This window comes from Sciurus vulgaris, assembly GCF_902686455.1.
Source record: "Sciurus vulgaris genome assembly, chromosome: 11".
Taxonomy (NCBI): Eukaryota; Metazoa; Chordata; class Mammalia; order Rodentia; family Sciuridae; genus Sciurus; species Sciurus vulgaris.
The window spans coordinates 120,251,990-120,311,078 of NC_136472.1; the positions used below are offsets into that span (position 1 = coordinate 120,251,990).

At 38.2% G+C, this 59,089-nt stretch overlaps 2 protein-coding genes across 2 annotated transcripts; one reads left to right on the forward strand and one right to left on the reverse strand.

The window, feature by feature from the left end:
• Positions 1–3,111: 3,111 nt before the first annotated feature.
• SIAE (sialic acid acetylesterase) lies at positions 3,112–36,582 on the reverse strand. The gene is made up of 10 exons (XM_079104509.1): positions 36,461–36,582; positions 32,677–32,838; positions 25,245–25,420; positions 20,817–20,955; positions 17,129–17,306; positions 15,428–15,537; positions 14,641–14,774; positions 7,049–7,206; positions 5,691–5,886; positions 3,112–4,289 (listed from the first exon to the last, which is right to left on the reverse strand). Exons 1-10 carry the CDS (start codon positions 36,525–36,527, stop codon positions 4,056–4,058), a joined length of 1,554 nt encoding a protein of 517 aa, XP_078960635.1. The 5' UTR covers positions 36,528–36,582; the 3' UTR covers positions 3,112–4,055.
• Positions 36,583–36,648: 66 nt separating this feature from the next.
• On the forward strand, positions 36,649–48,310 carry SPA17 (sperm autoantigenic protein 17). The gene is made up of 5 exons (XM_079104572.1): positions 36,649–36,797; positions 37,871–38,051; positions 43,521–43,591; positions 45,479–45,550; positions 47,993–48,310. The coding sequence occupies exons 2-5, from the start codon at positions 37,898–37,900 to the stop codon at positions 48,131–48,133; spliced, it is 438 nt and encodes a 145-aa protein (XP_078960698.1). The 5' UTR covers positions 36,649–36,797; positions 37,871–37,897; the 3' UTR covers positions 48,134–48,310.
• Positions 48,311–59,089: the final 10,779 nt, after the last annotated feature.

Below are 59,089 nucleotides of genomic sequence, written 5' to 3' on the forward strand. Positions count from 1 at the left end.
TAAATATAGAACCCTCATGACTTAATCCCCTCCCAATACCCCGAATTCCTAATGTTATCACATTGTGGGGCCGGGGGGTAGGATTTAACTTATGATTTAACACAGACATTGAGTCTATAGCAGCTACTAATTTGTGAAGGAGATAATAAGATTCTAGCAACCTTCCACTCTTGATTCTAATTGATCCCCGTCGAGGACTCCCAAATCCCCCAGCCTCTACAACCCATGCTTCTGCTTTCTATTCATGGCAGTATTGACAGACAAATCCTCTGATTATACTCAGGTTGCAAAGTCCAGTCCAGGGTACACTCATATTTTGACCATCCTTTAAGCGCTGAGCTACATTCCCAGCCCTTTTTTTTGTTTGTTTTTTGAAACAGGGTCTCACTAAGTTGCTGAGGCTAGGAGAATATGTTTTAACTCAGTTGAAACCGCATGGTAACACACATTCAAATATAATCAGGGATTAGTTTCCATCCTCATTTCATTTAACCCATCATTTTGTTTTAACCATCTAATTATATGATTCTGCATTCAATACAACTGAATTCTTTGGACACTTCTTATAGCCTTTCTTGGAGGTTTAACTATATCACCTAATCACTATGGCTACAACTGCACACTCTGTGGAACTCCTCAGCACCCCATCCAGCATGTGCCCAGGATGGCCAGAATGAAAGGCTCTAAAGTAGAATGGGGAAAGAGTGGTGAGAATTGATTGTTCACGTGCTTTATTTCATGACTGCCAACTGTAAGACAACACAGATGGGATTGGCATCTTATAGTAATAAATGTGACCAGCAGGGGGAGGGATCAGAAGGAGCAGTGTTAAGAGCACAGCAAGCTGGCCACTACAGAGGATCAGCAACTGGGTAACTGGTGGTAACTTCATAATTCTTAGTCTTTTTTTAAAAAATACAAATGAAACAATGTAAAACTTGAATAGTAGCAAATCCAGTTGAGAGGGATCAAAGCTGTTGAATGTTTTAGTGTTTTTCTTTTATCTTGTTTCTCTGAATAAATTGCTGGAGCATATTTGCACTTATACCAAAATAATAGATGCTGCTTTTATCATATGGCAAATGTCTTTCTATTCTATTTCAGCCTGAGTAAAATATATACTAAAAGAGAACCTCATCTTAGACATTTAAATTATTTTCAATAAATTAGTATGTTTATTAGAACTGTTTTTCAAACTACAGTCAACCTGTTAATTATTCATAAATTTAAGGAGTAACTACTTCTTTAAACAGAACATACTGGAACACATCACATGGAAAAAGACTGTAACTTTGGTTTTAACTATGTGTGTGTGTTTGTGTGTGTGTGTGTGTGTACATATATATACTTATATAAATATACAAATTTATATGGGGATATGTGAAATTATATTAAATGTTTTTGCTATGGACCATGGTTTTTTAAAAACTTGAAAAATACTACCCTAATGTACTTAAAGTATCTTTTCATCTACCAGATTGTTGAAAGATTTTTTTGACAACATCCAATGTCAATGAGGGGGAAGGAAAAAATACTTTGGTGTGAATGTAAATTATTTCATTCTTTGGGAGGGTTAAGTTTATAGATATCACAATTTTAAACATACATTTTAACCTGTCATTCAGTGTTAAAGACCCTAAGAAATAACTGGACAAGTGAGGTATGATGTTTGTATATAATACTCTTTACAATATTAGTTTAATAGTGCAGATTTGCAAAATATTTATATGCCTATTAATAGGAAATTGGTTAGATAAAGTATGGGAGTCCACAGCTGAAACACTCTAAATTTCTATTTGCATCAGAAAGTTATTTTAGTAGATTAAATCAACAGATTACAAAACAATATACTACATAGTATATAATATATAAGCCAAACAAATCAAGTGCATGTTTACCAAAATTGTGTTTCTCTCGTTTTTATTTTATTAATTTTTTACAGACTGCATTTTGATCCATTGTACACAAATGGGGTACAAATTTTCGTTTTTATGGTTGTGCATGATATAGATTCATAACATTTGTGTAATCATACATGTACAATAATAATGTTTGTCTCATTCTACCATCTTTCATACCCCCCCACCTCCCCCATCTCATTTCCCTCTATGTAATCTAAAGTTCCTCCATTCTTCTCTCACTCCCCACCCCCATTATATATCATCATCCACTTATCAGGGAAAACATTTGGCCTTCGGTTTTTTGGGATTGGCTTATTTCACTTAGGATGATATTCTCCAATTCTGTCCATTTATCTGCAAATGCCTTAATATTGTGTTTCTCTCTTAATGATAATCTGGGGGGTGAGTTTTACTTCTGTGTGCTTTTCTTCAGTGTCCAAATTTTCTACAGTGATTACTTCATTTTCAAACAGTAAAAAGTTCTTTTCATTTGGGGAAATATACTGAATTTCTACAGAATGTTTTAAATTATTCAACCACTAAAATTCCCTTACATGTGGCTTCATTAATATATATTACCTAAACCAAACTTTTTACCCTGTGTGTACTAGGTGATTGGGTGTTAAAGAAACTTTGTTTAGTGTTCTTGGCTGTAGGCTGCTTCCAAATTAGAATAGCCATGGGTATCAGTGCACTGGGCTGGGTGAGGGACAGGCAGAAGCCTGACGACTTCTTGGGAGCCTCTCTGTTACTAGGTTTGTGGTGGGGCCAGATGCATAGAGGTCAAAGTATAAGCATTAAGAGTTAATTTGCACTAAGAAATCCTCAGAGGAACCAAACTTCCTTGCAGAGTGCATAGTTTGTAGATTTTTTTACCAAATAAAATCTTGACACTGACAAAACTACTCCTACTCTTTGGGATGTTACTGGAACCCTTTGGGAGACTGATGTGGAGAGAATGGTGCTTATTACTTTAGTAGTATTCATTTTTCACATTAAATGGTGAAAGCTACCCATAGATAACTCTTACTCCTTTTACATGCTTCAAGGACAATTTATAAGTCCATTCTTAACACAATTTTGACGGAATATAAAAAGATACATGTCAGTAACCATAATACTTTTATTCCCAACTTCTAATCAATATGGTTTTCAAGAGCTGTAAGCTATTTTTAACCAACCAGTAAGCTACATTATGATTCTTAATAGCACACACAAAAGCCCTCTTAAATATTTGTCTCATCCACATTATTTTTCTGTGAGATTATCATGTAGATTTACTTTCAGGCTAACTTCTTTCTTCCTGGTGGATTATCCTTAGTTAAACCTTTTACCTTTAAAGAGCCTGAGACTTAGGTTTGACTCTAATGACCCATTTGCTCAGCTAGCTCTACCTTCTTGTGTCCTAGGCCTGATTCTCCTACCCCTTCTGTCATTGTCACCATGTGCCTGCACTGTGCTCCTACCACCAGCCGTTTCTCTCCATTCCTCGAGGCATACCCTTAGCACCTTCTAGTATGACTGCCCATGTGTCTGGTTGGTTGGTTTTAAACATCACAGTATCATTATTTAGACTGAAGGAACAGAATTATTTGGGTAAAGAGAATGCAAATAGGTCTGTCTTCAATTATCTGAAAGACTGTGATGTAACAGTAAAGTTTGGAGAAAAATTTCAGTTCCTATCACATAAGGAAAAACTTCTGGAAAGTTTAGAATGGAAACTTCTCACAGAAAGAGGCAATAATCACTTGTCAGAGGTTTTATAAAGAACACAAAACCTGGTCTACATGGCCTTTAAAATTTTCTTCCAACCCTGAGATTCCATAGTTCTGGATGAAAAGGGGGGAAAGTATTAAAACATTTCACTCCCCTCAATATGCAAGGAAAGTGAATGACATTGAGGTCCAATTTGGTTGTAGTTCAGAATTAGCCCAAGACAGGCTCAGACTAACGAGGAGACAAACACAAGCATTTCAAGTTGCCCACCAGCCATGGTTCATCTCAGAATATAGAAACAGCCGTGTGCTAGCTGGGAACTGTTCAAGGCTACCAATTTCCTCATTTAAAAGCAACAGTTGTCATCATTTAAACATCTGAATGCCAAATTCTAAAGGTCACTCTTGTATCTAAGATCTGATCATTTGGCAACCTGTTCTAATGTCCAGGGACCTGCTCTGAGATAAAGGCAATGAAGGGAGGAGCTGGTAGAGTACTGCTGGGGTGGTACAGTGGACACTGCTTATATTCACAGGGCCATGTGGTCCAGGCATAGCGAAGAGCAGCCACAGTGCCATGACAAGAATTGATATCCAGGGTCACGGTCTGGGTGGAGAAAGTGCTCATGGGAACTGGAAGCCATTTGCATTTATGGTCACTGCAACATGAGATCTAATAAGAGAGTCAGAAGGTAAAAATAGATCAGTTAGAATGGTGTTTCAAGAAACTGGGAACTGCTCTTTCAGACTAGTAGGGAGGGAAGGAGCAACACTTAGCTAAGACCCGTTTCCTACAATAACCAGAACCTGGTCCTGGCTGACTGTGGTTAACAAAGCCACAAGTTGATAACAAATGTGGCCACAGTTTGAAGAGCGTCTGCTTAGCATGCATGAGGCCTAAAATAAATAAATGTTCATGTGATTGAATAATTTAAATCAATAAATAAAACATCAACTTAGGAAAGCAAGGAAGCATAATATATAAAGCATTTATGGATGTTCCCCTGAACATCCTTTGGGTGGTCCCTCCTGCCATATGGCAAAGCAGACAAGAATGTGAGCAAAGCAGCCCAGCTGCTCCCTGGCACTCCCAGAGGAGCTGCATACTAAGGAAGGGCATAAAGGAACTTTGTACACTATGCCTTTCCGAAGTCCCAAAGGCAATCCAGAAAAGGGAACATAAATCATCTAGGGCCCACAGTTAAATTCTTCCCTGACCCCAACTATGATTCCAGGGTCAGGTGACGGGCAGATAGCCAACAACTGACAGAGTTCAGAGAACTCAGAATACAGAGCCTTCTTGAGTCTCTTAACTCCAAATGAACCTAGCAGGGCAAGAAGCCAAGTGGGACAAGTGCTGATCAGGCATCTGGTGGATAATGTAGTTAGGATTCTGGAGAAGCTGCATCCCTAGATAGACTCCTATGTGAAGTCTGTCTAATAGTGGTTTACCTCCTCTGTTGCCATATTTTCATATACCCTCTCCCAGCCTAAAGACCTCAAAATTCCCCAAGACACTCATTTAAACATTCCACCTAGGAATGCCTTTACCCTGCACCCTCAACTACAGAGTACTCCTAACTCTTTAATCAGTAGCTCAATTCCACTGCAGAACAATCCTTGCTAGGTATTACAAAAAAATAGTCTCATTACACTAATTCATACTGAGTTATAATTCATCAAGTTTAAGCCTTTCAAAGGAGACACCAGATTTTAAAAATGTCTGAACTTAGCCTAATAAAAAGACACCCAAGGATGAGTGGAATTTACTGGAGCAAGGATCTCTCAATAGGTAACCTAAAAATAAAACCCTTCCTTGAGAAAAAAGGGTTGCTCTGTGAGGGAAAATACAAAAAAATATATCATTTAATAGGGGCCTTGTTTTCCCTTCCTTGATTATACCATCAAAATTGCCCCTAAATTAATAGCTGCTTACTTGTTCCTCAGAAAAGGCCAGCCCCAACCCACAACCACCCAAGACCTGCCTCTGTAATGAAAAAGAAGGGCCCCCGTATGGAGGGCTCTTGACTCCTGGCACAGAATGAGTCCTTTTTTTTTACCCTGATATTCTCACCTCAAATATTTTGTCATCCTGCCTCTGCACCTGGACTTGCTGGTAATAAGTGAGGTTAAGCAGCCCCTTGTGAGCCAAGAATTCTATCTTCTCAGGCAGCGGTCCTTCAAAGATCAAATTCTTCTCACCATAAGCCACAGCACGAGCCCCTAAGTGCAACCTATAGGCCACTGTCTGTTTATCTCGAGGGTGGATGCTGTAGGATAAAGAACAAGTAGAGAACTTGGGGTTCGAGCTTAACGATATCCACATTTTTTTTTTTTTTCAAAAAAGATTTTTTTTTTTCTCTGTATGAGCACCATTTAAGAAGGTAAGAATGAGCCGGGCACTGTGGTGCACACCTGTAATCCCAGCAACTTGGGTGGCTGAGGCAGGAAGATCACAAGTTCAAAGCCGGCCCCAGCAACTTAGCAAGGCTCTAAGCAACTTCGCAAGACCCTGTCTCAAAATAAAACACAAAAAGGGCTAGGGATGTCACTGAGTGGAGAAGTGCTCCTGGGTTCAATCCCTGGTACCAAAAAAAGAAAAAAGGAGGCAAGAATGAGTTGCCTAAACTTGGTGCTCACTGGCTAGTCACCTTGCAAGAAATGATGAATGGAAACTATAGATTAATCCGTGGGCTTCCTATGGGTTCAGAAACCTTGAAGCAATAGATGGCTTAGAAAGAAGGAATAAAGGGAGAGAGTAAAGACATTGGAACAAACCCACGACAGCTAACGTGAGACCATTCCCAGTCACGAAAAGTAAAGTGTTTCATATGAATCAACTCTTGATTATATTTGGTCTTCTCTAGCTTTCATTTGTTCTTTCAGTAAATACTATCAAGTAACTACAATAATCTAGACTTTATATGCTGGACTCTTATATTTGAAATCCCTCTGCATCCTACAGCTAGTGTGTGGTATTCATTGGGACTGTTCATGTTAGAATTCCACGGTCTGCTCTCACTGTGACTATATGATTTGGTTTGGGTTGGTCTGGCCAATACAGTGTGAGAAGAAGTGACTTACATTGCTTCTAGATGGAAGCACTTAAATGCCATTATGAGGCACAAGGTGACTATGGAAGCAAAGATCAACGTGGAACCTCTGTTTCTGGGTTTGTGAATGATTGCAATGAGCAAAGTCTCTGTTGACCTTCTTTGGACATGGAAGTGTGAGCATGAAATAAGTTTTTCTTGTATCAGGCACTGAGATATTCAGAGGGATTTTGTTATTGCAACACAACCCACCATAAGCAATTTATATATAAGACACCTAAGCTCCACTCCTAGTCCAGTCCATCCCCTCACAAATGAATATCAGAGAAGGACTACAGGCAGAAAACATACACCAAACAAAACCAAGAAGCATCCATACCTGCCAAAAGGTGAGTTCCTATCACAGAGGTCCATAGCTACAGCCATGAAAGTATTGGGCATCTTTCGGTTAGGAACAGAGCCAAAGTCTGCTGTTTGATGCCAGCGGATCAGAGGAAATCCATCATCTGAATTGTCCGTAGGCAAATACGAAGATAACTGGAAAGTAAAGATTTTGTTAACTTTACATCAGAATTTTTACTGGAGTTTTTTTCCACTGGCACACTGTTTCTGCTTCATTTGTTTATCCAAATGTTCCTTCGACAGCATTTACTAGTTTCTGACTATTGTAGTAGTGTCTTTCCAGAGATGGAAGCAAGAATCCCTCCCATTCTCACATGCCCTTTTACAGTGCAGCTTGCCACACCTCTCATCAAGAGTCATTTCTTTTCTCCTTGAATCTTCGCCAGTTCTGTGATTTGCTCTGACCACAGAATGCAGCAGACTTGATATTCAGCTTCTGAGTCTTTGCCTCAAGAAACCCAGGTTCTGATTTCATTCTCTTGAATCATGCACTGGCCATGGAAAAATAGTCCAGCCCCTGCTACAGAGATTATGCAGAAAATATGATCTTCATGAAAGTTCATGAAGACAGAAAGGCTCTAGTGTTCCTGCAATCTCAGCTAAGCAACCCATTATGCCAATTCTAGATCCTCCAGTCAAACCACATTGAGTGAGCCCAACTGATATTGCTGATATCCCATGAAACCAAGAGTCATCTTGGAAATAAATGGATATTTTAAACTTCTAAGTTTTGGGGTAGTTTGTTGCAAAGCAATAGGCAATTGATACATCTGTATATAACACAAGGCTAGGCCCTGTGGGGAAAAAGAAGGGCATGTGCTCTTTAGTGTATGGTACCTTCCATCAAATACCTTCCTGTATCCACTCCACATTGCCATGTGGTTTTGCAGTTCCTCCTTTAAGAAGAGTCTGTTTCCCCACCCCGTGAATCTTAGCCATGTGGTGTGCTTTGGCCAATAGACAGAAGCACCAGTTACGGTATGATGATTCCTAGTCTCTTCAACAGACCTTACACGAATCCACTTACACTTCTACATATCTGCCATCATCAAGAAAAGGACACGGCTGAGTTAGCCTCCTGCTGTGTCAAGAAGGGTGAGAGCTGTGCAACACAGCTCATCTAATCCCTCCAGCCAACTGGAGCAAAGCCACAGACCAGCAAGAGCCCAGTGGAACTTAGCCAATATCACCAGACCCAGCTCCCAGACACACCAGCTATAATAATAAAGGTCATTCTATGCCATGATCTTTTGAGGTAATTTGCTACCAAGCAGTAACTAGCTAGTATAAAAACTTTATAGCTCTATTGGGGAGAGACAGATCACATAAGAAATAAATACAAATGTAAGAATGTAAATGAATAATAGCATAAAATAATATGGGTTAAATAATAAATTGGTGGCACAGAGCAATTTCAAGTAGACCAAGATGATTATTATTATAGGAAAACAGCCTAAGAATATGTAAAAAAAAATATGAGAAGTCACTACAAGTAGTGCTTCTCATACTTCAAATGTTAGAACCTTATAAGGAGATGTTTTGAGAGAGTACGATCTAGCAGTACAGGGATATTTGTGATGGAAAGACAAAAGTTGGAAAGATAGCCAGGCAAGTGTGTGGACAGTTCCTACTTTAGTCTGTGAGCAACTGTAAACTACTGTAGAGATAAGAATTGCAGAACATTGTAAATGTACTAAAATGCCACTGAACTGAACATTGAAATGGTTACCCTTACATGAATTTCAGCTCAATAGTTTACCACTGAAATTACTAACATGATGAAAAAACCATTTTAAAAGATTAATATAATGATTATAACAAGACTGATTAGTCAAGGAGCTACTATAATATTTGTTATAGTTTATATCCTGAATATCCCTTAAAGGCCCATGTGCTAAAGACTTGGTCCCTAGCCTGTGGCACTATTGGGAAGTGATGGAACCTGTAGGAAGTGAGGTGTAGTAGGAGGACATTACTGGAAGCAAGCCCTTGGAGAGGATATTGGGACACTGGACCTTCCTCTCTTCCCAGCCACCATGAGGTGAACAGGCTTCTTCCACCACATGCTCCATGCTATGACATACTGTGCTACTATAGGCCCAAACAAAATGAAGTGATCATGTACTGAAGCCTCTGAAACAGTAAGCTAAAACCATCCTTTCCTCCATTTAATTTAACTTAACTCCAGTATTTTTTACAGTAACAGAAAGCTGACTTACTATAACATTCTAGACACAAAAAGACAAAGGTCTAACCCAGAGGGATACTTGTAGGAATGGGATCAAAAATGAGACAAACTGACAAAATCAGACAGCCAACTGAATATGAAGCACCAGAGAAAAGACTAAATCCATCACCTGGAATCTATGACATCTGCTTGGGACCAGGCCATCTCATCAAGCAGTACCAGAATACTTGAGGAATAATATTGTTCCAGAATGAGCCTGTAAAGGATCAACAGTTCATGTAATATCATCTCATTTATTCACTAATTCTTTTAACAAAAGTTTACTGAGCCCCCACTTGGTATCAAGCATTGATACCAAGAGACAGAGTGGTGAACAATACATAAGAATCCTTTCCCGGGCTGGGGTTGTGGCTCAGTGGTAGAGTGCTTACCTAGCACTTATAAGGCACTGGGTTCAATCCTCAGCACCACATAAAAATAAATAAATAGAAAAAAGGTACTGTTGTCCAACTACAATGAAAAAAATTTTTTAAAGTCCTATGTTTAAAAAAAAAAATCCCTTCCCATGCTTACATTCTAGTGGGGAAGGAAAAAGCCAATAGACAAGAAAATTACAAAATTATATATCATATGAAAAAGTGACAAGTGCATTAGAAAAAAATAAGTTAAAGAGGAGAGTGATCAAGTTGAACATAGATTAGGAAGAGGTAAGAAAGGAGTATATGAGAATATTTGAGTGTGTTAAGCAGAATCCCAAGGTGACATGTAATGACTCATTCTTATATAATACCTTTGTAGCAGAAACCTGCAACTTGCTTTTAACCAACAGACCATGGCAAAGGCGCTGGGATTTTACTCCCATGATTACGTTTTCTTACATGGCAAAAATAATGGGATTCTGTAAATGTAAGTAAGGTCCCTAATCACGTGACTTCAAGATCATCAAAAGGGGAAGAATGATGGTGAGCCTAACCTAGTCAGGGGAGCCCTTTAGAAGAGGGCGTAGAAGTCAGAGACTCTCTCCTGCTGGCCTCCAAGAAGTAAGCTACCATGAGTTACGTAGCTTCGAGGAAATGAATTCTACCATTTCCAATTCTACCAATTCCATTTCCATTCTACCAATTCTAGTCATGTGAGCTTGAAGAGAACCCCAAATATCAGATGAGACCCCTACTCTGACACCTTCACTGCATCCCTAGGCAGAGGATCTAGCTAATCTATGCATGCCAAGCTCCACCCATGGAATTGTGAGATGATAAATGTGTGTTGTAATGTTTTAATCTGCCAAATATGCAATGATTTGTTATGCAACAATAGAAAATGAACACAGTGGGGGAAAAACTTTGCAGACAGAAGGAAAATAAAATGACAGGCCCTAGGGCAAGACTGTGCCTCGTGTGCATAAAGAAAAGTCAAGCAGCCAGTATGGCAGAAGTAAACAGAGAAAGTAGACAGTGAAGTCGGGGTGAGGAGGCCATATCATGCATAGCCCTGCTGACTCAGTCACATGGGGGCCACTGGAGCCCTCTGATATAACATATTTCAAAGGATCACTTTGACTGATGTATCGAGAACATCCTAAATAGAGAATCACAGTAGAAGTATGAACAAAGACTAGGTAAGAGAAAATAATTCAAGGGACAGATGATGGAGACTTAGACTAGTAAAGAAGCAGTCAATGTAGTGAGAAGTGACCAGTGAATTAACAGAATTTGTTCCATCTAGACTGAAAACTGATATATGCCTATTCCTGGAGAGGACAGAGGCTCCCGGGAAAAGTCTTTACCATTACTATGATGCATATGAACCCACTATTTCTTCCTTATTTGCCTTTCTGATGTTTATGTCACCCTGCTTTTATATTTAGATAGCATCTTATTCTTAGCCCTAGTTCCAGCCAGTGAAAGGCACCAACCTATTCTCCCTCTCTCTCTCTCTCTCTCTCTCTCTCTCTCTCTCTCTCTCAACAACCATGCTTTAATGGTAAATCAGACCCCAAACTGGGGAGGAGTTTGGGCCAGCATCCACATTGTCTTTTGAATCCATTTCAAAATCTCTGACCCCATCAGAGGAGCTGCATTATAAGTGGATTTTTCCACCAGGTCATTTTGCTCACATAGCTCAGGAAATACCTGCCATCAGCCCTAAAAACTTGGCCCAATGAAGCTTCAAAGAAAAGAAGTTTTCTGCTTTCTGAGTGGCTCCAGAAAGACTGAAAGACCTGGATAGGTTGCAACAGTAGCAGGAAGGAGTCTTGGCTATGACATGGAACTTAGGGGATATTTCAATTCTTTTATTAAAATGCTCCTAAGTAAAATCGGCCTTACCATGTCGAATGATAAAAGGCACTGAAGCTTCACAATGGAATCTCATGAAAACTAGAAAAGGGAGAGAAAGATCCGATGAGTCATCCTACTTCCACACAACACCTGAAGACTGAAAACGGAGCCATGTTCACCAGCCAGTGCCATGATGAGAATCACAGCAGCAAAACCACCAGAAACAGTCTACAGTGAGCACTAGCCTGAAGCTCAGCAAGGAGACATGCTAAATAACAGCTCCTTAAGCCAAAGGCTTTTTCCAAAAATGGCAGTTTGCAGAGAATTTCTACAGCAATTGTCTGTTTAATTGACTGCATTACTCCACACTGGCCACATGGGGGCACCAGCATACTCCACACCCAAATGAATTTTTGTGTTTTTTCTAATCTAAGGTGGAACACTGTTCAGTCTCCCACTGTGATTAGTAGAAATATTGCCACTAATGAATGCATATGCCAGCCAAAGAATATGAAACTGGCCACCTTAAGAAGATTTTACAAATAACATACTGCAGTTTGCAGTGTGTTCCTCCAAACCCAGTTTTAAAAAGCATACCCCTAAGGATCCAGTCCTAGCCTTCTGCTCGTCTTTCTCTCATGTTCTGGTAACCTGCCTAACTAGGCTTTACAAGAATTAAGTCGTTTAATACCTAAAATAGCAAAGAGGTTCAATATCTTGTTCAAAATCATAAAACTCAAGGTGACAAGCTAGAATTTGAATCCAGGTTGTCTAGATCCAGACCCAAGCTCTGAACCATTATTTTGTCATGTTGGTTATTTCCCTCTGAATATACATATATATATTTATAGAAATATATATATATTTTATATTTCCAGTTTTCCACACGTAACCAACATACTTCTGTTAACGATGATAAAATTAAAGCCTGGAGGTTAAGAACTTCTAAAACTGCAAGGCATAAAATAAAGGGAATCTCAGTAATTTGTCATATTTCCAGCACTTCACAGTTATTTAATTAGTATTCAATGCATATTTTTTGTTTAAATTGCTCAATTCATGTTCAAACTACCACATACATAGCCTAAGAGATCGAAAAATACAGTAATACAGAACTGATAACAGGAGCCGCTATTTGGAAAATGAGAATCCTATTTCAAAGTCAAAACAATATAAGAGAAAAGAAATAACCATAAAGGCATTTTAAGTGGAAAGAAAGTCTGTATAAAACCTTTACTCAAAAACAAAGGAGGACAGGGCTCAGTGGCACACACTGAGCCAAGCAAACTCAGGAGGCTGAAGCAGGAGGATCACAAGTTTGAGGCCAGCCTCAGTAACTTTGTGAGACCCTGTCTCAAAAAAATAAATAAATAAAAAGGGACTGGGAACATAGCTTAGTGGCAGAGTACCCCTAAGTTCAATCCCCAGGACCACAAAAAAATGGGAGATCAATAAATCAGGACAAGGTGGAGGAGATGGGAGGATGGAAAGAAAAGTGTCTATGGGATTCAGGGAGGCAGACGTCTAAACTATGTATGTCCCATTCATACAGTAAAGCCATCTCTGCTACTGCACTGTAAGTTGGGCCTTATTTTCATAATACTACATGTTTAATTTCCTATGTTCCAAAAAAGCCAGAACTACCACCCTTCTAAAAAGTCTAAATCTCAGGTCATATGAACAGGTAAGACAAGTTAATTATGAATTTGGTCAAATATATTTATTCCTTTGTGCAAGGCTGAAAGCTGGATCTTTCTAACTAGTTACCTGTAATCAAAAGTATGGTTTGTCTTGATTTATTTTTTCATTTCATGTGTTAAGCCATTATTAAATGAGTGCCAACCAGCTAGGTTCTAGGAATATAAAAAATGTGACCCAGGAAAATATGGCCATGTGCACAACTTAAATGCAAGTAAAAGTAAAAAGGAGAAATAGAGGGTGCTAAGAGAACACATTATCTGGGGAAGTATAGCAAACCCCAGACTTTGGAGAGTCACAGAAGGTTTACTAGCTAATATCTAAGCTAAGACCTAAAGAATGATTAAAATTAGCAAGGAAGCATGGGTAATGCCTAGGAGTAGAGAGTGTGGCATGTTCTAGAGGGTAGAAGGGGCAATAGCAAGTAAGGGAGGATGGGAAATCACATGGAAAGTTGCTAAAAGTATAAATGTATACAAATTCATAAATTTCTACAGAAAAATGGGAATATTTTCAAAACTTTATAAAGGTGTACCTTTGGACCCAGCAGTTTCATTTCTGGGAATTTATCTTATGGAAATAATTAAGCTACAATGAATCAGCTACAAAGAAAACAAACATGCCACTACTTATAAAAACAAAACATTGAAAACAACTTAAGTAAGTACCTATCTATTAAGAACTCATCAAAGCTAGGCCCAGTGTCACATGCCTATAAAATCTCAGCTTCTCAGGAGACTAAGGCAGGAAGATCATAAGCTCAATACCAGCCTGGGCAATTTACTGAGACTTTTTCCCAAAATAAAATGAAAAGGGCTGGAGATGTAGCTCAGTGATAGAGCACCCCTAGGTTCAATACTGCAAAAGTATAAAAAATTTTAAAAAGAACTCAGTAAATACATTACAATACAACCATATATCAGAATATTCTGCAATCATTATAAATTGTGTTGAAGATTAATATTTGTTGACATGAAAAAATGGTCACAATACATCATTAAGAGAAAAAGTAAGATATGATATAGTATTGTGGAATTCATCCTATTTCAAAATTATGTGAGCAAAAAGTCAGGTCAGCATATTTTTAGATTATAGAATTCTCAATGGTTTTAGTTTTTCTTTTTTCTTTTCTTTTTCTTTTTCTTTTTTTGCTTATCTCTTTAATATTTTTTTCAGAGAACTTTTTTTTATAAGAAAAATATATCAGTTACTTATTGACTTTTTCAAAAAGATTGTCTCATCAAGGAACTCGTGAATTAAGCCTTAATTCAGTTCTAGTACCCTAGAACACACAGACTCTGGCACACTATGAAGGGAAAAAAAACCAATATGAATTCCAGGAAAGAGAGCTAAATAGCACATCCTACACCATTGCCCATAAACTCTCTTCCTCTCAATACATACCTGGACAAATCCAAATGGGAAGAAACGCTCTGTCTGCCCCTGGGAGCCATGATGGAAGGTTTGGCGCCAGTCTTCAATGAGCGCAGGGAATGTGCAATTGTACAGGTCCCTGTTATAATTCATATTAGACTCCCCTAAAAAAAGCAGCCAAAATCGTGAAAGGAGTCTGGAGTAGACTCTAAGAATGGCTTACATTATTACCCTTCCTCCATCCTTGCCTTGAGAGAGTAGCCTTCCCACAGTCCTTAGGATTGGGCTTTGGACCTTCTCTAGCTAATAAGGCTTCAGCAAAAGTGATGCAGAAACGTGAAAAGTGCTTCAGCTTTGGGCTTCACTCTTTTGAAGCACCTAGAGCCCTGAAACTACTATGCAAATGATAAATGAGTCTGAACCAGCTTGTGAAGGAAGATAGGCCTCCTGAGAACCATGGTACCCAGCAGATAGCCCCAGTCAACAGAACAGAGAAAGAGGCCTGCCAGGTCGCCAGAGACACATAAGAACGCTCAGGAGAAATTAGCTGAAGCAGCCCAGACAAAAGAACTACCCTGCTAACCCAGAGAATTGTGAGCTAAATAGAATATGTAAAATTATTGTTTTAAGCCACTAAATTCTAGGATGGTCTGTTTTGCAGCAAAAGCAAGGGGGCTGGGGATATAGCTCAGCTGGTAGAGTACTTACCTCACATACACAAGGCCCTGGGCTCAATCCACAGAACCATACCAAAAAAAAAAAAAAAAAAAAAAAGGTATATGATGGAGAATCAACAAACTGAGAACTGAGTACTCACCCTGGTACCATATTACCCCTTTCAAAGTCATGTTTTGTAACGGATGGATCATGGCATTCCAGAGAACAGAGTGCTCACTGGGACCAGTTACAGAATCCTGAGGAATGGACCTGCAATCAACAAGAAACACATGCATCACCTGAAAGCTAACTGATCACATGATGATCCCTAAGCTGGGCATCTGTCCACTTCCACGTGGGACGAACTTCTGATGCAAGCAACATAGAAATAAATTGGTTTCGCTTGAAAATGTGTCATCGGTCTTTGAATTTCACCTCCAGGTTCCTCCCACGTTAAGTGTGCCAGTCACCTTTCTATGAGTTCGAGTGGCCGTGCCAGATTCCAGATGAGATGAGTAAGGCCAGAAGGAGAAGTGATTTCCTGTGAGTTTCTCACACAGGCAACAAGTTTATCTACTATTCAATGGGTGGACGCTTAGATTGGTTTAAACTTTTTGCTTTTATAAGTAATGCTGTGATCATCTTCCTTATAGCTTAATCACTGTATGCATGCTTAATTATTTCCTTAAGATAAATTCCCAGAAATGAAATTACTAGGGCAAAAAACATTTTTTAAAAAAACTTTAGCCAGGCACAGTGGCACACACCTGTAAACTCAGTGGCTCAGGAGGTTGAGGCAGGAGGATTGCAAGTTCAAAGCCAGCCTCAGCAACAGTGAGGCACTAAGCAACTCAGTGAGACTCTCTCTCTAAATAAAATACAAAAAATGGCAGGGGATGTGGCTCAGTGGTTGAGTGCCTCTGAGTTCAATCCCTGGTACCAAAACTTTGGACATGTCCCCAAATTTCCTTATAAAAGTGAACATGAATTTATCCTCAAGGAGCTGAAGATGAGAATTCCCACTTCCCTACACCTTAGGGATGCCTGGCCTGGCCTTTAGACCCCACCACCACCATGTACTGGATCTGAAGCTCCCTCTTAGTCTACTGCGGGTCATTCTTTCTGCCCACAGTTAATGTCTTCACTCCCCCACAGGGAAGCTTTTACTCAAACCACATCAAGAACAAAGTCCATCCTCCTCCCAGAGTGACTCAGCCAGTGTCCAGGATAGCAGGTCACATCCTGCTCACTTCCATGTTGGCATTAGTATTGGGATTTTTATTAACTAGCCCTTTCTCCCCTGTACATTCTTCCTGATCCAGCTTTTCCCACATGGGCTTTCACAATCAGTATACTAACATATTTTTTAGTGCATGTTCATGCATTTGTTCTTAGACTGTTTATTCTCTGGGGGAATAGAGCATAATGGTTAAAAAGCACATACTAGAGCCAGACTGTGCCACTTACTAATCATGTCCATAAGCAAGTTCCTAAACCTCTCTGAGACTTCATCCTTATCCACAGGATGTTAACAGTATCTATACTTCAAGGAGTTGCTCTGAGTATTAAGTGAATTAATATATAGAAAGTGATCAGAACAATGCCTGGCATATAGGAAGCTTTCTGTAAGCATCATGAGGTATGGTTATTACTAAGGAAAAGGATCATAACTCCTTCTTGGCATGTTCTCAGATGATTGTGGTAGTGATGACACCACACTTCACCTGTGCATGAAGAAATTCCATACATTCAACACATATGTGGACATTCAACATATATTTAGCTCCCCAACGAAGACCATGACCTTCACTCTTACATACTTCTCCAGTAGGCTTTCCTCTCAGGAGAAATTCTTGCTTACCCTTGAGTAAGGACTCCACAGGCTTTCAGGGACCTTCCAGATGACCAGGCCTCAATGGGTGTCCCACCCCAGCTGGAGGAGATCAGTCCAATGGGATATTGCAGAGTGTCATACAGGTAACGCCCAAAGAGCCAGCACACTGCCGACATGTATGTGAAATATCCCTGGCCTAAGTTTTCTGTCCAGAGAAACAGTTAAAGAAAAAGAGTCAGGAAAGAAGTGGATACATATGAACTATAGCTATTAGAGGGGTCTAGGTAAGAAGGGTGAGTTTGGATCATCCCTTCTGTACCTTTCTAGGACATTGAAAGTAAGATAAGTTTGAGAGGGAATGAGAAGATATAGCAGCAAGACTAAGCATCTCTCAAATCTTCCCTAAGGAGAATCTTATCCAAAGGGAAAACTACAGCCTTAGTGATAGTTTTCTTTCATCTGTCTTCAGTTTTTTTTTTTTTTCAGTTGCTCAAAATGCTTTTTCCCATAATGAGGAAATAGTGCTCTCAGCCTGGAACAGAGGCAAATAATTATTTTGCTCTCAATCTGAGTATAAATAATTCACTTACATAATCAGGGAGCTAAGATTCTCTAGCCAGGCAAACAGGTCTGCCCATTTTTCCTGCATCCCCTCAGGTTCCTCAAAATAGTAATACTCTTCCTCAGTAGTTAAATGGCACAAAGACCCTTGGGTTCCTATACTATCCTCTCTCTGCCTTCGCTCTTATCTGGCCACTCATTTCTACTTTTCTCTGTGGAAGGGAAAAGCAAAGATGCGGTAGGTAGAAAAGAAATGTGTATTTTTTTCTGGGTGGTTTTTATAGCTATGGTAATTAAGACATGGACACATAAGTGATGAGAAGTCTGACCAAAAGGGAAAGCAAGAGAAACAAAAACCAGTACTTAAATTTTCAGCAATCTAACTCATTTGTCCAACACAGACCAGAGTGAACAATTTCCATGTTATAAGAAAGCTGACAAAGAGGGGCACATGCATGCATACCCAGCTGACAGAATCAATTCAACCCAAAGTTATTAAAGACCTCCTGGTTTGGCCCTCTGAAAGATACAAACTCAACACAGTATTAATGCTGGAACTCCAAAAGTCAATAGTAGAATAGTAGAAATTCAAATCAATTAAAATTGATTGAGTACCTACTATGTGTTAGGAACTACTAGATGGTTGGGATACAGCAAGGAAAGAGATCTGAAGAGACTTCTCTTCTTAGGTTTGCAGTTTACAGAATAAGACGAGTATTCCACTGAATAAAATACAAGGCAAAATACATTAAGTGCCTCAAAAGATACAAATAAGTATTAAGGAATTTTAGTACCAAATAAAAAATGTTAAATGAAAGGCAGATCATAAAAAGCCTAATAAAGACTCACCACCTCCCTTGTGCTTCCATAATCCCAATACCTAGCTCTATCACTGTACTTCACTACAATAACCAACTCAGGGTTTCCCTTACCCACTACACCATTAGCCACCTGAAGGCAGGGCTTCAACTTCCTCACATCTGTATCATCAAAGTCTAGGACATAATAAAGAGTCAGTAACCATGTATTGGCTGTGGTAGCTGGTTTAAGGTGGATCACTGGTTGGTAAGTAGAGGATAACAGTAAGTAGGAGACCTAAAGGGAGTTGAGAGCCTTGAAGGATAGACAGAAATTTAATAAGCAGAGCTATGATTCTAGGCAGGAGGGAAAAAATCTGTTAAAAGGCATGTGTAATAGGAAATAGTCTGAAAGCATTTGACTGAAGCACAGATTTAAAAAGGAGAATAGTGAAGGTAAGTCTGGAGGGGATGCTGGAACTACATCTTGAAGTAAAGAAAATTGAAAGCAACTAGAAAATGAGAGTGTATGGCAAGCAGATTTGAATGCCAAATATGTGCACAGCCTGATCTCTGCAACCTGCAAATATGTACCCACCCATGGCTAAAGGACTTTGTAGATGTGATTAGGGTTAAGGAGATTGAGACAGGGAGAGTGTTCTGGATCAACCAGTTGGGTCAAATCTAATTACCTGAGTCCTTAAAGTCAGAGAACTCTTTCCTAGGTGCAGCCAGAGCAATGTGCCATCAGAAGAGGAAGAAGAGATTCTAAATGTGGGAGAAACTTGACCCACTATGCTCTTCCCCTGAGATGCATATTGCCTCTTTCAGGTTGTTACTGAAATGTCACCTTTCTCAACTGGGACTTCCCTGGTCACCCTAAATTGCAGGCACTACCCCAACCCAACTTAACCTTCCCTACCCATCCTTCCATATGGCCTCCTTTCCCTGGGATATTTTGTTGATTTACTTTTGTCTCACTAGCACACATAATCATCTAACCTATCCCATGATATCCAAATTTATTCAGTCTCTGAGCTCAGAGAGCAAGAGGAAATTCAAATAGCAAGGTGTTATAATTGTCCAAATCTGATTGATTCCTGAGTTTTAGATAATACATAATAAGAGTTCATAGAGCAAAAAGTCATCCAAAAATTAACCTGAATCAGTTCTGTTCCAGAGCTCTTATAGGGGGAGTTCAGACAGCATGAGACAGAGTATGTGATTTACTAAGTATTCATTTTCCATATCCCTTCACACTACAACCCAAGTACCATAAGATTAGGTGTTTTTGCCTTTTATTGACCACTACATCCACAGTAATTAGAACAATGCCTCACCCATAGGGGCAACTCAGATATTTGCTGAATACATTGATTCTTGAAAATGTAGGAAAAACTGAGGTCACCAAGGTAAAGCATATACAGGCAGAAAAGAAAGGGACCTAGGAAGAACACAGGAACCATATTTGAAGGAAGGTATTAGAAAAGCAATGAACAGGGAGGGAGATGACAGAGGTGATATAGAAAAAGGAAGTACCATGCAAGCTAGGAGGAACATGCATTGTCTAGCAGGGGTGGTCCACAGAGGTCTATGGAGTTCAGAAAGAGAAGAGTAGTAACCTTGAGGTGAACAAATTGTTGAGGTGGAAGCAGAAACCAGATTATAAAGGACCCATGGCAAGGTCGTGAAAAGGATGAAAACAAAAGATGTTCTAGAAAGGTATAACAAAGCAAAGGAGAGAGATGAGGCTTCATGAGAAAGATGTTTGTTATGTTCAACTTTCTTTGTTACAATAAAAGGTTACACTCTATGAGCAGGGATGTGTCTGTCTTAGTCACTGCTGTGTCCTTGGGAGCTAGCACAGAGCTTGACACTGAGGAGGCATGAAATAAAAGATTCTGTGATGAATGGACAGTGGGGACGAGAACTGAGCCTAGAGATAAGAGAAGGCCCTAGAAGAAGTAAGAGCCATCAGAATTAGCCCTGAAGGGACACCAGTCAGTTGTCCTCAAACACAGAAAAGAAAGAAGAAAGAGAAGAGAATACAGAGGGTCAAGGCAATAGAGAGAGATACTAGCACAGCTCATGCTGAATAGCCTCAATATTTTCACCAAAGTTGAAGGAAGAGTCTTTTCTTCATCATGAGGGGGAAGGTTTATTGGAGCCTTGGGAAAACACATGTGAATCAGTGACCATCAGGAATAGGATGAAGAATCAAGAACAAATAAGTAAAAGGATAACTCAGTAATAATAGATAAGAACCAAATTGGGCTTACAGATTATAAGTGGGGCTTCCACGTACAGTGCTGACCCATCATTTAATAGACAGTAAATGCTGAAGTGCTTTCACGTACCGGAGGTGGGCTTAGACCATGACAAGTCCACCGCATCAAGGTCCTCCAGCTCCTGCTCTGCCTGAACGAGCGAGACAGAGAGGATGCGAACAGACTCATAGGCAGCAGTATTGGACAGCTCCCTTGTAGCATTAAATATCTAAAAGAGAAAGTGAAATGTCATTTAACCTAGTGGGTGGTGAACTGGCCTGCAGCCTCTTAGGAAATACTTCCAACCCACTGAGTTTCTTCTGAGTCTTCAATACACTGAGATTAAACAAAATAACCAAAACTGGTAATGAGATGGACTGAACCACTTTGACTAAAAGAGACCATGATGAATCGTGTTCCAAAGAGGATTTGCATATAACAAACCCTGTGATCTTAGGAAGCAGGTCTATGATAGACAAAAGGAGGTATGCAATGCTTTAGGCTAAAGAATATTGACTATCAAGTAGAGACCACTGTGATATCTTGAAACTAAACTGATAGTGCAAAGCCATGGCAAGTAACTTATTTTTAAAAATGGTGCTTGGAGAGCCTATGTGGAGCCAAAAAGGCCACGGGGAAGTAGATTCATATAACCCAAAAAAAGTGTATTCAAAAGAAACACACCTAGGAAATGATAGCTAAAACATACTGGACCCAATCTCACAGTGCTTACTTTCTCATCTTGTCCTGCTAAATCACCAGAGGAAAGCATGGGTGCATGGCAACCTGAAAGGCGGTGTTCAGGGTAACAATTTGGAACAGTCCCAAGAATTTAAACAAAGAAGAAGGTGGTCCAAAGATATATCAGGTTCTCCTAAATCATTTATGAATCCTCATCAGTTACCAAGAATATGACAGGAGTGGCTTAGGGCTTTTCTGGACAAGAATATTTGCACTATATTGAGTAGTTTATTCATTAGTCCTATTAAACCCTATTCTTCTATGAGGTACACATGCCATTTCCTTAAATCCTGATTTTTTTTAGTTAAGGTTTTCCTTTATTTTAAAAAGAACAGATCGGCAATATCTTGCTTTGCTTTTTTAGTTATGTATTTTCTTCTGAGTCTTCCTCATCCCCCTGGACCAGTCCTGCTTCTCCCAAAACAAAGAGTCAAAGGAGTGTGAGGAAGCCCAGTTACCATTAGCCCCAGGGAACAGGCGCTCCAGCTGAGTCTGGATGGCCACAGCAAGGAGCACAGAAGGCTGGGACACTTTCCATTGGCCTCCAGCCACAGAGTGTGCAGCTGGCTCACTCTCCCTCCCACCCACCATGGAGAATACAGCTGGCCCTCCAGCCCACAGTGGAAAAGAAGTGATGGAGCAGCCAGGGTGCCCCCACGGAGAATTTCATTGAAATGTGCTGCCCCTAGAATCGTCTTTTGACTTGCCACTGAGCCTGCTGTGGCCAGTGAGATGGCCAGAAGCAAGTCAAATGGCTCTTTGGGTCACGGTGGAAACCCTGGCCTGAAATGCCTTCTGAGTAGCAGCAGCTCCAGCCTGTCCAGGTTACTGGTCTTTCCACTTTCAGGACAGATTATACATGGTCTCAGGAAAATTCCACAGGAAATCCAAGCCTGTTCCTTCAGGATCCTGCCTGGCAAGGTTAATGTGAAATAAACATTCAAGAGTAAAAACAAGCTAATGCACTCACAGTACATTCTGGCAGGGAAATTATTTTTCAGAAGCAAGTACCTGTAAAAAAGTCGCCTCCCTTGAAATTCAGTTCTGCACTAAGCACGAAGGATCATATGTTGCTTCCATGGAAACAGTGGATGAAACTGCTTTCATCCTCTCCACCCACACTAGCTTCCGCACTGACTGGGAACTCAAGCGCCTCATGGCAATGAGATGCCAGCTTGAGGAGGCAGCATGGGAGAACATGCTACTTGTCTTTTAGACTCGTTGCTAACGATTAGTGTACTGCCAGGCCAACGGAGTCAGAGTGACTGGCATTCTCCTGTATTGTTACCAGCATATGGAACTGGATCCAAAACACTGCCTGGAAAACTTCCATTTTCAAACTCACACTTTTGTATTATTTCAAGCCAGAACTTGAAAACTACAGAAAGTGTTAACAAAAATGGGGGTGGGGAAAATTTTCCTGCTATAGCCGATGACAATCACTTCTGAAACTGGTAGCCTTTCCCAATATTACTAGGCCTTTTTGATGGAAGCATTTCCTCAGGGATATTGGCAGCTAACTTAGGAATAAAGAGATTTCAGGAAGATTTTCATTTAAATGACACTTGGTTTCCCTGCTGATGAAAGGGGAAACCTTACTCCATCTGCTGAGATCAGATTTCATCTCATCAAACACCTCAGTGTAATTATTTTTCTACCAAGTATTTAAATGAGGATGTAAATGAAGATCAAGGTATTTGAAGTCATTAACGCTGCTGAGGCTGAGGGAGAGCACTGCTGCCTCTCCAGGGACCAGACCGTTCGCCATCAAAGCAGCTGCTCACCGGTGTTCATTTTGTAACCTTTATACCACATTCTTGAATTAATGAAGACGCGTCAAGAATCTATTTCCTCAGAGAATCTTGGCATGGGGTCTGCATGTGGGAGCAAGGCATGCATGTGAGAGCATGCATACGTGAATGTGTATGTGCACACACATGAATGCACATGAAGGACAGAGAAAATTACTGACTTAAAAGAATTTGAAGATTCTGTAAGTTACTTTATATTCTACTACAGCATAGTATAGTAATCCTAAAGTTGACATAATAACTATAAAGAAGCCAGTTATCAAAACTCCTATGAATCTTTTATTGAGATATGATACCAGCCCTTCCCTTCTGGATTTTAATTTCTCTACTGGTAAAGTAAAAATATGGGGAGTGCCAAGCTATGGAGAAATGGGTTTCCTGTCTGACAATGGCCATCTTTTTCTAAACCTAACAAGAAATAGCCAAGTCTTAAGACCTACCCTGACTTAGGAGGCAACAGATGAACATTTAGATTTTTCTCCATTTATAAACATCTCACTCAGTGTTATAAATAACATTCAATTTTAAAATTCCACTTTACCCTAACAACAAGATGGGCATACAATCTGCCATTTCCTTCTTTGAATGTGAAAAGTGTATGTTATAGTGAGAATTTTACCTCCTCAGAAAAGTCACATGGGAGGGAGGAAAAGATACGCAGTGTCTGATGCAAGCTTGAGTGCATGCATGTGGCGGGGAGGTCTATAGGGGGAAAAGAAGCAAAAGGAATAAAGGGGAATCATGTCTCCTTCTAATCAAAATATAAGATTCTACAGACTGTTAAGAGACTAGAAAACTTGGCTTTCAATACCATCAGCACCTAAAATTCTGTCTTGCAAACCAAGTGCATGGTTTAAAATAAAAAATTTACACTTGGATATTTCAAATGGAATCTTTTTTCTGTTCCCCTACATCTCAGAGCTCACAGCCCTAGCTTAGTACAGAATATGCTTAAGAGTAAATTCTAGGCAGAAAGAATGTGTTTACTCCTAACAATCAAGATCTCATTTAGCTTGACAGAAATTGGGATGGGATTCCTTGGCATAGGCTGCTATTGAGAAAGTGACTATATAGATACAAACAGATCTGGTCCATGCCTTTCTGTGCAAACATGGAACTGTAATTAGAGCATTAAGGAAATTACTGTTTTCCTCAGTGAGTTAACAGCAATTCCTCTATACAAAATCATGCTTTCTATCAAGAAATAAAACTTCAATTTTATGTCCATTCAACTAAACTAAAAGAGTCCAAAGTTCAGCATAATGAGCATTTCGATTCAAAGTTTTCCATATATTTAAGTAAGGCAAGGAGTAAGAAAAATAAAATATTTTTTAGGAAAATATAAATATGAGAATTTAGAGTCTAAATTAGAAAACTAATGATGATATAAAGTAGATATGTCCAGAGCGAGATCTTTTCTAGTAGCATTATTTAGTAATAGGTTTAAAAAAAAAAAGCCATGGAAGAAGAAACTATAAAGAATAGTAACTAGAGAAGCAAAATAAGAAATTCTAATCTGAAAGGATTCATATAAAAAAATTTAAAGAGAAGTGAATTGAGATCATGATCTAATTATAGAGATTTTTAAACCTCAAATTTAAATATTTCTCAAAGATGTGAAAGTGGATAATGAAGGAAGCAAAAAAATAAAATAAAAATCAACTGGAAAAACAACTTCAGATTTGGAGAAAGAGCTAGGGAAAACAGTAACATTTCCAAGTTCTAAATCCATTAAAGCAAACAAAGTATAGAAACATATTAGTGCCAATCAATTACTGCCAATCTAATCAGTGACTTAACTATTAAGGTTGTTAAATTAATTAACACATGAAAGCACTTAGAACAGATCTTGGCACATGGTAAATACTTAATAGAAACAGCCTTCCTTCTCATGTTGTACCCTTCTCTTACTTCTTTGTCTTTATCATCAACATTATTTATTATTGCAGAGACTCTGAACCATTACCTGTAACACAGTCATTTGCATATTACTCTGCCCACTGCAAAGCCAGACATCTCCAAATAAGATATCATGGACTTTTGAGGTAATATTTCTTGTCCCAGAATTCTGTTGTGCCATCAATTCAAAAGGTCCACCAGGCTTCATAGGATCCAGTACCACCATCCAAGTATTAGAGGGCGCTGAAATAACAACAGGTCTCCAAGGAATTAATCAATCACTTAAAATGAAATTAAAGCCCAATTATACTCATTTATAGCTGTTCCCAGCCTCTGTGATAAACTGTATTCAAAACTATAAAGATTGGCCATATTTCAGAAAAAGGGATGGAACTGACAAGAAAAGCAGCATTTTTATCCTTAATCTGTACCAATCCCTTCTTATTTTTAACTGAAGCATTTACAAGAAAAATAAGTTGCCCAGTTATAATCCTAAATGAGGACAGACAAAAATACACACAGATTAAAATTCAAGGGAATTTACTAAAAAAAAAAAAACAAAAAAACAGAAATTCTTGTTACACTATCCAACTGTCAATATTAACATAATCTAATCATCTCTCTACACCCAAACTAACTTCAATCAAATGTGAGCACAGAAAAATCACTTATAATCTGAAACTTCCCCTGAAAGTGCAATCACCCTTGTTATGAACCTCCACCTCCTCTCATGTTCCTAACAAGAATAAATACCACCAGTAGTTAAGGAGCATAAAGAAATTGATGCATCAAAAATCAGTGGGACAAAAATAGGAGACCAATAGAGTAGAGGAAGGGAATTGAGATGACAGGAGGAGGGAAGGGCATGGAATGAAATCTACCAAACTATGCTGTGTCCATGTATGAATTTACCACAATGAATTTTATATATGTGTAACATAATATACATATATATAATATATATGTATGTATTACATATATAACAGATATATACACATATATGATATAGCTATATAATTATAATGCATTAATTAAAACAACAATAATAATAATATAAGAGAGATCAATAGAATAGATCAAAGAGGGAAAGGGAAGACACTGTGAAAAAGATCAAATCATGTTACACGCAAATATGATGAATCCAATATTATGTATAATTACAAGGCACCAAGAAGAAAGCAGTAGAAGACACACAAATTAACCTATGGAAAAATATTTTGATTTGTCCAATTAAATATTTTCAGAGTCCTTCACAAGACTTAATATGTTTGGACTCAATTAGGAAACTGAGAAGCTATCTAAAACCCTATTTCAGACATTCATAGCCTTTTCCTTAGAAACACCCCATCACCACCATCTTCCTACTTCTAAAACACACTGCAGGGGTCACCACTGCCAACATCATACTCAGAGACTTAGGAAAATACCTTCAAAATAACAAAATTATGCCTAAAAGGATGAAGCAATGAGCAAAGTTGAAGAAATCAGAGTAGAAAAACAGAGAAATGAACAATTTAAAATAAATATTTTTTCAAAGTATATGAACTGACTTATAATTCAGATCAATGTTAATGTGAAGGAAAAGAATGGTAAAAACTGGAAACAGCATGCTGAAGTTATTATACCCAACCCATGAGAAATAATAATTATAAAAATATCATCCAAGTACCTACTATGTGCTACACACTGTGCAGTTCTTTCTAATCAGCAAAAACTAAGCAGACACACAAGGTGCCCACATGCATATAAGGAGATTAGCAAAATCCTAAATCATAAAGGATGACTTTCCTGGAGGAAATGTCCAAAAACCCTCGAGGTATCAGTGAAAGGATGCATATTTGCTCCTCTGGAAAGCATAATCCACTGAGCTTGCAACTGCCATCTCTAGGAGGTCAATTAAGCCCGGAACCAAATGTTCACAATTGTTTTTCTATCACCAATAGCGAGACATCAAAATATTAAATGTATAAGTCACCTAAACCAGAAAAATCACTGTTTTGGAAACAGTGGGCAGCTAGTACAGATTGTGTCGCACAGGTGTGATATGCTCCGTATGGCTTACACTTCTGAGCAGGCAGACGCTCCAATCTGTCCTAATAGTCTTGCCAAGGTCTTTCCAGGCTTCCTGTACTGACATATCTCACTAAAGCTCTGTCCTTCTGCCACCAACATTACTCACATAAGGTGATGGGGTCACCCCCAGAAAATCCAGGATAGGACTATTTCTTAGCCTTTCACTACTATACAACATATTCCTAGTTACTGCTGTTAATTAGGGATTTACCCTTGACCTCAATCCAGGCTACATGGCAGGTGAAGAAAACTACCCTTACCAGAACTTCTGGAAAGTTTTACTGCCCAAGAATAAAAAGACCAGAAGGGAGTGGGAATATGAATAATTTGAGTAAAACATGGCAATTTCAATCTAATACAGCTGGAAGGTGGGCTCCCTGTGGAGCCTAGAGCCTCAGGTCTTAACCTGCTTTTGACATCTTCAAAGACCCCAGAAGACTTCCTTCTATGTAAAAGCCAAAGAGTTTCAAAGGAGAGCTGACTGGTCCTTGGATTATCAGGTCAATACTGGATGACCAAAGGCCAGTGAAGTTCAGTTAAGAGGTTTTAGAAGCTCTGCTGACCATCAAGCCCACCACTTTGAGTACAAATAATAAAATTATGCCACTGACCACAAAGAGTTCGCCATCACTACATGCCAAGTTCACCATCCAGCTGGTTTTCTGCTGATCCTGATAAGATTTCTGAGCCTTAGTTGGTCTGGTTCCTCCGTCAGGATCCAAACACTTGCTATCTTGTTATGCCTTTTACCAATCCTGGCCCAGGTGTCTGTAAATTCTCATTTTTGTTTCAAATCTCTGTTCCTTTACATTCTTTCTTCTACCACCTAGGAAGATTAATTTCCTTTCTTCATTATACAGCTACTTAAGAGTGCTTACCATAAGCCTGGCACTCCATCAAGTAAATGTCAGAAAATAAACCCCAGTCCTGGGTTACACTGATGAGAAAGCCATGCAATTTGACTAGGGCTTTATGTTTTCATGTGTAACAGCATATTTTGTGGCCTATTTCTTACTGTTGCTCTTCATATTCCAGCCAAGGACATAAGTAAAAAACTATGTAATCTCCATCTTCTCTCCATCTCCCCAATTAATTGCAACTTCAAAATGAGAACAGCAAACAAAGGAAAAAAATGAAAATAATTTGCTCAGAGACATGATTAGTCATAAAGTGCTCTCTTGCTTTTTCTTTTTGCTATTCACATCAGATGTTAATTATTTTGGAGGTTATTGTGCCAAAATCTCGGATGCCAAAAAAGAGAAAAGAAAAATTATCCATGACCTTTGCCTTCCCAAGAGGAAAAACATAGAGCTGAAAGAAGCAGCCCTATACACTGCTCCTCACAGAATCCTGGATTTTCACCAACTACAAAGTGGTTCAGTGGCTTGAAGGTGAAGGTTTATTGCCTAAACCATCCCTTATTACTTTTCTTTCAATAAAATTGCTCATGCAAGTTACTTCAGCTACAGCATGGCTGTGAAAGACACCCCTTAGGGTGACCTCCAAAGTCACAGACTTATATTATCCCCTCCCTTCAAGAGCAAAAAGAATCTGTGATTTTCTTCCAACCAAAAGAAAACAGTAAAGATGAGATGTCACTCTTGTGATTAGGCTATGTTATATGGAAAAGGTAAAGGGAGTTTACAGATGTAATTAAAGTCCCTAATCAGTTAACTTTCAGTGAATAAAAGGGGAGATTATCCTGGGTAGGCCTGACTTACCAAAGTGGGCCTTTTAATAGAGGGTTCAGAGGTCAGATTTGAAGCCACAGAGATGCTGCCATGAAGTCTGCCCCTCAAGGAAATTAATTCTGCCAGCAACCTTAGGGGGATTGCACCTGGATCACTCAACAGTCACACCTCCAGCTAAGAACACAGCCTGATCTTGACTTCAGCCTGGTGAGAACTGAGCTGAAAACAGCTCCACCATGGCCAGGCCATGGACATACAGAAATTGTGAGAGAGTGAAGGTGTGTTATTTTAAAAGCACCTAAGTCCATGGTAATTTATTATGTAATGTAAAAAACTAGTATGCATGCTACCACTGCAAGCAGTGCAAGCAGGGGTGGGGAGAGGTTTTGGATTTTTGTGTGTTTCTCTTGCATACTTTTTTTTTTTTTTTTTTTTTTTTTTTTTTTTTTTTTTTTTTTTTTTTTGTGGTGCTGGGGATTGAACCCAGGATCTTGTGCATGCAAGGTTTTTTGTGTTTCTCTAAGAGGAGATTAATCTGTTTTCCTCAATCATGATGACAAATACAGACACCCTCATTTGACCATCCGCATATACACATGCCTGCGCGCACGCACGCGCACACACACACACACACACACCCACACACACACACACACACACCCTGCTAGGTTTGTTAAAATGAGATGATACCTATTCTCCCCAGCTTTATTCCTTCTGTCTGCATTACTTGACAACAAGGTTTGAACAGACCCAGTAAGTGACCACATTTGTATCATCCTTCAGGTATTTATTTTCCCAATGCTTAAGTGTCAGTCTGCTGGACAAAAACCTACATGTTGTTAAACTCCACTATGTTTTGGGTCCCTAGAGGATTACAGGTAACAAGTAGACCAAGTGGGATATTGAGATAGTCTGACAGAAAATCCCAGAGTCCTCATCAAAATTTAAAAGAGAATCCAACTGTTCAATATCCCCTGGAGTGTCTCTTTTGAGGGGCATTTTTTGTCTGCACTATGAATTTTCTTACATGTCTACCTTCCTTATTCCAAATAACGTTTTATTCATTTTTCTTCATGGGCAGAACAGAGAAAGATGCCCACAGAAGTAGGTTTTCTGACCTCCATAAACTAAAATACCTTTATTCTCTACCAAGTAAATGTGGGAATTCTGATAAATTGATCTACCACTACCGCCAATAACATCAGCCCCTTTTCCTGTGAAAGTATCAACAGTCCATGAATCACTTGATTACCTTAAGTCTGTTGGTTATTTTAATTCCAAAGAACATCACTTTACAGTGAGGCAACTGGAGCATTATTTGAGCCTAAACCACTAAAAATGAAAGGACAACATGAGAGAATGAGCTTCTGAGAGGTGGGCACTGTTTTCATCCTTCTTTATATTTTCCTTTAATTTCTGTGACAGTGTTTTATATGCACTACGCCCTTGATAGATGTTTATAGAATTGAACTTAAGATGAATTAGCAGGTTTGCAATCACTATAAATAAAAAAGGAAGTTCTTCTCTGAATGATTTACATTTGATGCCTTCCCATCACCTCCTACCCTCCAGCTTCATCTCTGCCCACCTCAGATATTAACCCTGAATCAGTCAAGAGGGGGTAAAAACTCTAAAAATAACACTAAGAACAATCTTTAAAACTGAAATGCTATATAATATCATGTGCTCTCTTTATCTATCTACAGTATTATGCAGTCTCTGTCTCTTGGATATTTATTGGTAACATTATTAGCACCAATAAAACCCCATTTCTTATTTTTAAACCATAGAAAATTTCTATAATCGATGTCATTTACTGAGAGGGCCACTTTTTGCACACAAAGCTGCTCATTTCTAAGAGGAACACAGCACAAACAGAAAGCACTAGTTCTGGGATTCTTCATTTTCAGCATATCCTGTGTCACCAGTAGCATTTAGATCAACAGACAACCATGCCTCAATCAGCTTCAGTTTCCCTTTCAGGTCTCTTAATTCTACCCAACAACAATCTTACCTTAAAAAGTCTTAAAAATCCAAGAGTTAGAAGTTCTTACCTTGCATCTATGCCTGGCATGCAGTATTTTCAAATGCTTGCTGAATGAAAATTTGCTGGAATATGAAAACAACATCACTGGGTCTGGAAGACTCTGGATTAGATCATCAGTTCTGTACTCTGACAAAACTAACAAGGCCATCCTTGTTTTTAGGGGCCAGGAAAATTTCCACCAGCTTCCTTGTCACATGTATATTCTAATTGCTGAAAACCACCAATTCGTATGTTAACTCCAACACCCTCCTCCCCCAGTAGTCTCTTACTTGCCTCACTGTCACTTCCACATTCCCAAGCTCTAGGGCTACCTCGTATGACCCAGCCCTGAGCACACCATTCTGCTTCTGGCAACTTCTAGATTTGCCTCATCTACACTATCTTCTATATCTTCATCTCGTCTAGAAAGAGATCCCTTTATGATATCTCCCTGCTCATGAAAGCTGCTAGTTCTCATCTTTTTGACCATCAATCCTCATGGCTACTCTTTTGGGTCAAGCCCTCATCTTGTATTGGCTGGATAATATAATAACATGCTAACAAGTCCCACCACTGCTACCTATCTTACTGCTCTCCAATCCACTTTCCACAGTACTTTCAAGGGGATCTTTCTAACATACCAATTTGATCAGGTTATTGTGCTACTTAAAATGGATTGATCCAAAATAGAGAATCTACTAATTAGTCAAGACAAACAAGCCTCCTTACCTCCCCACCTCACCTTCCCAACCTCACCTCCTACCTACCTTACCTACCTGCTTGGCACTTCTCCAATGACTCACCTCCACTCATGCCTCCATGCTTTTGCCCCAACTTCTCCCTCTTTCTGGTCTTTCCTACCCATCTTTCAAGACTAGCCTCAGAACAAGTTCTTTATCCCTACTACCATAAACATTTCCATACATTATGTCCTTCCTCATTGTGGTACTTATCACACATTATTTTCCTGTCTCCCCTAAATACATGAAGAGGGTTTCATTAAGGGAGAAGGCATATCTGTTTTGCTCATCACTTTATCACCAATACTCAGCACAGTATGTGGCACACAGTGGACACTAAATAAATAGTTGAGTGCCAACTAAATAATAATAGTAGTAGTAGTAACAATAACAAAAATGATTGATAAAACTTATTCAGTACTTATGTGTCAGGCACTGTTCTAAGTACTTTATATATGTTAGTTCATTTCATCCTTAAAATAATCCAGTAAGTATTATGACTATCTCCATTTCACATTTAAAGAAACCAAGACACAGATTTTTAATAACATCTCGTTAAATGACAACAGTCAAAACCAAACCCAGTAAATTCCAGAGCCAAAGTTCTTAACCACACCTCTATAGTGCCAGAGTTAATGTTTTTCTTCTATATTCCATGATAGTCCTATATACATCTTTGTCATAACATTCATCACAGCACTATATGACTTGGTATCAATTTGTATTGTTCCACAAGCTCTTCACAGAGACTTTGAGCCTTATTCTTCTCTGTATTCTCAGTTCCTACCACATAGTAAATACTCAAATAACACTGATGAAAGGATGAATGGATAGATGGATGGATGGATGGATGGATGGAAAGACTGATAGATAGATGACCTGGGGGGCAGGAGCATAAGCATTAATTTTCAGATAATCCAGCAGGTGGCAGAAGAAGACAATAGCTGAACAGAAGACAAGCTGCCTTACCTTTCACATGGGTCACTTTCTTCATAATGGTTTCTTGACCTTGGTACAAGGTCACTGTCACCATGGCTTCAGGTATACCAAAGCCCCAGATCACTGCTCCTGCAGGCTCCTTCTGCAGCACCATGTAATTATCAATGTATGAAGCAAAGCGAAAACCAATACCTAAAAAATCCAGCAGACAGGTACATTATCTGGGAGATTCAGCACCAATTACATCTGGTGAAACAGCAAAGAAAATACAGTCTATACCAAAGAATTCGAGTATATTCAAACCTTTTAATCTTCTAAAACGAGATCTTAAGTAAGTTAAGTAACTAGATCTTAATTAAGTAAGTGATAAAACAAGAACAGTTTCCAACAATACACATCATAATACATGATGACCTCTAAGGAAACCAGTGTACCACAGCCTCTTTTCCTTCTCTCCCCTTCAGAGTTCTTGTTGATCTTCCTTTGCTCTCAGACTAGGCCCTAATACTTGACTACCTTCTCCCCCCAGATCACTAAAATGCTCCTTTCAATGTACCTCACAGATGATGTTTATAAGAAAAATAAACCACTTCTTTCCCTGACTTTCCATTACTACACCTACCCCCTAGTAGCTGGGAATAAAGAAGCAGTCCTGTCTCCAACACAGCTTCTCTAATACCCCACACACACACCTTTTATCTCTTACCAATGTTAATTTCCTTCAAATAATTTCCCTTATTATGGTTTTTTGACAACCCAGTACTGTATTTATGAATATTTTTGAAAAGTCTGCTTCTTTTTCAGGTAAATTCAGATAAATCAAAACACAAAAATAAGGTTAGTGAGAGACAAAAGGTCAAAGTGTCTAAAGAAAGGTCTTTTGTTATAATTTGCCCATTTCACAACCTAAATTATACAAAAAGAGAAAGCACAATTGAAACTGTGGATTCTATTCTAGAGAGTCTCTAACAAAACTGAATAACTCACTTTAACAAGATCACTTCTATTTTTAACTTCAGCCTATATCAAAGTATTTTTTAATAAAATCCAAATGATCTCAGTGAGTTCCTCATCAAAAATTTTAACATGGAAAATAATAAAACTTATATCCCAATTCATCTGACAAAAAAGACCAAAAAAAAGACCCCAAAAGAAAATAATTTACAAAATTAAATTTAAGGGTTTTAAACAAAAAATGATAGGCAGGAAAAAGAATCAGAATTAACAAAGCTGACATTTTCCTTCCTGGAAGCTACAAATGATGACAGGCCCCTTAGGCTACACTTAATAGCAGTACAGCTAATGGGGTCTCCTACACAACCTTGGTGGCCTATTATACTGCTTTTGGAATAACAGCCCAGTCCCTAAAGTCCTCAGCCAGCACTCATGCTCCCCACCCCCACCCCCACCAGCTAGCTTGATCATGATACCTATGTGACAATCAGATATCACCCAGAAGGCCTAACAGGCTACAAATAACAGCTGCCATAAGCAAAACACTCTAAGAGACCACAACACCCCAGAATTGCATAAGCAGGTTGGCAGCCTGCTGAGGGAAGGGGGAGGCACATGTGTGGGAGGACCCTGTCTTGAGTGGGTACTTCACATGGAACAAAAACCAAAAATCAAAAGCATAAATAAGAGCTAAGTAGAGAGAGGGTAGGAGTAGTGGAATGGAGTGAAGAAAACTGGTTGCTATTTGCATATCTGAGTATGCAGCCAGTAGCCCATAGACTGGGGAAGTACCTTTTCAAGGCAGTCTGTGTTCACCAACATACACTTACTGAACATCTTTGTGCATGGCTATATTATGTTGGGCTAAAGAATTTTAGAGGTAGAAAGCCTCTTTATAATCATGGTATTTAGTGATCAAAAAGTACTGACCAAGAGACTAAGACTCAAATAAATTAAGCAATTTTTAAAAATAACTTGCATATTCATTAATTCAACACATATTTATTGATTGATGCCTACCATGCACCAGGCACTATTTTAAGAATTAGGGATATAACAGTAAAAGAAAAAACTAGATTTAAAAAATCCTTATCAATAAGGAGCTGACATTCTAGTAGGGAGCTTACTATAGCAAGCACAGGGCTAAAGACACTAGATATTAAACTTTGACAACTGGACTCAAATCACAATGTAGTTTATGGGAGGACTCCTAGAAACTAAGTCACCTGATTCCAAAGTTAATATAATTTCCACTTTGCCACAGATAATGATAGTAAATCAAGGAAAAATCATATTCCCTGTCCTTACAAGGTTCAAATTCCAACCTGATTAGAAAGTGGAACATGAAAGACCAAGGAATTGAGCAGTGGACTAAAAAATGAGGGAACAAGACTGGCAATTGCTCTTGTGTCAAACACAATACACATTAAACATTTGATTTTTTTTTTCTTTAATTTCTCCCTTCATTTGGGAGCAGGCGTTAAAAAAAAAAAAAAAAAAAAAAAAACAGGAATGAGTGCTTCAGGGAATAGACAGAAAACCATTACAAATGGACTAACAAAATTAGGTTAGTGGTTACCTCTCATGGGGACCTGGCAGATGCACTGTGGAGGACAACACTGGCTCAATAAAACTCAGTGTTTTAGTTCTCAAATTGAGTGGTGAGTTCATGGGACATTTCATTGATTCATTGTTACACCTCAAATATTACATGATAAACATTGGCAAAAAGGATTAGGTGGTTTAAAGGAAAGACTGCAGAATATAAAACCAAGTAAGAAGGAAGGGAAATTTATAGCATGAATGAATGAATGAAAAATATAGTCAATGGTAGTGAAGGTTATGTAATGATATAATAGAAAGGAGATCAATACTGATACTAAAGATAACCCTTAACAGAAAAAAATTAATAATGGCTGTACTCTTCTGTACTTTCTCCCCAACTTGTGATGGTCCCCAATGGTCACTGAGTGGTGATGTGTCAGGGAAGGACAAGCAGAGCGCTACTAATTAAACTCTAAAAATTATTTGTGGGCAGCTGCCTGTGTGAATCTGAGTATTTTGCAGGTGCTTCAGTAAAGCAGCAGTCATATAATTCTCCCATATCGACTTCCACTTAAAAGAGATCTTTGGGACTCGATCTTTGAGTGGTTTGAAGGAAAAAAGTTCAGCACTATCACTTTACTTTGTATTAGCAGACAGATCCCCTTTTCTGGTCTCTTGCTGTGACCCAGGGTCGCCCAGGGTAGTCAGACAACAGGCTCTGACCTGCGCAATGGCCAATTTGAGTCACTTTCCTCCCCCAACGTATATCATCCCACCACCAATATCTCCAAGCTGCACCAGAAATCAAAGCTAAGCTTTAAATTATTCTGAGAGAGTGAGGGGGTTGTATTTCTTAGCCCTAATAACCACTTAAACGAGTAAAATTTAATTCCCCCAAGGAACCCAGCCTGATGCACAGCCTCCCAAGGGCACCACTGAGGGGGAAGCTGCTGAAATGTTTTGGATGACTCAATCACCTGTTTCCAAATAGTTTCTAACTTAGCTTCGCCCCCTTCCCTATCTCCCCTGAGGGCCTCGGTATGGGCACATTTCAACCTCCCCATTCTGATAAACCCAACTCCTTCCCCTCCTCCACGCAAGTTAAGGACAGTGGGTGGGAGTGGAGAAAGCCAACGGGCTGGGGGTCCGGTCCAGCAAACACCTGCATGCCAGGCTGGGTCGCAGAAAACCGCTCCTGGCCAAGGGCTCGGTCCCCGACCTTGAGGGCCCGCAGATAGGGATCCCAAAGAGAATCGGGACCTCGGAGCCGGCGCAGTCTGAGGGGCAGGGGGCCGATCGAGCCAGGCCGCCTCACCTGCACTTCTGTCGGCCCAAAGGATTAATGGCAGCACCAGCCCGAGTGCAGACCCCGTGACGACCATGCTTGCGAGGGTCGGTCGGCAACCCGCTGGACTAGGGAAGTGCACCACGGAGGGGGAGGGGCGGGGCGGGGAGATGGGCGGGGCGGGGCGGGGCCTGTGAGGTTGACCCTGCCCTTCCCTGGACCTTCAGTTCGCGCAACCAACCGCGGCCTCGGGGGAGGCGCGCCTCTCTCCCTCCGGGCCGCCGTAGTTTAGGAGAAAAAAAACGGTTACCCAGCAACGAGAAAAAACAACCGGAACCATCCGCACCAGCTCGGGGAGAAAGCAGAGGTGAGGCGCTTTCCCCAACTCGCTGTTCAACACCGAGACTTCGCCTTTTACCTTCGTCTTTCTTATTCCCTCAGCATCCCCTACACACCCTGGGGAGGCGGGGTCAGATTGAGGGCCAAGGCAGCCCCTCCCTCGAGAGTCTGAAATCCCAGGCCCTCGACGTCCCTCTGATACCGTCCGCCCTCGCTCCCCAGCCTGGGTCAGGGTCGCACCGATCCTTTTCACAAACCACGTTTGAAGATAGATCTCATCCCGTTTAGTCTGAAAAGGGCAGGGGGAGGACTCGGGCCTCGTTGAACCCTCTTGTCTTCCAACCTGGACCCCTACCAAGGCCTCCGCCCTTGCTCAGCACCGACTCACATACAAACAGGGCAGGTCCCTGGAGAGCTTTTCAGACTCCGTCCAACCCAATGCTTGGCAGCTACCTTAATCTAGCCCCTTGTATTCTGAGACAGGAAGGGAAGGCCTGATCGAGACAAACCAAAACCAGAAAATAAAAGCACCCCAAAACCTCGCAGCCTGGGATTTCAAAACCAAAATCCTTCTCCCCCTCCTCAACCCTGTTTTTAAGAATGCAGAGGTGCTTCGAGCATCAGAAGTGGCAACTAAGAAAATGTGTGAAATTTAATTCAACAAGTTGGAGTAACTAGAACCAGTACCTAATTCCTACTTTAATTTTTTTTTTCATTTTTGACTTTAAACACTGTCTTCTCTGTGATCGATAATGAATTCCGTTAAACTAGCTTTCTTAATAATCATTCTCTCTACATACTTGTGGAATAGCAAAAACTACCCACATCGACAGGAAGACAGAGAAAAAGTACTTAGTGTCATAGTAAAAACTGTGGGGTTTTTAATTTTTAAAAATGATTTAGTCAATTGAATGTACTATTCTGATTCAGAATGAAGAATTTCAAATTCTCTGGGGAAAAATATATAGATTTGGAGTATATTTAGAGAAACAAGGGTTGAAGTTCAAGAAATTTGGGTGTCAGAAATATTTTGTCATAGTTGTGATTATGTAACTAACATCAGACAAATTTAAAGATAAATGCTCTTTAATGAATCTCTAGGTACTCTAGGCAATTCCTCCCAAAGAGATGTCGATTCCATTCTCCAACACCCACTACCGAATTCCACAAGGATTTGGGAATCTTCTTGAAGGCCTGACACGTGAGATTCTGAGGGAGCAACCAGAAAACATACCAGCTTTTGCAGCAGCATATTTTGAGAACCTTCTAGAGAAAAGAGAGAGTAAGCTTTTTTTTAAATAGACATTATGGTAAACATTTAAGGCCATCTTCATTCTACAGCAAACTTTATGAAGCAGATGACTTCACGTAACAGTTCTTGTTATTTGAAACACTGTGTGCCTCTTTGACAAGCTTCTCTTAGTTCTCTTATTCAAGATTACCAGTTTATTATCCAGACCTCCTTCACTGTATTTCTCATGGACACACAGTGTGGAAGGGGACCTCTAAAGGTCAGACAAGTGTTCCTCTCCACGTTCAAAAACGCATCCCCAAAAGTTGACTGTCTATTCCTCCTGAGAGGGTAATTAGCAATTTTCTTTAAATTTTGATTCTTCTCACTTGAAATTATTGAAAGTGTTATAAAAATAATTCAACACTCCTTAGATTAAATAAATTGGTATTCACTGGAGTATATCAAACTGTTCTTTAATAAAGGCACAGAGACAAACTGTTTTGAAAAGTGAACTTGGGAAAGTAATTTATATTCTCTATACTCTAAAACTCTCTTCCTGCACAGAGACTAAGATCCACTCTAACAGTAACTCTTTGATTGAGAACCAAAACAAAGTTCCTTCACTAATGTGAATAAAATTTCCCAACCTTGAAGGTTCATGACTATCATAACCTGACTCAGAATGAAAATTGGGAATTAGTAGTTACAAGTTAGTACTAAAAACCTATTCTTGACTAGAAAAATCATTCCGTATAAATTATTGTTATTGTTATTGTCAATGACAGTATTCCAACAGAGTGGTAAAGGTGACTAGAAATAGCCGCAAGCACACAGACACATTCTATTGCAAATCATTTTACAGAGGGAGGAAACTTAGCACAAGGCTTGAATTCAAACAATTCACATGCATGGCACAGCTCCACCCCTTGCCCTCTTTGTTCTGCCCTTGTAAAGCTCAGAATCTCTGCCAATTTCCTGGCCATTGCTGGTCTTTTCCATTTCCAGTCAAGATGAATATTTGTTGCTCAATCTGAAATTTTAAGTTGCTCTAAAAACATTTGAGAAACTATATTTAGGGAGAAAAAGTAAGAAAAATGCTTTGGGGAAAGAGGTAAATTATGAACACTAATTTTGTTATCATAACATTCATTTTACAAATTCATGCAGTAAAAAGTCTTTAGTCATTTGTTTAATTTTAGAACTCAGAAACATCCCATTACAGAAACATTTGAGTCATCATTGCCAAATCACAGTACAAAAGCAATTGATTGTTCAGATTAATGACCTGGGGATACTATCTTAGTAATAAACAACCGGTGAAACTATTTGAAAAAATTTTAAGCACCACACCCACCCATGTTAACCAAAGGTGAATTATCCAATTGATACAAGTTTCAAAATTTCATATCTCCACAAAGGCAAAAGAAATCATGAACATCCAGCTCAGTATTCCACACAATGTAAGAATTCCCTTACTATCATTCCTCATAGGTAATTTTTAGTCTTAATATTTGTTTTGTGACAAAAAACATATCAGTATATAGTATAAGTGGTATCTCAAATCAGTAGGGAAACAGAGGACTTCTTATGAATTGATATTGAGATAAAGAGGGAAAAAAATAAAAGTAGACCAGTTCCTTATACATCATATGTCAGAATAAATTCCAAATTGGTTGGAAATTCATATATTAAAAAAGAAACCATGTAAATACTAAGAAAAATATGAATGAGTTTCTCAACACAGGAAAGAAAACTGCTAAGTTGCTTTAATGGCTTCAAACTCCAGTTGCAATTATGAACAGATTGATAGAATTGATGTCATAAAAGTAAACTTTTACCTCACAAAAAGTACCATAAAGAAAATAAAACAGCAAGTGACAAACAGAAAAAAAAAAAAAAAAAACTTGTAATTTCTATCCCAGTGGGTTAATAAACCTAATAAAGAACTTGTAAAAACTGTCTTATGACTCATTTATAATGACAACCCTATTGAAAAAATGAGCAACAGATATGAACAATTCAGACTAAAATAAATGCAAATGGCCCTTAACCTGAAAATCTACTCAAATGCTGTAAGTAACAGAAGTCCAAATCAAAACTACACTATTAGCAACAACCACCCCTACATCAAACTGGCAAAATGCTGTTTGCCAATATACTCTAGGCAAGGTTGGGGGGATATACACTCATATACATTACTTGTGGAAAAGCAAAATGGTACAATCTCAAGGATAGGAACTCAGTAGTATCTACCAAAATTATATATGTGTTTAACATTTGACCCAGAAGTTCTACCTCTACACTTTTCATTGTATCATTTATGGAAACAACCTAAAAATCCATGATGGAAATTTTTTTGGGCAGTGCTGGGAATCAATCTCAGGACCTCATGCATGCTGACAAATTCTGTATCACTGAGCTACATATTCAACCCTCATAATAGGGATGGACTTAATAAACATCAATAAATGGAATAATATTTAACTTCAAAAAAGAATAAGGACGATCTCTAGATAATGCTATGAAATGATCTTTAGGGATCAGTGGAAAAAAAACAAGATGGGAGAAGGTGTGCTTAGTATGCTATTTATCTAAAAAAAAAGGTTGATATGAGTACATAACTTTATTTTAATGTAAGAATAAATCTTTTAAAATTATCATTTTCCTGTAGCAAAAGGAAACTGGGTAGATGTAAGATAAAATATAGTTTAGGTTTATTAATATTTAGCAGAGTAATAAAATTACATTTAAAAATTGTTAAGCAATTCCTAAAATTTAAAAGTGAAGTTAAACGAACTAATAGTAAGTAGGTGACACACACAGAAGGGAATTATTTCAAGTGAGTACATAACATAGTAATTTGACTATACAAACCTGGTAGGTGTATCCTAAAACCAAAATCAACAACAAAAAAAAATCTTAAAATGCTTTCAGTAATCATTGCTAATATTATAGTAGAATGCTATAATTGTTTTCAGGAATATCCCTGACAGGTTCATGTGTTAAGACTTGTCCCCAGTTTTGTGGCACAGTTGGGAGATGGTGGAATCTTTTAGAGGTGGGGCCTAGTGGGAAACTTTAGATCACTGGGGGCATGACCTTGAAGGGAATTGTGGAACACTCTTGTCTCTCATAGTTGGCCAAGAGGTAAACAGACCTCCTCCATACTCCTGCTGTGATATAACCATAGACCCAAACACTGAAGCCAATTAGTCATAGACTGAAACCTCCAAAATTTTGAGCCAAAATAAACCTTTCCTCTTTTAAGTTTATTTATCTTGGGTATTTGTTATAGTAGTGGAAAGCTGACTAACATAGAGTGTTATTCTGTACCCTGTTTATATGTTATAGAATAAAGCAAGTAAGCAACTATGCTATGAGGAATAATAATTTTAGTGTAGGAAAATTGACATAAAATTATTAAAATGAAACAGGTTTATAAAATTATGTAATCCTACATTTTATTTTATTTATTTTATATATTTATTGGTACTAGGGATTGAATCATGGAGTGTGTTGCCACTGAGCTACAGCCCCAGTCTTTTATTTCTTATTTTTTATGTTGAAAAAGTTCTAAGTTGCTGAGAGTCTTGCTAAGATGCTGAAGCTGGCCTAAAACGTCTTTGCCCCTCCTGCTTCAGCCTCCCAAGTCACTGGGGTTCCATCATGTACCACAGGACCCCTATAATCCTAAATTTTAATTGAAAAAAATCAATGTGACCTCATGATATGTTTTCTCTTTTGAAAAATGAAAGTTTTTTTCAGCTTCATACTTCAAAAAGCCTTAAAACAATGACCAGTCCAGTTCCAGGGGACACCTAGCTCCTAGATATTCATCTCTGAATATCTTTTCCCAGGACCCATCGCTTCTTGGAGAACTAGCTAATTCTGTGCACTGGGCAAATACAGAAGATAAGGCTGACCATCTTGTCATACCAAAAAACAAGAACACTCTCAAGGATTTCTAAAGGAGTTTGTAAAGGACTCAGGAGAATGTGAGCGCCTGAATTAAGCTCCTTCTGGCTAAATTTTGGGCAATTACAGCATCAGTATTGGAATTCATCTAGTTTGTTAAATATTCATAAGTTCATAATTCTAAAAGCAAAACCTACCACTCATTGGCCACCTCAAGAGGATCCTAGGAGATAACTGATTACTTTGAAAACTTGATAGAGGGAAAGAAAAACTTTCTTTTCTGTAAGAACTGTATTTCAGGGTAATCAAATAGTTGAAGAAAACAACCACTTTCTTTATTGAGTTTCTTCAGAAAATAAAGAGGTAATGAGAAAGTTAGGGTATTACCATTTTGCAGCCCCTAAAGCAATGATCTTAAAGTGATTTATCATCAAAGAACCCATAAAAATTATAAAAAGAGAGACAAGCAGATATTATTTATCTCCTGACGGTAATACACAGCTCTATCAATCAAGTATTCTTGCCCCGCCAAAGTCAAACCTGAATCTGATCTATAGATCCACAGAACATTTAAAAGCAAAGGAAATTGTTAACAGCCACCATGGAGATAGAGTCATAAATATCCAAACTGTGGAAAATTCCAGAGGAAAAATGACCCAATTCCATCAACAAATTAATTGCTGCGAGGAAAAAAATGTTTGGGTGGGGTTCCATTAAAGCAATTTAGAAGACATAACAATAGGCTGTGTGTGCCCATTTTGCGAGGTTTAATTTGAATCAACAATCAAATAAAATATACTAGACAATGGGAGAAATTTGAATAGTTGACTAGGTAGTTGAAGATATTAAGAAATTACTGTTCCTATTTAGGTATGATAATGGTATGGTTATATATTAAAGATAAAGATCCTTTATCTTTTAGAGATGCATATGCAAATATTTGTAAATAAAATAATAGGGTACTTGGATTTGGCTTAAAAATAATCAGAAGAAAAGATTATTGATTAAATAAATCATGAGTTAATAATTGTTGAATCTAGGTCATATGCATATGGGGATTTGTTATATTATTCTCTCTACTTTCTGGGTTTGAAATTTTTCATAGTGAAAAGGCTCAAGAAAATTTGTTTAAATATAAATATCTCACCCTATCACACCAATTGTCTGAATAACATGCCTCATTTAAAAAAAAAAAAAAAACTCTCCCATTCTTCAGTTTTCCAAACTTCTTGACTACTTAGCATTTATTTTTAAATACTTTTTTGTATTTACTAATACATGTTTATATGTACCTATATTCATATTTAAATATCAACATTTGTTCTCTCGCTCCCATTTTGTTATAAATTCTGTGAAGGCAGAAAGTATGTTTCTTAGTGCTAATGTAAATATTCCCAAGGGCTCATCTAGTGTTTAATTGATCATCATATATTTAATGATCACTGGTTGTGTCTGCAGTACTAGGCTATATGAATTATCAGTAAGACTTTTGACTGTCAGTAAAGAAATTGTGGCTTAGAACAAGAAACTTTTTTGTGCTACCACTCAAGATTTACTTTAATGAACTCAAAATAAGTGAAATTATTCTCTTTTCTTATTTAGAAACCAACTTCGATCCAGCAGAATGGGGGGCTAAGGTTGAAGACCGCTTCTATAACAACCATGCATTCAAGGTACAAATCTATGTATCTGTTGAATCTGGCTATTTATTCTATCCAGAAAACAGATTATTAATTCTCCCCCAAATTGTGAGAATTATGTGAGGCATTAAAAATGACTTATTAAAACTTTTTAATTATACATTTTTTTCTAATGAAATTCTTTTCTGAAGTATTTGAATCAAGTGTAGATACTAAGCTTAAGTTTAAAGATGATCAATAGGCAGAAGGTGCTTGAAAGTTATAGAAAAATTATCCTGTCTTTAATTCTTCAAATTTTATTGAACATCACAATGCTTAGCAAGAGCAGGTACTCAACAAATAACTTGTTGGATAAATGGACGACATTTCATAAAGTAAAACACCACTAGTTCAATTATTTCACTGTCACATGTTACAAAAGACTAATTAGAGTTAAAGATGGTAACGGAATAAAGTTTTCTCTGTAAAACTAATCTCTTCAGAATCTGAACCCATCTCAGCAGTATTCTCAAAGACAGCTTTTCTTAACAAGGTTTCTCAAAAAACTTCAGCCCTAAACTGAAGCACCCATTGCATGTAAAGAATCAGTGTCTTGCCTTTGTATCTAATGTGATTCTAGTTTTGTACCATCTTTGGAAGATCTAAGAAAACTAAGAAAAACCACCACTCAAAACATTCTCTGTGTTATGTGGTTCAGATGAGGAAGGATGATTGACAAAGACTATTGGGATCAACTGGGAATTTGATAGAAATTCATAGTCTCTACCCCAGTTCTGCGAATCAGAGTTTTTATTTTAACAAGATCCCCAAAGTAATTTGTAGATATATTAAAATTTGAGAATACTAGCTGGGTGTGGTGTTGCCTACTTGTTGTCCTAGCCACTCAGGAGGTCAATGCAGGAGGATCACTTGAATCCAGAAGTTCAGGGTCAGCCTGGACAACATAGTGAGACCCTTTCTCAAAATAATATCAACAACAACAATAATAATAATTTGAGAACACTACTTTGTACAACTGAGATAACACCACTAGCCACAAAGCACCGGCTTTTGAGTGATTAGAATTAAAGCAAATGAACAGGGCTGGGGATAGAGCTCAGTTGGTAGAGTGCCTGCCTTGTAAGCACAAGGCCCTGGGTTCAATCCCCAGCACCGCAAAAAAAAAAAAGTAAAATGAATGAACAAACTTCAAGTTTTGATGATGTTCTTCTGTACATATGGGAAATGTTCTGCAGAAGTAGCTGTCCTTTATTCCATTGAGTTCAAAAGTGAAGTTCCATCCATTTGTGCCTGCAAATGATCTATTTATTTTTATTTTACTAGATTCTCTGTGAAATAAAGGGGATAATATTGAAAAACATTTATTTCCTTGTGTCAAATAGCTTTATGTGATTTGCTCATGTATTCTCAATCTTCTGTTTTATGGGTTAAAGTGAAAGAGGATCTTCCTACAGGAGGTGAATTAGCATAGCCTCTATTTTGAAGGAACACTTCATTAGCCATATAAAAATTGGCAGAGCTGGCTTCTCTTTTTATATTTAAATCACTCTCCACAGGGAAACATACTTTCTTGATTTAGTTTTTAATCCATGAATTTCATTAAGTCAATTTGACTTCATTCTATGGACCACAATGGCATTTAATTTATGACTATTTTAGAAACCATTGTCACCTCTTTTTTGTACTTTCTTCAGGACTCATTACCTCATTTTATTGAATTTTACTATAAGACAATGGTTTGTTTTTAATGTTTATCAGTGGCAAATTCATTCCAAAAGCAGAAGAGCCAGCATTTTTGACAAATTCTTGGTCTTTGAAATTTGTTTATACATATTCCCTTGAGAGCTTTCATTTATTTCTTCTTGTTCCACCTTTTTTATTTAATAAAAGATATATATTGACCCTTTCCCATCTCTCTAGGAGCAAGAACAATCTGTTCAAGAAAAGTCACAGACATCTGTGAAAGGGGAAGACATACCAGGCAATGCCGTAGTATGTAATATTTTCCATTTATTATCAACTTCTACAAAGAATGATATCACTCAGTTTAAAATTATACTCCAAATATGAATCAGTCTATTATCTATATTGTTAAAATCATAATTTTGCTTTCTAGATGATTAATGTCAGTGATAAATTGGTGTATCATTTTCATCCATGCCTCTTATAAAGGAAAACTCATTCTTCCTATTAAAAATATAATCTTATTTTCCAAGATTGCCAGTGATTGAAAATCTTCCCGTGGGGAAATGCAAACAGGACTTAGAACTTCAATCTTGATCTTTCAGACTCATCTTCCACTTTGGGAATTTTTCACTAATTGTTACTGTCACCATGTCACAATGGCAGAGGTTCAGAGATTACAAAAGGAAATTCAAAGAGAATTACATACAGGGAAATAAAATGACCTCACACAATGTGGCTTACTCATCTTCCATGCATAGCCCTCTACAAAATGCCTTCCCGCCCGATAGCCTACAACCAAGGTGCAGAGACAAAGGGAAGTTTGCCCTTAATATAACTCAGTTATATGCTAAAGCCAGCACTCAAGAGACGATTATGCACATCTCTACCTAACTCCATATTCAATAATTTCTTTTCTTCTTTTTTTTTTTTTTTTTTTTTTTTTTGGCTACCAAAGGTACTTTACCACTCAGCTACAGCCCCAGTCCTTTATTTATTTTTTATTTTGAGACAGAATCTCTCTAAGTTGCTTAGGGCCTCACTAAATTGCTAAGGCTGCCCTCCAACTTGCAATCCTTCTCCCTCAGCCTCCCAAGTTGCTGGGATTGCAGGCATGCTTCACCATGCCTAGCAGTAATATCATTTTAATAGCCACTTGAACATACTAAGATTATGGAAAAAACTAGGAATCAGGGCTCTTTTTTTTTGAGGGGCAGAGCCAGTTGTTAAACATTTACCAGAATATCACTGTCTATATTCTTCAAGCCCAGAATCAAGAGGACCAAACCCTATGAGAAAGAACCCACTCTATATAATGTCAAAGACCAAACTTCGAATTGCTTTTCAGGTTCAGATGTTCCAGTGAGTTATCATTAATTGACACCTAAAAATTGACATGCCCCTCAAGGAATACCTTACTTCTCACACAATGAGGAGCAGATTTTCCCTATAATACTTACAAATTATTCCAGAATTATATAAATACAATCCAATAAGCCTAATATTGGTAGCAGTGTAGTGGGAATTCATGGAAGAAGGAAAGAGAGTCATTTCCTTACATCTTTCACAGGTGCCCTTCTATGTAGGTTTTCATGGGTTTAAGTTAGAATTAATTTCCAACTTGAGAGTAATTTGTTTGCACATTTTGGGGCACCATCTGAGAAGATTTTATACCATTTTTTCATTTAATAGCTACATTTGCCTCATTGACCATGGAGATGGTCAGGAAAGAATCCATCAATAGGAGAGAGAGAGAATAAATCAAAGTACATAATACAATGGCATTATTAAAAAAGAATGGGTAAAGTTTTATAATAATACCATAGAAAAAGAGAACCAAGATAGTTACATGGAAAAAGTAACTGCAGAACACCATGATTAGAATAATCTCATTTTTAAAATAAGAAGGTGAGTGTATTGCACACACACACACACACACACACACACACACACACACACATATATACATCTTCATATAAACATTTTTGTATATGGGGAAATTTTAGAAAGATACACATATGCGCACATACACTCACACACACACCATCATTATAATGCTTAACCTATTAGGAAAGAATTTGGGAAAATGAAGAAAACTTTTCACTGAAAGTGATATTTGGATATTTAAAATATGTATATGTAATTTTTATAATTGAAAAATATATTAAGGGCAATTCCATTTTGCACTTAGGATCCTGCATTTGGCTGTCTGTAAATTATACCTAATTTTTTTAATATGCCAAAGTGCAACCAACAATGATAAACCTGACATTACTTAAGTCAAATAATTTATCTTTGGCACTCCACTCTTAAATATCTGATTTTAATTATCTAATTATTTATAAATTAAAAAGTTAACATTTTAATCATCTTATGTAATCATGATTATTTCAAAAAAGTACTTTTACTAATCTTCTTAACATTTTTACCCATGTTTCAAGGTTTCTTACTTATTCCCCACCCCCAAAAATGTTATCACTCAGGAAAACTGTTAAATAGGAGCTATTTTGGAAAAAAAAAAGTTGGCAATGATCTTTTATTGCAGAGGCATATTAAAGAGCAACAAAACAAAAAGTCTGCTATTTTGGCATTTGCTGTTTAGTACATCCACAATGTGACAATATATAAAAATTCCCTCAGGAAGCAACAGATCTCTGAAAGTGTATCCCTAAATTGATTAAATTTATACACTTATTTTTATGGCATCAAAAACATGAGACCTTTTTAAAATCTCTTTTTCTTTCAATGAAGGAGTTGAAGGAAGATAAAGAAAAAGAGGAATTTGCTGCTGTCAAAATCCAAGCAGCCTTCCGGGGACATGTAGCCAGAGAAGAGGTAAAGAAAATGAAATCAGATAAAGTTAAAGATGAGACAGAAGAGGAAAAGGAGTAAGGACACTGGTTTCCCCCCAGAAAACTTGAAAAAATAATCCAAATCCATCAACCTTGTTGGGATTATCGGGTTTTTTTTTTTTCCTTAGTAAGGGAAATTTGATGTTGTGAAATAACATTTGTTGCTGTTGTGAAAATCTGTCATGAGCATTTGTTTAATAAACATGCCATTGAAACATTCCACTTGAAGATTTCTCCAAGATCATGGGAACTGTTTATACTTGCCCCAAGTCTATGTATAGACCACTCTGGATTCAGCTATAGAACTATAGAACTGGAGTATCTGAGTTTTCAGAGATGTCAGAAGTTGTATGGTCTAACCATTACCTAATGAATAAATCTATCGCATCGCTGAAAAACAATGATTCTTTAGCCCCTGCTTCACTTCTAGTAATGAAGAATTCCACTGCCCTTCAAATACTTTTCAGAGTGTGTGTGTGTGTGTGTGTGTGTGTGTGTGTGTGTGAAAGAGAGAGAGAGAGAGAATCAAACCCAGGGCCTTGATCTTACCAGACAAGTGCTCTACTATTAAACCACATTTCGAGAATCTTAATTTTTTAATAGCTTGAATTATTAGAAAGATAAGTTAAAAAAAAACTTCCTCCTTTATAAGTTTTACATTGGTTTTCATTTGTCATACATGCTTTCAATCATTTATCAAAAATGTATTCATGTGTTGAAATCTCATAGTGAAATGTTTTCCTTCATGCATCCTACAGCTTGGTATTGTCTTGCTCTCTAAAACCACACAGAACTAGACTAATAGTATCGTATTTGAAAAAACAAAAGCTATCGTTATGTCATACTCCCTTCTTCAGGTAAAACTTCCCACGCATCTTTAGTGTATAAATGGTAATACATGTTTTGCAAACTAAGAAGTTTTTTATCTCTGTTATTTTTTCAGTGAACCAGTCAAGTCCTAAGTACCTTATTTTTAGAAAGTTCAGTCTCTCCTTTTTGATGCCGCCCTGCTCTTGTTTGTCCAGAAAACTTGGGATTAGATCAAAGAGTGCAATTCCAAAAAAAAAAAAAAAAAAAGAGTTCGATTCCCTTCTGCTACTGGAGAACAGCATGCTACCTAAACTCCCAATCCTTAATATCCACTGTACCCCTTCCTCCCATCCTTACCCCCTCTCCTCCAGGCTTAGATATGGGGAAAAAATCATTTCTCCTCCAGGATTTCAGCTATTTATTCCATTATGCTACTCAAAGCATCAACTTTCAACACCTTTCCTTCTTGAACAAAGTCATCCTACTCAAAGAATTATCAAGGGAGCCCAGAATTAATACAAAGACTTTTCTTTAGTGAATATGTAACAGGTGAGGAAAAGATACCATTTAGCTTTTTTTTATTATGTGTTATAAATGTAAAGAAATTAATACTGTTTTTTCCATATAGTCAGTTCACACACACAAGCACACACACACACACACACACAATTTAGTGGTAATGATATTTATGAAGGAGGAAAAGAAAAAGGAGAAAATGGGGAAGAAATGGATGTGGTCTTAATAACAACACATATCAATAACATTTTGTTAGCACTTATCTCTCTAGCTGCTACTCCTTCTCAATTTCATTTGCTGGTAACTCTTCAACTCTCCAACCAGTAAACACCAAAGAATCTCCAGTAGTCCTGGGATCCCTTTTTTATAAATTTACCTGTTGATCTCATCCAACCTCATGACTTTATAAGCCATCTCCATACTCATTACTCCCAGACTTTTCTCCCCTCCTCCTCCAAACTTGTATGTTCAACTGCCTACTTAAATCCCTATTTGAATATTTATTCCCCTCAAAAGGAACATGTCCAAAATACCTCCTGATATTGCCTCCCAAAAGCCTTGAATTCATCCTTAACTCTTTTCTCCTCCATTCCACATACAAAGCCTGATGGCTCTATGTATAAAATATACCCAGAAGCCAAACACCTCTCATCACTTCCATTGCTACCACCTTGGTCCTAGTTCCTATCATCTCTCTCATGAATGTTTAACCTTCACATTGGCCATCATTGCCACATTTCTGCTGCACAATCCATCCCAAAGTCAGTGATTTGAAGCAATTGTCTTTTTCCGTGGACATTTGTGTGAGCAACAATTTAGCTGAGCTAGCCTGGACCCCAGCCTCAAGGTTAGGTCCAGATATGCCTTTAAGCTGAGGATTTGTGGGTTTACTAGGGAAGTTATGCTTCAGGCTGTGAACCCAAGGGTCAACTAGTAGTCAACTAGTAGTGCCTGTGCTCCATGTGTTCTATTTAGAACCCAAGCCAAAAGACATAACCCAGGACAAGCTCTTTTCATGGTAGTCACAGAACTAAATGCAGGAAAACCCAACATGCAAGAATTCAAGCTTTTGCTCTTATCATTTACTCTTTCATCCCATTGACCAATAAAGTTGTCTGACTAAGCCCAAAGTCAAGTGAGTAAGGAAATTGCTCTTCATGCAACCATAGCAAAGACCTCTTCTGTGCCTAACTACAGGGACCAATAATTCAATCTACCATAGTGTGCTCTCCTGCTTATAATTACTCATATCCTTCCCACATGCAAAATATACTCACTAATATCCCAAAATCCCTAAAAATTCCATCAAATCTTTGAAGTGTGGTACTCATGGTTTACATCAGGTCCAGATATAGCTCCTATATCATAGAAACCTATGAATTTAAAAAGCAAATACCTTTTTCTCACATACCCAACATACAACAAATAATGTAATATGGGTAATATAATCATAAAAAGGTCTCTGATTCAAAAAGTAAATAGCAAATAGCAATTGCTGGTCTGAAACAATGAAATCCCACTGAGAGAAGAGTGTCGGTTTAATTTATATGGTGGGGTGAGGAATAATGTTTCATAATAAGGTCCTGGATTTGACCCTTCAGTCTCTAGCACTGAAAAAAAGAGAAAAAAAAAAAAGACTGGAGTCTCTTCCATAAAACTTTTGGTTCTATACTCAAGGATATCATTATTTTTCCATCATCTTACTTGGTCCTTTGCCATTAGAGATATGCCCTTTTTGGTGGATAAGTGGATTTCTCAGACTAATTCCCGTCTATAGAAAACTGAGAATCCAAGAGTCTGTTTATGTCTACCACAGCCTAAGTCTCTTTTAGTTGGTCGTGGTACTTTTCCTAATAAAGTTCTTTTTAAAACTATATGGATTTTATATGTATTTGGCTGCAGTCAACTCCATCTGACAAGAGCTATAGCTGTACTTGCAATTTCTTTCAAGATTCTCTCTCTCTCTCTCTCTCTCTCTCTCTCTCTCTCTCTCTCTCTCTCTCTCTCTCTCTCTCTCTCTTTCTCTCTCTCCTCTCCACCTCCCAATTAAGAACAGTGAAAAATTGAAATCACTATTTCAATACTAGAACCTCTGTCATAATTAGTACTCCTGCTTCCACTCTATCTTAGGGTTCTCCAAAGGAACAGAGCCAGTGGGCTATATAGAGATATGTAACAAGGGAATTGGCTTATGCAATCACAGGGATTGAGTAGTCCACAGTAGGTCATCAGTGAGTAGGAGAACCAAGAAATACAGTGGCATAATTTGATCCAAGTCTGAAAGTCTAGGAACCAGGGGAGCCAAAATTGTAACTCTCAGGCCAAGGCTAGAGGAGATTCTTTTGATGTAAGTCCTAGAGCCTCAGAAGTCTAAGTTCTCATGTCTAAGGTCAAAAGAAGAGGACTTGTCCCAGCTCCAGAAGACAGAACTCACCCTTCCTCTGCCTTTTTATTCTATTGAGACCCTCAGTTCTACCCAGTGTGGTAAGATCTTTACTCAGCATACCCATTCAAATGCTAATCTCTTGCAGAAATACCCATACAGATGCTTTGTAGCTATCTGGGCATTTGTTAACCCAGTCAAATTATCACATAAAATTAACCAGCATATACTCTTTCCCCCTTTCAATATACCAGTCTGAGCATCCCATTATAATTGCAGTCCTATCACTCCCCCAATAGCTTCTCATTTCTCTAAGAGTAAGAGCTAAAGTCTTCAGAATGGTCTACACAGTCTCTGCAGATCTTTCCTCGTGCTATCTCCAACCCCATCTTGCTTGTTCATGGGGCTTCAACCACACTGACCTTGAAGTTTTTCCTTATTCATCCCCACCATGCTTTCATGTGGGATCCTGTATGTGTCATTCCCTCCATCCCTGCCTGGAATGGTTTTGACCAGACATTGTCTCATTCCTTCTGCTCTTAACCCAATGAACAAGTCGATGAGATCTTGCCTGGGACACCCTATCTAAAACCGCATCCTGCAAAAAAGGACTCCTCTTTCCCCTTTCCTTCTTAATTTTTCTTCTAAATTCTGAACACCATGTCATGTATCTTGTTTATTGCCTACTTCCCCTAGTAAAATCCATGTCCTATCAGGATCCCAGTATTTTATTTGCTGCTTAGCACCTTTGTTACATGTAGCAGGAAAGCATTAGTCATTTCTAGATGCTTATACACAAGTGGGAGGAGCCAAAGTATCTCCTTTCACCTAATTGACTTCTATTGGGCTATACATGTATCTCTGAATCAATCACTGAAGCCCTGAGAAAGGAATATGCTAATTGTCTTGTGCCTATCTCCATCAGAACACACCCCTGCTAGTAGTAAGTTAGTTCTGCCCCAGAAACCTGACTGAAGTGTATCAAGTTTAAAAGTCTCTAATGATAATAGAGTCATGTTTTGGGGAAGAAGGGACAGCAAATGCTGGGCAGGCATACAACAAATACATCCCACGATAACTACCACATGGCTTCCTGCTATACCACATGGTTTATTAAATGGTCATTAAAATCAAAGTTTAGAGAAGTGTTAAGAATGAAAGGAAAAATGTAAAACATCATATGAGAGGTTAACAAGCCATGGCAATAAGAAAATCTGGATATCTTTTCACATAAATTGTACTACTAAAGGGTGTTTCTTGGAGTTGGGTCATGCAAACAAGAGAAAATTCCACAAAAGAAGCTTTGCCTGTTAGGAGAAAATGAAAAATCATGTGACTTAAAGTGTTTTAGAAATACATGGAAAATTTGCTCTGTGGGAAGCTAAGTGTGAGAGTTTGTCAACATGAATTTTTCTTATAAAACATTATGAACACTGTACCTATAGAAATGGAGTCTTCTGTCATGATTATAATCAGTCCTTTTTACTAAATGTAGGTCCATAATAACCTAAAGGGACCTGCTCTGTTGCTCTGTGATACAGAACTCAGTCAATCAGTATCTGTGATTCAGGAATGAACCCAGGATAAGGTTCTAAATTGTCACTGTCATTATGCCTCTTAAACATATTACATTATGCACTATTTTCTAAAGCAAACTAAACAGTGACTTGTCTAATGTCTCAAAATTAACTCAGCATTTTCTCTTTATACTTCAAAACAACTTGAGCTTCCTAACATCTGGAAACATTTCAGCAGTTACCATATTTAATTTAAATTTTGGTTTTTTCCACATGAAATTCTTTCCAAGTTCTTATTTTTCAGTTTTTTGTATCTGTTTTTGTTTGATTGTTTGTTTGTTTGTGGGTGCAAGTATGGACAGAAACCAGGTACTAATTGCCTACACGCCCTTCTCTTGGCTCAAGAATATTTCTAGAGAGTGGATTATAAACATAGACTAAGACTTTTATCACTTCATTTTTATGCCTAATTTTCCTCTCCTGAATATGTCTGCAATGAATATGTAATGATTACCCATTTATGTCATATCATGATGTTGATAAACTCATTTCCAACCTGAAGTGCTTTGTACAACTAAGACTACTGGGATTGACAATTACTTATGTCAGTGAGGCTCTTAGAAGAAAACTGTACCTACAGAATACAATATTTCAGAATGTGAAATTGTGTTTGTTAATGAAATATGCTTGGGAACAAATAGCCTCTGTTATTTAGAGCCAAAATATTTAAAAGACTGGGCAATAACGTTATTCTAAATAAAATCTTCAGAGTCACCACACTCATTACTACACACCTTAAGAAAGGATTGTCAATACTCCAAGAACAGCAGATCACCACAGAAAGAATACGAATACACTATCCCAAGAGGGTCGAGATGTAATGGTGAAGTGTGAAAATCTGTCATCATTCTCCCCCTAAAGACGCACTCCTGTCTCAGAAGGCTTTCAATCAAGAACTGAAGCATCTTGTTATGTTGAAATTAGATTACTAAGAAGAAGAACCTTGTTTGCTAAATCAGACATTAAGCCCAGTTTTGGAAGCTATTGGAAAAACTTGTTTTTGAATTGTTGGAGACAATAGAAAATATGCTTGCCTAAAGACTTAACAAGCCACTGATAGAGAAGCAAGATCACTGTGGTGACTCCCCTCAGAATGAGTTTAGAATCACTGACTTTCAGATCGTTTTGGCAATATAGAGAATGCTGTGTTGAGCTACCCAGATCTGCCTCCCTCCCCCGCCTCTTTTGAGACTGAGGGTGGCTTCCTCTCTAGGAATTGCCCTCAACTTTAGGGACTCCAGTACCTTAGGTTGCACCCGCCTTAGGGGCAGCCTCATCTACTCAATGCTATCTTACAAAGGCTTGATACGCCTCAAATTGAAACAAATGTGCAAACTCATCCCAGCTTTCAGCTTGAGAATGTTGAGAGATTATGGATAAGACTTACAATTGATTATTGGGTATTAATATGAAAGAAGAATGATAATGTTCCATTAGCTGCCACTTTGAGCTTCAGATTAGACTCATCCAGGGTGACCAAGTGATCCAACATAAATTCCACCTTTCTTCTTTCTACAGTAAATGGCTTTTCTCTTTGGTTTCTACCCTTCGGGACATAGAACAGAAGTTGGACCAATCTGGAGATCAATCCAGATTGGATTAAGCCAATCAGCACTTCCCATCCTGCAGCAGGCTCTCTTTGTTTTAGGACTAAATGTGTAATTTAGGTTCATCTAGTTATGATAATAGCTGCTATGGTTTGAATATCATTCGTCCCCACCAAGGGTCACACAATTTTGGACTTCCAACCTCCAAAACTAAATAAACTTCTTTTCTTTATAAATTACCCAGTCTCATGTATTCTGTTATAGCAACCGAAAATGAACTAAGAAACACTCAACCAGGGGAGTTTCCACATCTCAGGAGACACTTGACAATGTCTGGGGATACTTTTGGTTGTCATAGCTCAAGGTGGGGAGGGGGGATGCTATTGTTACTTGCTATGAGTAGACTCAGCATGCTGCTTAACATCCTACAGTGCTCAAGACAAAACCATCACCACCACAGGGAGCTATCCATCCCAAATGCCTCTAGTTCCAGGTTGAGAAATATGAATTGGGGATAAAAATTTTATGTAGCTCCAAGGGACAGCAAGTTTTAGGAGAGGTCTAACTCAGTAAGTAAGGTAAAAAGAAAGACACCACATCTGTTTCTTTTGTGATTACATAAGTGACCTGCTGAATCAAAGTTGATATCCTTGGACTTTCACGTGTATGAGCCAACTAATCCCTTTTTATTTTTAATAGTTTAAACATGTAGGAAAGAGTTGTAGTTCACTTTCTTCTCAATCTGCAAATCCTGGGGGAAAAAAATAGAGAATGTAGAGATGAAGAAAAAGGGAGGAAAGAATTCAAGACAGCAGCTAGAAGGAGCAGCAACTACAGTTTGATATGCATAGAAGCACAGCACACTACTGCCCACCACATAAGCCTTGTGGAGGAGCATAGACATTCCCTAAGAGATAAGACACACTTCCACAAAAGGTACACAGAAGAGATAGAAAAAGGGTTTCTAATATACACCACAAAAGTACAAACCACAAAAGAAACATCTGACAAATATGATCACATTAAAATTTAAAACTTTCATATATTAAAAAACACCAGAAGCAAAGTGAAAAACACAGCACAGTGTAAGAGGAGATATTGTGATTCAAAATGCATAAAATTAACAAAATATCACTATCCAGAATATAAACTCCTACTCAGTATAAAAACTTTTCATGGGTGCGGTAAATACTAAGTTCACAGTAGTGATTATTATGGAATAGAGAAGGCTAAAATGGAGGAATGAGAGCAAAGGATATGTATATATATATATATATATAAAAGTATATATATATGGAAATACATATACATCTATATGTATAGATGTATACATAATGTTTTATTTCTTTTAAAAAAAATCAGGCAGGACTGGAGATAGAGCTGAGTGTTAATCAAGTGCCTAGCATGACATGACCCTAAAAAAACTTTAAAGAAATGAGGAAAATAAGACAATGTTGAGATTTAATGAAATCAGGTGGTGGGAACATGACATTTTTCATGTTATTCTCTATTCTTATTTGTATGTTTCAGAAAAAAATAAGAATTCTTGAAGATCAGTAAGGAAAAAATGGAAAATTGGACAAAAACACGAGCAGAAGAGAAAACCCAAGTCCAATAAACATATGGAAAAATGATGTTCAGTCTCATTGATAAAGGAAAGATAAATTCAACAACAGTGAGATACAATTTCTCATTCATAGACTGGCAAAATCAAAAAGTCTGCCAATAACTAAGTAGATGATGTGAAACAAATGGAACCCATTCATATTGCTCTTAGGAATATAAATGGGCACAATAGCTAATAAGCTTAAGCGTAAGCATATCTTTGGGGTGCAAGAGGGTTGATATGTAACACCCTTTTCCATCCAACCCAAATTCTGAACCAGATGAGGAAAACTAAGATGGAAAAGGGTGGTCAAAAGATAATGTTTAGGAAACAGAGTCCTGGGCTGGGGTTGTGGCTCAGCGGCAGGACGCTCACCTAACACGTGCAAGGCACGGGGTACAAACCTCAGCACCATATAAAAATAAATCTAAAAAAATAAAGGTATTGTGTCCAACTACAACTTTAAAAAAAAAAAGGGAAAAGAAAGAAACAAAATATTAAAATGAGTGGAATTCGACCAGTAATTACTACAGCCCCAAAATAGTGAGATTGCCTACCCCACATAAGTACATTTGCTGCTTGGAATCTGGGCATCTTCATTTGAAGGGAAAGTGAGAATAACTTTGTTCATGGAAACAGAGCTAATGTTGTGATTTTTGTGGAAATTCAAATACATTTATAGAGTGCCTATGGATCCTGAGTAGCCTAAAGGGAGGACTCTACCAGTTAGTAAGCTATTATCTGTCAGCTTCAAGGCCACCTTCTAGTCAGCTTTGTGATGCTGGGGCTGGGCTCTGAAAACCACGTTTCTCCTTTGTTACCTGAATCCCTTTTAGGCTCTGGCAACAGATCCCCTTAGAAAAGACTTGGGGGTGGGGGGCATGTGCTCCTGTTTCCATTCCGTTAGCTCTCTGTGCCCATCAGTGTCACTCAACGTTGCTTTCTCCTTGTCCCAGAGGATTTATTCAGTCCAGAACATTCAAATTTGAATCCAGTTTTCTAACACTCAAAGCCAGCCCCATTTGGCTCCATCCAAGACGGCAGCACTGGGCCCATCAAGGCTTGTACTCAGAGATCTGAATTTCAGCTCCAGCAGGCCAAATTTTAGTAACTCCAACTTTCCTTTGTCTCTTCAGACCCAGAAACAGTTGTTGCTTCCTATGTTTCTATGTCCATAACTGCTAAGTTTTTTGTCTTAGCATTTTCACTCACTGTGTTAAAAGTTTTGTTTTTTTTTTTTTTTCCTACCTGATTAACAATTCTCTGTATTAAAATAAGTATGGTAGTTTCTGAGCCCTGGTTAGACTGTGACTGATTTAAATGAGAATCAAAATATTATATTTTTTACTTAGAAACTTCTGGATTAACATGGAAAACTGAGCACCATCAAAATAAATTATTTTATTAAAAAAAAAAAAAAAAAAAAACCTAAACGTGGTTAGGGCAACAGGAAATGAGACAATGTCAACACATTGTGAAGCTGGAAAACAGATTTATCTATCAGAAACAAAGACAGGCAAATTCCAAAACCACAGTGGGGAAGGCTGGAAATCAACACAACTGCACCACAAAATTCACAAAATGTGCAGGTACCACCAGAACTAGATGAAAAAATGGAGGAAAGAAATAAAACAGTTAAAACTGTTTGGGAAGCAGTAAGATCCCTAGATTCCTCTTCCCACTCCATGTCACTATTCCACCCTACCAGAAATCTGGAAGGTTAATAGTCCAGAGAGAATAGAATAATCTCTAAACTGGGCAATATTCAGGCCCTGATGAGGACAGAGATACCGTGCACAAAGAAGACAGAGTGACCCAAGTACAAAGAAGAAGACAGAGTGACCCAAGTACATCCTGAATCATAAGTACAGAGACTCCCAACCCTTTCCCAGACATCCCCAGATCACGGATAGAAAGATCCTAACCTTCCAGAAAGAGACTGGAAAGTCCATCTCTAAAAATCTGATCTAAAGATAATAACTGACATTAAGAATTCTCAACAAATATCCCATCAAATCACTTTGACTCAGAACAGTCAAGATCATGATCCAATCAGCTTTTGTTCCTCAGTCTTGAATAAAATCACTCTTGATACATAGAGGATTATGAGATAATAGGGGAAAGCCTCTAACAGAAAACCGAGAGGGTTTTCAGTTTTTGGTTTTTGGTTTGTTTTGTTTTGTTGGTTGTTTTTGTTATTTCATACAGCCCTGAGTTCTGCTGTTGTTGTTAGCACCTATTATGCCCTGAATTCACAGGAAAGAGGGTCCAGCGATTTAGGCTGCTGAGCTCACACAGTGGACTTCTCTGGGGACAGAGCAATCTGGCACTTCCTTTTTCTGATCACTTTCCTTCACACATTCCAGGAAGCCATCTCAGCTCTTGGAGATTTTGCATGCTCAATATGCATATAATCTTGACAAGAATCTTGTCCTTGTTTGTTGCAATGGTGCCAACAGATGCTGGGTAAAATAATAGGCTTCTCCAGTTTTGTCCTGGTAATACTCATGGGATATCCCTTTTTGAACCATACGTACTCTTTTGATGTGTACAATAT

Coding starts and splice junctions, on each gene's coding strand:
- SPA17 (XM_079104572.1), top strand. CDS start 37,898: ATGTCGATTCCATTCTCCAACACCCACTACCGAATTCCACAAGGATTT. Junction 38,052..43,520: donor CCTTCTAGAGAAAAGAGAGA/GTAAGCTTTTTT, acceptor TTTCTTATTTAG/AAACCAACTTCGATCCAGCA. Junction 45,551..47,992: donor ACATACCAGGCAATGCCGTA/GTATGTAATATT, acceptor CTTTCAATGAAG/GAGTTGAAGGAAGATAAAGA.
- SIAE (XM_079104509.1), bottom strand. CDS start 36,527: ATGGTCGTCACGGGGTCTGCACTCGGGCTGGTGCTGCCATTAATCCTT. Junction 15,538..17,128: donor TGTGGAGTCCTTACTCAAGG/GTAAGCAAGAAT, acceptor TGTTGATTGCAG/GTCCATTCCTCAGGATTCTG. Junction 14,775..15,427: donor AGGGGTAATATGGTACCAGG/GTGAGTACTCAG, acceptor TGCTTTTTTTAG/GGGAGTCTAATATGAATTAT.